Source organism: Lissotriton helveticus, chromosome 2_2 (assembly GCF_964261635.1).
Source record: "Lissotriton helveticus chromosome 2_2, aLisHel1.1, whole genome shotgun sequence".
In the NCBI taxonomy this organism is placed as follows: Eukaryota; Metazoa; Chordata; class Amphibia; order Caudata; family Salamandridae; genus Lissotriton; species Lissotriton helveticus.
The window spans coordinates 241195518-241267606 of NC_136060.1; the positions used below are offsets into that span (position 1 = coordinate 241195518).

The window sequence follows — 72089 nt, forward strand, 5'->3', positions numbered from 1 at the left end:
TACATTTTAACCTGATGTGAATCAAGTTGAAATCCGGAGATCTGAGCATCCTAACTAATTTTAGTTAAAAAGGATTCCAATGCTATTACAAATATTAAAGGAAACAAAGGACACCCTTGTCGTACTCCTCTGAGAAGAGAAAAATAATCAGAGGTTTTACCATTAACAAAAATGGAAGCTCTAGGACCCGAATAAAGCAAAGAAATTAAGGAGATCAATTTGGGAGGAAAGCCTATCCATTTTAAAGCATGAAACATAAAATCCAAACCAATCCTGTCAATTGCTTTTTAAGCATCTAAAGCAATGGCAGCAATAGGATAATTTAAGAAGGAAGCCTTACTAAGGATGTTAGAAAAGACTCTTGAATTATCAGAGGATAAGCGACCTTTTACAGAGCTGGATTGCTCAGGTCCAATAAGTTCAGGTAAAATAGGATCGATGCACAGTGCTAAAATGTTTGCAAAAATCTTATAGTCAGTATTGACTAAGGAAATAGGACGATACTTTTTACAAAGAGAATGGTCTTTATTATCCTCAGGGATTAGACATATCATGGCTTCAAGAAAAGTGCCATGAGACAAACCATTTGTAATAAAAGAGTTAAATCAGATGTGGCAGAAGAAGCTTAGCAAAATGTTCATAAAACTCGACGGCAAATCCATCGGGTCCAGGGGCCTTTCCTCGTCACAAAACCGATATAGCCTGGGTGATTTCCGCTAAGGTAATATCAAGTTCCAAAGAATCAAAATCAATAATTTGGGAGGGAGCAGAATTAATAGATTGAAAATATGAGTATAAATCTGTTTGAGTTGGTGGAGCCTCTGGAGTATGTAGATTTTTATAAAAGGAAATAAATTTATTTAAAATATCATCATCTTTAAATAGAGGAGATCCGGTAGTACTTTGCAGAGATTCTATTCTAGCTCTTTCATTCTTTATTTTTAAATAGTTTGCCAATATTTCCCCATTTTATTTTGCCCACTATAGTAAGGAACACAGCTTTTTAAAAGATTGGAAGAAGTGGCTTCTGTAGATAACCTGTTAAAAGTAAGCTTGGCAACAATGAGGTGTTTTAGAGAAGATTCAGAATTGGAGTAGTAATAAGTGTACTCTAAGTGCTTAATTTCATGAAGTATTTGGGTAGATTGTACCTCAAATGATGTTTTTTTTGTGAGACAAAATGCATTATATATCCTAAGGCAGCCACCTTAAAGTAATCCCAAATCATAACAGGAGAAGAGTCTGGTGCTGAATTAATAGCACAACACTCAGAGGCAAAAGAGTTGAATTGGCTAGAGAACTTAGGGTCCACAAGTAATGAATTATTAAAACTCCATCTACCAGCATGTGGAGTAAAGGGTATTAGATCAAAGTCACAAAAACTGGGGAATGGTTTGAAATCAGAATAAATCCTATCTCGGAATGAAGGGCATGCTGAGCTAAGGGTTTACTTAGAAAGACCTAATCGATACGTGACTGTGATTGATGTGGAAGTGAAAAGCAAGTGTATTCTCTGAGATCTGGGTGACAAAGTCTCCAGATATCAACAAAAGATCTACAGGGTATGTTGGAAGTTAATTGTGTGTGTATTTTAGAATATTTTAACAGGCGAATGTCTATTCAATAAGGGGTCATGAATTTGATTGCAATCCCCACCAAAAACAATATATTCCTCATCTTATAAAACTAGTTTATCAGAGATCTGTGTCAAGAAAACCTTGACACAGAAAGGAAACAGGGCAATATACATTCAAAATAACTAAGAGTATATTATCAGTAAGAAGTTTAACAATATCCCAACAACCATCGGAATCAGAATCTTGGTGAACAACAGAAACATGAAGTTTTTTTATGACAAAGAATCAAAACACTATTTTTCTTACCTAGAGCAGAGGAAGAAAAAAGCTTCCCCACCCAGCATTTCCTTAGTTTAGAAGCTTCAGCCTCGGATGAATGGGATTCTTGAAGTAGTGCAATGTTAGTTTTTAAATTAGCTAAGTGGGTTAGCACTCGTTGTCTTTTAATGGGATTACTTAATCCCTTGATATTCCATGTAGTAACTCAGAATGTGAGCAAAAAGCATTAACATGAACATTCACTAAGCAAACAGTGAAAAAATCAATATTTGAGTAAAAATAAAGTGGAAGGGAAAGAATATAAAGAGGAGAATATTATTTGACTAGGGGAGAAAGGAAAAAGGAAGAAGCAGAAAGAATATTAGTAATAAAAAAGAGAGATAGAATAATGGTACAGAGAGGCTGAAAGAAAGGAAAAACACAATAGAAAACAAGGCAACAGTACAAGTCATAAAATAGAACAAAAAAACAATATATGTCATACAAATGCCGACTGTAAAATATACCTACAACACAAGACGAGGTGAGGGATGACAACACCAGAAGAATATGACATCACCGGAACTCCACCGAAACCCAGAAGGACCAGGGAAAGAACAACAACATATAGGAGACACTACAGGGAAAGCAAATGACGGGAAAGAACCATACCTGTATAAGAAGGCAAGAAAGCAATATGGATAAGAAAAAAACATTCACAGAAATATAAAAGAGAGCAAAACAGGTAAAACACCCTAATGTAATGAGCTGTACAAAAATACAAACAAAACAACCATCAAGGAATTACATAAACAAGAAACAGTCAGGCAGGACGAAGCAAAAAAACAAATCAAGTAGTTTTTGAAGTGTCCATAGCCACAGCTCCATGTTGACAAAGGAATTCCTGCAGTATGACTGGATCATCGAATGTGGTAGTCTTTTCTTTATAAGTGACCTTGAAAATGCAGGGATGGATTAGTCCAAATCTAGCATTTATAGCAAGCAGTTGAGGTTGAAGATCAAGACATTTTTTGCGACAATCAGCTGTAACTTTAGTCACATCTTGAGAGAAAAGTAGGCGATGACCCTCCCAAAAAACTTGTTGTTTAGGTTTGACTACAGACAGGACTTGCAAAAGGTCTGTATACTGCAAGAAAAACATGATGAATCCACAAGGTTTTGCAGAAGTCTTGGGACCTAGTCTGTGAGCCCTTTGAATATTAAGAGAAGAAGTAGCAGATAATTCCATGGGCTTAGGCAAGAATGATGAAAAGAAAACAGTTGGGTTGGAACCTTCAACATTTTCTGGAACACCATAAATTAGAAGATTGTTTCTACGAGTTTGGTTTTCTAAAGCCTCTGATTGTTTCTTAAGTAGGGATATTTTAGACTCCAGAATTGAAATACGAGAGCAAGAGACCAGAAGAGAGTCTGTTTTTTGTTTTACAACAAGCATACATGTCTCCAATGAAAACCATTTATTATCCAGAAGTTTTTGGTATCCTCTAGGAAGGGTGTCAAGGTGCGAATTTCCTCAAGGATTATATCCATGGATGATGAAGATTAATTCACTGGAGAAGGAGGATCTTTTTTCGGACGATTGGTAGAAATCGCTGGTAGTTTACTTGAAAGATGTGATTTTGGAATGGCGCCTGTTGGATGATCAGGTTTCTGTAGCGAAATTTCCTCCATGGCGTTGAGAGCAGAGTTGAAGTCCGAATGTGCAGTAGGTTTGGGGGACTGGTTCAATTTAAGGTTTCTTAGTTTCCCCGTAGAAGAAACAAAGGGAATTTAATAAACGATGTTAGCTTTTGAATTTTTTGAAAAACAGAACAGCAGATTCATGTGTCTTGTAAGAAGAAGAGAGACTCCTGTCCGAGTGGAAATCGTAGAGTCCGTCCTCTTAGTACCTAAGCTCATTTTTGAAAAATGGAGTCTTCACTGAAACACATTCAATGAAAGCTGAAGTTTATGATAGTCTTTAGTGCCGCTAAGTATAACAACAATGTGATGGACACATAAAAAATAAAAATCGAGATTCAGGTTAAAATCCCAAATGTAAATTACATATCGTATTTAGAAGCCCTGAAATATTTGAGGGAACTCACAATAAGGCAGCGGTTCAGCAAAGAGGAAGCATCAAGGTAAGTAATGAGGTAAGTAATGAGAAAAAAGAAATATGAAGTATCCCACTGAAAATGATAATCACTAAGCGTTGTCAGAAAGTAAAAAATTGGGGTTGAGGTGTGGAGAAAGAGAGTCACAAAGTGGCAGCCATCAACCAAAATGTCACTTTGTTGCGTTAAAATTGTTGAGAAAACATCAGGGTGAGCAATAAAGAAGAGAAGGTGCACTTGCCCAGCTTGAATGACAGACAGCAAGCATTGTTAGGGAGTGATATATATGCAAATCTGAAGAGAAGCAGTCATCGCGGAGCAGCAGAACTAAGATGGCTGCCGTTATGTGAAAAAACGACTCACGTCACCAAAAGTGCAGTAAATAGGATAACAAGCATTTGCAATGCAAAAGGTCTCGCATTTACGCAAGTTTGAGCTATTGACATCACAAATGACAATGCCTTTTATTTGTTTTCGTTTTTGAAACAAACATAAATATAAGGCAAAGTCATTTACAATGCTAATAGCTTAAACTCGCGTAAATGCAAGACCTATTGCATTGCAAATGCTTGTATTTTTTATTTTGCCTTTCACGCGGACAGTTAAAATTTCCTGTGACTGCAGCATTTTACAATTATTTTATACACTGGTGTTTGCTGCTCGCAGTGATATCACTCCCGAAGGTGGGCAGAAAGTAATAGAATTCAGTTTGAAACGATTACAGTTCTGCCACTGAAATCCAGACAAATGACGATAAATCACAGCTTCCCTGATAAATCGTGTTTTACACAACTAACATGTTTTTGCCAATGCTTGCTTATTTCTCTGACCTCTCATCTTTCTACCATTGCAGTGCATCGATCTGGCAAAGGGGATCTAAGAGCCCCGGAAGTCACATGTAATAATCAGACTCGGGCGGCAGGGACCTGAAAGTGAAACTCAGCACATTACAGAGGCCTATGCTTTGTGGCCCGTGGCAATAAGAAAGTGATATGTGTGCCTGAGAGGATGCTTACATGTTTTTTACACAATATACAGCAGGTACAGGGCACACGTGTGGCAGAGAAAAAAATAGGTAGTACAGTGGTTTTAGACAAAACAGTGGACACCGGAAAAGGCAGTATAAGAAACTTTGTAAAGGTCTTTTATTCTTGCTGTGTTAACAAACGCCAGCCGTTTGTTAACAAAGGTCTCTACCACACGTGTGTCCAGTACCTGCTGTATATTTTGTATGGTGTTCAGGCATCCTTTGTCTGAAAATTACTAAGAGGCTTCAGGGTTTTCCTTTACACTGGCAGCACCGTCCAATACTCAACTCACAACCTGTCCATCACCACAAACCACCAGTGCACTGCGTGAGCGCCCCATACTGTACAAACCTAAACCCTTAGCCGAATCCACATGTTTTTTTACACAAGTCCATCAGCAAGAACATGCTCCTATCCAATGCAAACTTATGCTGCCCTCCCAAAAAAACAACACTGCCATCTAGTGGCCAGTTTGAAAAGACGTTTGTGAAAATAGTAACACATTAGAGAAGAACCACCTACCAAAATTTGAGTAGAATGGGAAACATGTTAACCCCTTCACTGCACCATGTCAGGCTTGGTCCGGAAGCTTAATGAAAATGCCCACAATAAGACTGTGCACTGGGAGGATGTAGCATAAGGGCCAGAGATGCCAGCTTTTGAACTGGGGAACCAGGATCGAGTGTCGGCGTTGTTCAATATCCTGTGATTCTGGGCAAATCACGTAATATCTCCCTGCCTAACAAAGGAATGTGGATAACATATGCATTCAGGCGACATAACACCAATAATTACAGACCTGTTTAAAGAAGGGAACCTTTCAAAAAGAACGCGCTGTTTACAGTGTTGGAGCATGGAAGAGTACACCGACTCAGTATTAGGTGCAGCGCAAAATCCTCCATTCTTCCGCTCAAGAGAGAGACAAACGTAAGAGCTGTATTTTGTTTCAAATTAAAAATACAAAGAGGATCCCACCCGGTGGGTAAAGGAATGCTGTGCAGTCATCAAGCCTGCTCGGGTATGCAAAGCAAAAAAAAAAAATACGGCGCTGAAAGGAACAAACTCCGATTCAGGAGCGGATTATTTACTGGTAAATTCACGCAACAGATAAAATGGTAATAATAAAGCAAAAGACAGCAGAAGAAAGTTAAAACGCGGTATGGCGCGCTGATTGTGGCTATTTAAATGCACAATCCTGGGTGAGAAGTGTTGTTGGGTGAAGCTGGGGAGATTAAGTGAAGTGCAAGCAGTGCCGTGTGCTGCAGCAGTGAGAGTGTGGAAAGGTAGGGCGGCGTGCCACTCTGATCCTTTTGCAAAACACTTTGAATAGGCTGCTGAATAGGAGCATGGGCGCCTTTGTTAAACAAGCAGAATCAAGGCATGCCGCCATTGTTCGTGCCAAGCTGGTGAAAAAAGCCAGGAGCATCTCCTGCTTACTGGCCGCGACGGACAGAAAGCAATAATAGGGAGGGGGTGACAACGGAAAGCGGAGGGGGTTAAAGAAAACATTGAAATCGTTAACAGCGCGGCGCTCATGACGAGTGCAGTGCTGAATATGTATAGTTAACAGCGCGGCGCTCATATCGAGCTCCATGCTGCTTATGTATGCAAGTGGGCCCTTAAAAAGAAAGTTCCCCTCGGACGCACATTAACCACAAGAGCAGCCGAAAACTGTAGTTAGGCAGTGCTGGTCCCGGAATAAATGAAAGTGATGCATCAGATCTACAGCCAATAATAAGCCTTCTAAGAAAAGCAATGCCAGTGTTTATAAAAGGCAAGCAGCAGGAGAAATTCCCTGGCAATAGACGCAGTTTAACCCCTGAAACAGATTACTTGATGTCTCGGAGAGACAGCGCATGCGCGCTGTCTAGGCGAGACTTAAAAACGGCAAGTATAGATAGCAAATGCTTCCCGCTATGTAGATTAGCATAAACCTACATTTTCAGGCTTAAAGAGTTGCGCTTGCCATTCAAAACAGAGCTTCGTAAGGAGTTCCGGCGCGGAACTCCGGGATCACGTCGCCATCTTGGTTAGCGTCAAAGCCACCGCCCAAAAGGATGTTTTTCTATTCCAAATGAATGCTGAATTTCAGCCCCTTTCGGCTGCAAGAGATGTTCCCTACCATCTCTGCAGAATGTTTTAGGTATGGCCATGCCAAAGGCGATGGCTTCAAATCTGTTTGACATGCCCAGTTCTTGTCCAATTTGGGCAGAAAAAACTCGATTTTATTGGCGATAAGCTGCAAGCTAAGCTGGATCCAGATCTTTATCGAGTCTTAATTGGCCTGTCCCATATCTCGATTCAAATAACACTATAGCAGCAGCAATTCCTTTTTATTTCCACGTTGAGAGCCAATTCTTTAAGAATGCAAAAGTGGAGATCCTCTGTAAGTACCCACCTTTAATCAATGGATAGTGAAAATGAAGCGGGTGAAACGCCTTGAAGATCTCTATGCACAAAGAACTGGTGCTCTGAAAAAATATGGGAACAAAAGGGATGATTTGCATGACGGAGTTACTGGTTCATGTGTTTAGTTTCGCCTGTCCTCTTAGCTGTGTCACTGTTTTTTTTTTATTTATAATCACGTTTGTGAACAAGGGACGTTTAGCACTTAACGAAACTCATTAACATTTTGCTGGATATGTGCTGTCTTTCGTGTATTTTATTGAATTTTTGAATCATGATGGACGTTTGTAACATTGCTATGAACTTTTCCTACCTGATTAATAAATACACATTTAGAAAAATAAGATACCTTTAGAATCAGGCTATTAGTGTGCAACTCTAAAATTCGGCAAGACCATTGAAAGGATGTAATGCTTCTTTTACTTCATGGCTTTATTTTCATTTAATGGTACTTAACATAGTACATTTTCTTGGCAGATGTGCATACATTAAATCTTGTTTCAATTAAATTCTATTCAATGGGGTCTTTGTAGTCGTCAGCTTTACTTGAAGGAACCGAACGAGCGCATTAGTTGAGGCAATAAAATATATTAGTTTCATTTTGACTAGTTACATGTGAAAAGGTGACACGTGGTAAACCCAGCTGTCACTTTGGGACAGGGCAGTGTGTTAAATGCGGTATCCTGGCTGTATTCTCCACACTTTCTTGTTTCAGGAAGCTAGAAGAAATCTGTAACTGGAGCACGAGGGAGCCACGCTTCTAATGACTTTCATTCCAACTAGAGCTGATTAGAACTCAGTGTGAGCTGATCAAGCATGTGTGGCTCACACTGGGTAAACAGGTGCTCGGATACATTGAGAAAATGAAAAGAAATTGAGACGGTACAAGCTCTTATAACCGATCGCAGCCGAAAAGAGCCTTGGGGCGATATCCAACTAAGCATTGCTAATGACCTCTAGTCTAGATGCAGTTCAATTTCCTTCAATAGATGCAGTTGCACGCTGTACCACGCGGAACGGTTTCACTATCCCCAGTGCTCTGGCTTTTATTATGTTTTTACCAGAGGTATCACTCTCTTTAATGAAGCTCTATAGCATGATAAAGAACATTCTTTTGGCTGCTCCTTTTTACCTCACGTACTTCACTGGTGTTTTTTTTTTTAATGAACAGAGACATACCTACACATTTAACTGCTTATTTTGTTGCAACAAATACCCTGGGCCTCATTTATGAGAAATGACAAGGGCCTGCGTCAGTCTTACGCCTGCTGTGAGGCAGGCGCAAGATTTTGACGCAACGGTGTCCTAGAAGTGACGCAGTGAAATCTCATAGATTTCACTGCGTCACTTCTACGAGGCTTTTTGCCGGGGAACGCCCCCCCTGTATACATTATACCTGACGCAGGTATAATGTAGCGCAGGGGTTTACAAAGTGACGCATGTAAATAGTGCGCAACAGGAGGCATGTTTTACGCCGCCGATGCGTCACAAAAGGTGACACAACAGCAGCGCAAAACTGATGCAAGGCCTCGTAAATGAGGCCCCCTGTGACTAAAGAGTTAATAATAGACACACATGTGGAAAGGAATTGGGTATAAAACAAGGGGCACCTGTGCGCAGTGCTTAAACGCGGTTTGGGGCACAATGATACAAAATGAGAACAACGACACAGGGATCATTAAAGGTAGATCTAACTTAATAGTGTCAAATTATGACGTAATATACATATACAATTGAAACTGCGGTCCTTCAAATAGGGATCTGTTCCATACTTGTCACCATCGCACTGCACCTAGTGTCACATAACCAATCCAGGTTACCATCATAGGACAATCAAGGGTACACTTGGTGGTGGTAAATGTACTCCCGCTAACTTGCAGTAACTAGCACGTTTAAAAATTGAGGTATTTACCACTTGCAGTAAGATGCTGGTTTTAAATAATGTAAAAACCATCTACCACTGTGTGATGCATGAGCTAGACAGGGTTATCACGGACTCGGGTAAAATGATAGTAGTGACAGACAGAGCATTATTGTGAGATTGGATTCAATTGCTTGTAATTAGAAATATGCTATTCTTAATGGCACCAAATAGTTAAATGTTAAATCACGTTCTACTTTCAAAAGACTCCCTTAGCAAATATGCAGATGTTATGCTGCAATCAGAGAGGACGCTTCCTAAATGCTCACTGCCACATATTATTATTCATTATTTGTATTATTATTAGTAGTACTAGTGGTAGTAGTATTTATGAAGTAGTAGTAGCAATATTAATGAAGTATAGACCACATAAGGTATTGTCTTAGGCAACTAAAATATATTTGTTATTATTAAACATCATATTAGAATTTAAATGTATTGAATCCACCCATCTACCTTACTTAAAATTCAATATATGAAGCATGTCCTACAGGTTACATAATTATACATCTGCATTAACCCATTGACCTGTATTGATTGGATCGGAACTTTTCAAATATCGATTAAAAACAGATATATGTTGGAGTCGAATTATCCAGTGATTTATCAGCAGACAGGCAGTAATTGTCTGAGGTAAGATAGCTTGTTGTGAAATAGGTATATGCTGCAACATACAGATGATGCTGAAAGGCAGATATCTCTAAACCTGTGTTAATGTTGCTAGCCGTTCTTGTGAAAGTTTACTGGAGGTGTTGGTGTACATGGAGTAAGTGTGATATTGTACATGGCAGACATACTGTGGTAGTTCGGAGTCAAACACGTGGTCATTGCAAGAGCAATAACACAGCACAGGTGTGCACAAGGTTCAGGCTTGAGAACATGACAATGGTGCAGGGAACACAGCGTGGCTACAGTGAGTCCTCTACACGCCAGAAGGAACATTGCACTATAGTCAATACCACTTGAATTATGTGAATTTGCGGCCCAGGGTCTTTTTGTATAATTGAGGATTTTTAGGCAACCACCACATAATCCGTAATGCGCTGTATAGCTTGCAAAAATTAACAAAACAATAGTTTCTAGCTCAAATGCATCATAGGGTACTAGAAATGAGGTGGCACATCTTTCCGCGCACTGGAAGGCACTTTTGAAGAGTTGACTGGTCACATTTCAATTGCTCATGAGGCAAAACATTTTCCCGCATGATTTAGTCAACCTTCTACTTAATTTGGCCCTCCTCTGTCGCATTATTCCAGTTGACCTAACTAGAGTCATAACACTGTGTCTGTTAATTTGATTTTTGAGGCTGCATCTTGTAGAATAATTTCAATAATATGATGAGCTGAATAGTATTACTTTACTGTAACTCTTCCTGTTTGAGCCCTTTGTTAGACATGGCGTCTTTTGGCGCGTTTCCCCTGTCTTTTTGCTTTCTTTCCTCCCAGTTTTGGCTCTGTTTTTGTTGGTTTAAGGGTCTCGGCACACTTTCCCACTGCTGTTCAGTGTTACATTGCAAGTGCTCCTGTTTTAAATTGTTATTATGGATTGGTGTTTTCATGATTGGCATATTTGATTTACTATTACGTCCCTAGTTCAGTGCACCTAGAATGCCAGGGCTTGTAAATCAAATGCTACTAGTGGGCCTGCAGCACTGATTGTGCCACCCACGGAAGTAGCCCTGAAAAGGTAACTCAGACCTGCCACTGCAGGGTCTGCGCACAGGTTGTAACTGCCATGATGATCTGGCACGTGCACCCACTTGCCAGGCACTAATCTTCACTTTTCTTATATATAAGTCACCCCAAGGGTAGGCCCAATGTACCCCAGTGGGAAGGGTGATGTGTATGTTAAAATTAGGACATGTACTGGTGTGTGTAACACGTCCTGGTAATAAATTATAGTGCATTTTGTTTTTCACTGTGTAAAGGCTATCTGTCCCATAGAGTGGAATGGGAGTTTTACTTAAAACATCTTATACGCATAACTTCTCATTGGGACAAGATAGGCAAGTGGAGTTTAATATGCCTAGACTTAGTGAAGATGATTTTTATGTTCTGTGTTTTGAAAATACCACTTTTAGAAAGTAGGGGTTTTCTTGCTGAGCCATTCTCTGTGTCTCTGCTTCGTTTGTGGATTGACTCTCTGACTTTGGAGTGACAGGGGCTCGGGATGTGCATTCTCTTCAGACAGCCACTGAAGGGGGTCGAGGTGTGTTCTGCCTTTCCTGGATGAGGCAGGGCTGAATAGACCTGGGCTGCATTTAGAGTAGTGGAAGGAGATTTCCTTGCACCTGAAAGGGCCTGGTCTGCTGTGGACACTGCTGTCTCCACCTCCTGCTGGGAAGCTGGGCCAGAGAGGACCAAACTGGTTTGGACTAAGCAAAGAGACTCTCTGCCTGAGAGATCAAAGGAAGTTTGAGTATAAATATAGGGGCCCAGACCCCAGAACCTTAGAACTCACTGGAATCAAGGATCCTGCCAAGAAGAAGAGCTGAAAGAGCTGCCAGGAGGAGTACTGCCCCGTTGCTGTGTTGTTGCTTTGTTGGTTGGTCTGCAGTTGCGGCTCCTGCCTTGGGCAGTGAAAGGACTGGACTGAACTTTCTTTACTTGCGCTGAGTATCTCCTGTTTGAAGGTCTCAGGGAATGTATGGTATTCTGTATCCTCTCTGTGTCCTATATTTAACATGTTACTATTTCTTTTTGATCTCCTGCTTCCTGCTTTAACATTGCAGCTGTGACATCAGAGTCCTGGAACCTTTGGTTGCCAAGCTCCACTGTGGAATTTGTTATTTTGATTCAGTGAGCGGTTACTCTGGAGCCAGCGCTGTAGCTGAAACTAGCAGGCTGGGGTGTGAAGACTAATCTAAATAAAATATTTATCCACAACACTTTGATGTCTGGAGGATATTTACAATGGTGACAAGCTGAAAGAACTCATCTTTGACTCATCTGCCCACGAGCTGAAATAACTAATCTTTGACTCATCTACACACCTCAACGCTAACCACCAAGAAGACAAGAAGTGTTGGAATTATACTTCTCCTACTTTCAAGAAGAAAGAAGAAACTGTGGTATCATATTTTAGAGAATGCCATCATTCCTTACTGTTTGCTTGGTGTTTGGATATTGTGACTATTGTCATCTAAAAACACGTTTTTCATTTTAAACACCCTGTAACTGCCTGCGCTTATCCTGGGATACATCGTGTGACTGTTTGTATGGATGCTATTGCTCTTAGCACTCCAGCCATCTTACACTAACTCTACACAAAGCACAACCATCTTTCTGCGAGTTGATTACCTTTGAAAGACCCTTGGTTCTAACGCTCTGTGCGCGCTCATTCTCTTGTCTCCTGTGACGTTGGAAGTTGTCTCAGTAAGATGCACGGCATCACACATCATATTTCACGTAAAAACTAGACTGCTAACTGCTCGCCATACTTCCTGTTTCAGAGTCACCTCTGCTTTAACAGTAGCCTGCCAACTGCATTTCCTGCCACTTTGGAACTCTCTTCCTTCTACCTTGGAACTCTAGACTGCTTGTGTATAACCTAAAATCATTTATAAAAAAAATGCAGTACCTGTTATCAGTGGTCCCAAAAAAGTAAAGGAAAATATGACATTCGAACTAGACAAAAGGTTAAGTGCTGGTATCATCGCTGAAGTCGAGGCTTCAGAGTGGTTGTCACCAGTTGTAATCGCACCTAAAAGCAATGGGGAATCCAGGCTTTGTATAGACTAGAGGGACCTTAACAGGTGTGTAGTCGCTGACCATTATCCCCTCCTTAACATCGCAGAGATGTTGTCTCTTTTAGAGGGAGACAAATTGTTCTCCTCCTTGGACTTGGCTTCAGCATATCACCAGGTGAAGTTGCACTCACACTCTAAAGATTTAAGGGCATTCATTACCCCATTTGGAAATTTTAAGTTCCTCGGGATGCCTTTTGGGCTAATATCTGCCGCCGCCGTGTTTCAAAGGATGATGGAACATATTTTTAGTAATGTCAATTAATCAATCACAAGGTTGTTTGGTGTGACTACTCACCTGTAAGGGTCTCAAGGTGCTGGGGGGAGGAGGGTGCAGGTTCCAGTTCATCAAGGAGGGGGTCTATGAAGTGCCAGGTTTTGAAGTTGCTCATGAAGATGGGGAGCAATGTTGTCTGTCTGAGGTGGAGCGGTACGGCGTTCCATGCTAAGGACGCGAGGAAGGAGAAGGAGCGACCTCCTGTTCTGGTCTTTCTGGCACAGGTAACCACGGTATAGGAGAGCTGGGCTGCTCAGAGGGTTTGTTGGGGTGCGTGGAAGTTGAGTCAGCTGTTGAGGTGTGCTGGTCAGGTGTTTTGGAGGGCTTTGTGTGTGTGGGTGAAGATCTTATAGGTGATTCTAGCCTCGATGAGGAGCCAGTGGAGTGTGAGTAGGTGTTGGGAGATGTGGCAGTTTAGTGGTAGGTTGAGGACCAGTCTTGCGCTGGTGTTCTGTACGTTTTGTAGCTTGCGGGTGAGGATTTTGGTAATGCTGGCATAGAGTGTGTTGCTGTAGTCGAGTCTGCTGGTGACGAGAGCGTTGGTGACAGTTTTTCTGTGCTCGGAGGGATACATTTGACCGTCTTACATATGAGGCAGAGGATGTGGAAGCAGGAGGATGTGACAGAGTTGATCTGGTTGTCTCGTTGGATAGGGAGAGGATGAGTTGGGTGCTGAAGAGCATTGGGCTGAGGGAGAACCCCTCGGGGACTCCGCAGGTGGTTAGTGTAGGCTCCATGAGGAAAGGGGGGAGTCTTACCCGCTGCGTTCTGCCAGAGAGGAAGGAGTAGATCCAGACCAGGGCCTTGTCCCAGATCCCTGCGTCATGGAGTCTGCATATTAGGGTACAGTGGGATACCATGTTGAAGGGCGCTGAGAGGTCGAGGAGGATGAGGGCTACTGTTTCTCCTATGTACAGCAGGTAGCAGATGTTGTCTGTTGCGGTGTGGAGGAGGTATGGTTCTTTCCATAGAAACTGTGCTTATCAGATATTTCTAAATGTGTGACAGGAAGAGTCATAGAATATTTTCAGAACACCAGGTTCTGCTGCTTTTATTCTGTATAGCGAATGCAGAACTCTTAGTTTGTATAATCCTGGTTAGACTGAACTTCTTTAGAAGAATAGGTCTTCGAACTGCAATACTTGTAAGGAGTAAAATCTGAGTTCAGTGACTAAATGTGTAAAATCATTTATGGGACCAGAGCAGTGATTAAAGTAGAAAAAGTTTCCACTACAACAAACCTTGGTATCAGAGAATGGTTTTGTCTAATGATGTGAAGAATTTAGGGTGCCCAAAATATACCTCCCCTGTCAAAACAAAAAAGTTCAAAAATTCAGGGTTTGGCAGAAGTATTGATGGAGTACTGATGAAATGTCATCTCGATTTCCACGATGTGTAGCAGAAAAGGAGTGTGAGCATTAATAGGGATACACTCTGCAATTGCTTTGTCTTAGATTGCAGTGTTTTAAAATGGCAGTGAAGTTTTTATTAAGGCTATCGTGGCCTAAGATCTCGAGATATATACATATGTGGTGGTCTTAGTGTAGAAGACACTGAGTAAGTTGTCTGCTGTGTTGTGGTATTTGTCGTGAGACATCGTAGGCAACATGTTAGGGAAAAGGACTTTCTTTTGTGTGTTAGTTGTAAGATGTTGGTATAGCTGATTTAAGGTGAGATCCCGCTGGTCAAGATTTCATTTGAAGTGAAAATAGTAATTAGTTACCTGTTGAGAATGAAAATAGAAGTTCCTTTAGTGGAAGAGACAGAGTTAATTATTGCTTGCATTCTTTTGTGCATTTGCTTAGAAAACATGCCAAAGAAAATTGTGAAGGAGGGTGAGCTGCTACAAGGAACAAAACTAATGTAAGTGTGTCACGCTGTGATTGGTCGGTTAGTGTAAAGAGATTGGTTGACTATGTCATACAAGATCATGCTATTATTGGTTGTGATTGACGAACTTGAGAATTGTGGGAGAATTTATTTTCCTGGATCTTACCGAAGACATTTATGGAATACGATATTGAATAAAAATACATTTTCTCAATCTTGATGAAAATTAATACAAGAGGATGTGACTATACCTGTATGAGAAGGTATACTGACTGACGGTACTACGGGATACACTGTATTGATGGATAGAGGATTGCATACATGTCTTTGGATTGAACAATGGAAAGATGAGGTTCTAAAGATTCCTCATTATGGGAAATTTAATTTGATGATCATTGAGAATTTACGGCGGAAATTATATGAAATAAGACCTTCTAGACCTTCAAGGCCTTCTAGACTTGCCCAATTTGAGGCATTAAATATTGAATATTTAGAAGGTAAAAATATAAAGGGAGATATAGAAGAACCACTGATCAGTATGCAGAAGCTAGATGGGATGCACAACAGAAAGCATGGCGTGCACATGTTATTCAGAAGGTATCCCTTGATAGCAGTCTAGGTAAACATTAAGGGAAAACGAAAAGAGAAGAATAAACATATTGGGACAGAAAAGAGTAATGCTGAAATAAAAGGAGAAGATAATGACATTGATAATGATTGTTTGAATGACTCGTTGATGAATTGTCCACCACCATACAATGAATCTCAGAGTGAGACTTTGACAAATGGGAACACTGCTGAGATTCCAAATGCCCCTGTAAGGTCTTTAATATCACAGAGACCACACTTGTTTGTTCTATAAGTGGTGGGGGCAGAAATACCAGCTCCATTTAACCAATTTGAATCAAATGCTCCAGATGCTTTAACCGTTCATGTTACTGTTGGACCTGTTGTATCGCTTTATAAACCTTGGTCACAAGTAAATACTGTCAATACTTTGACTGTATCTAGTGGAGTGAATCCTGCACATGGTAATCTACTACAGTTGACATGAGATGTTTGCTTGAGATGCCTATGGTTCCGACTTGAAGCAATACTACAGGTACTAAGAGTACAGGTTACATTCCAAATCAGACAGAATCTGACCCTACACACCAAATGGTTCAGAGGTTGCCACCTTTTTATCTCCCCAGAAAAAGTGAACTATCTGAAATGAGTTAAAATGCTTCTGGAATGACTGTGCTAATGGAAATGTCAGTTCCTGATACATCCACATTTATTAGGCAACCTGGAATGATTGGAAGTTTGACCAATGGGGATTTGCATTCAAATATTCCAAGAGAATATTCAGAATTTATCTCCTGAATAATTTGATGAGTGGCTCAAAGGATTTAGCACCCCGATTAATAATCAAAGTCCTGAAACTTTTCCTGTACTAGGAAAGGGAAAAACAGTAGATGTAAGCTAGCTAAAGGTAGAGTTAAAAGAAATGATTTGGGGAAATCTTAGTCCATCATGATTGGATACCTTACAGGAGTAGGAACTTTTGGTTCTCTGTAAAGACATTACCCGATGAGCTAGATTGACACATGAGAAATTGATTACATTGGCTCAGAAATAAGACATTGATATTCAGAGATCAAAGGTTTTGCAAAGGACATGCAGATTACACTTTAGCAACAGAGATGTTGCTAACATGAGGAAAGCTGGAGTGATGGAACAGATTAAGGAATTAATGACACTGATCAAGAAATTGACCGAGATGTTGTAATTTGGCAGCGAATGGGGTTAGCATCTAGCTGAAGCCATCTTGGATTTGGCAGCCATTTTGTATGCCATGTGCTACCTCGTGATCACCATGTGCTCTGCCTACCTTTCTGTTGTCTGCTCTTGTATTCTGCCTAGTGACAAGATATATTTAGCCTCTTCTACTTTGCACATGCTCAGTTGAGTTTACAGTTGTCTGTGCAGCTGTTATAGTCAGTAACTGTCATGATGTGTTTACTAGAATTAGCAACTGTTAGCTCCTCCCACTTGTTGATTGTGCATATTCTGTAAGACCTTATATGTACCTAAAACCTTCGTTCTGTACTTGTACCGTCTTCTTTCGAGCCCCTTTGTGGGTATATACGGACCATGCTCCTTCAGTTCAGTGTGCTACTTCATACACTAACAAAGGGTGTTGTGTGAATGTGGTTCCACCTCATGAGGTTAATAAAGTACTCTGTTTTATATTCCAGTTTCCGTGCCAACTTCTTTCCTATTGGTATGAGATGCAAAGAAAGGCAAACCCCTAGCACTGGTAGGCCTTGCTGAGGCTCACCACGACAGAGAGAGAGAAATGGAAAGTTAGATCATCAAAAATGAAGGAAACTAGGAGAGTTAGAATGCAGAAACTGTTGTATAGTTTCTATAAAGCTATACAGGATCTGTGGGACTACACAACATAAACAGTGGGACTGGTGTTCAAACTGATTCCAGACAACCCCACCGGATGTTTGCCTGTAAACCAGCTTTCTCATAGTGCCACTGTGAACCCCTCTTACCAAGGAGCAAATAGTTTCTGGCAACTATCGAACATGACAACCCTGACCCCTGAGGGATCATGAAAACAGTACAGTAATTTTCACTCAGGCACTCGTGCTCACTCTGTCTCAGAGAGATACACAGAATAAACGATGAGGAAGTTTTCGATAAGCATTTATTAAACCAGCATCATTAAAGTGTAAAATACATGGGCTGCAACAACCATAAGACACAAACAGATATAAACAGTGATAAGCACCAATAGAGTAAATAGATGGTAGAATTCTACCATGGTGATAAAACAATGGATATATGCAGGTATATAGATACACAACAATAGTAATCCATACTTCTATGATGCTAACCCTAATAAGCCTAAATGTACCTAGCATGTATGTAGGTATATTGCCAAGAATACCCGTAGGATGAAGCCAACCCTAATACCTGATGTGAGAGAATGAAGGAGCCTGTCTTGGTCTCATTATGGACTCACCACGAGTTATGTCAGTCCACTGCGTGCTGGAGTATCTGCATGCAGGGAGCTCAGCGTCTTGTGTCAGCGTATCAGCATGGAATTCTTTTTCCCCTGAGCAAAAGAATGATGGATTAAACCCTGATCCTTGTGACTGGGGGTGAATGTTTGCATTGTTCAGCATTGCGTCCATCAATTGTTTCTTTTGTATTTATCTCCCTGTGAGGGAAGGGTATGCCCAGATGTGGGTCCCGTGCTCACTGCCCTACAGGATTCAAGCTAGCCTGGCTGATGAGGGGCGATGCCCCGAACCCAGTCCGAGGATGCTTGTTTCCTGTCCAGGGAGGGCCTAGCTTGGCAGTTCGGGCTGGATTTATTTTTATTTATTTTATTTATTTTAAGCGTTTTATATAACGCTGGCTAGACCCAGAGGTATCAGAGCGCTTTACATGAGGTTCCACAAAATTACAAGATTACATCAGTTCCAATTTACATCAGTTGCTAGACAAACAATTACAGGAGCATAGAAAACAAGATAAGTGAAGTGCAGAGGGGAAGGGGGTAAGAGTAAATGGGTGTAGTGTAGTTCCTATATTCCCAATAGGTTCTGCGCATTGGAATAGTGTATCCTGTAGTTTAGACGTAGGACTGAAGTCAACTAGGTCTCTACCGAATATACTAAACTTAATTGTGTGTGTGCCAGCTAGCCCAGAGGCGGGCCAAGCTTAGTAAGGTTGCACAATGAGCCATGTCTTTAAGGCCTTTCTGAAGCACAGCAAGTTGTCACAGTTCCTAATTGGGGATGGGAGTGAATTCCATAGCCTTGGTGCCAGGTAAGAGAACCTGCGTCCACCCTGCCTTTTTAGTTTGATGGTGGGGGTGGTGAGGAGATGATGGTGAGCAGATCGGAGGTTACGTGTGGGGGCATATTTGGTAATCCGATTTTACAGAAATTTTGGACTCTTGCAGTGCAGTGTTTTAAAGACTATGCATCCCGTCTTAAACGTGGCACGATGTACTATGGGCAGCCAGTGTAGTTTGACCAGAAGAGGCCGGGCCGATTGCCATTTCGGCTGTTTGAAGAGCAGTCTTGCTGCCTGGTTCTGGACCATTTGGAGGCGGTTAAGCAGGCCCTCAGGAAGGCCAGTGTACAGTGAATTGGAGAAGTCCAGACGTGACAGTACCAGAGCAATGATCACTTGAACCAGGGCTGGATAGGATAGTAAGTGTGAAATTTTTCTGATTTTGCGCAGTTGAAAAAGGCTGGTGGAAACCACGCTGCCCACCTCTCCTCTCATAGTGAGATCGGAGTCTATAGTTACCCCTGTACTCTTCATGGAAGGCGAGGGCGCTGGGGAAGGACCTAATTCGGCCGGCCAGAAATGGGGTCCCCAATTAGTGGGACTCTTCCCAGGTAACACCAGCTCTGTCTTACCGGGGTTGAGCTTCAATTGATTTGCATCCATCCAGTGCTTGATGTGACACATTGTAGATTGGAATTTGGTAGCAGCACTAGGAGACTCCAGCGAGAATACAAGCTGGAGATCGTCTGCGTAATTGAAGACCGTGATTCCCCTGTTTTTGAGAGAGTGAATCAGAGGCCTGATGTAGAGGTTGAATAATATTGGGGTCAGGGAGGAGCCCTGTGGGACCCCACAGGACATGGAGCGATTAGGGGCAGGGAAGTTCCCAAGACGTACTGTCTGAGTTTTATCCGTCAGAAAGGATTTTAACCACTGAGAGGCAGCGCCCCGTATGCCAGCTTGTTCGACACAGTTCAATAAGATGGTATGGTCAACCGTTTTGAACGCTGCCGATAAATCCAGGAGCACCAGGGAGTGCAGGGTTCCTGAGTCAGCCTTAGCCCTTAGGGTGTCCATCACTGCCAAAATAACTGATTCGGTGGAATGAGACGGGCGGAAGCCAGCTTGGTTAGGCTCCAAGTAATCTCTTTCCTCAATGAACTTAGAGAGGCAGCTAGCCACATACATGGGCCTCCAGAATTTTAGCAAAGAATGGAAGGAGGGAAATAGGGCGATAATTGGAGTGGTTAGAGGGGTCAGCTCCGGGTTTTTTAAGGAGAGGGACTAAGGTGGCAGTTTTAAAAGCTCTAGGTACTTCTCCCTTTCTTAAAGATTTGTTAAGGAGAGGAAGAATACAATGAGGTAGAGCTGCAAAGGTATCTGTTAGAAACAGGATCTCTGGCTGGACAAGGCTTGCGCCAGAGTCAGTCAGAGACCACCACTTCCACGTCAGGGCAAGGGAGTCACACACCAAGATAACCCCAGCTCACCCTCTAGGTAACGTGACGCGAGCAGACAGGCTAAACTTGGAGGCTATGTAGGTTAAGTGTTTGCGCGCGCACCCAGCAACAACTCCCAAGGCCCACCACAAAAGAAACTCCACACAAGGTTATATAAAAATAGCCTTTGTATTATACCAAAACACATTAGATAAGAACACACATTTTACAATGTGCCAACAGGCACGGGCAGAATTTACAGGGGATATGTACAAGACAGGGCCACATGGACCACTGTCAGGAATCATCACTTTTTAGGAATAGTAATTAGCACATAGAACACTTTTAGAACAAGTTAGCACACTTACTGGTAACGGGTAAGTACCTCCTTCGCAACCCTAACCACATTAGGAAAGTATTGCGCAGGGAACCAAGACCTCACTAGCAACACCTGCACTAGGAGAAAAACAACCACCTAAGAATCACCAACATTTAGGGGTATAAGCATAGGAACATTACACATGATGCATTAACATTCAGCGGTGTAGGGAAAGAAAACACATGATGTATCAAAACACATTCAGAGGTGTAATGAAGGAAACACATGATGCAGAACCTACATTCAGCGGTGTAAAAACAAGGAAAAACACATGATGCATCAAAACACATTCAGAGGTGCCAGCACAAGCAATTGCGCAAAACTCACATGAGCCACAACCTGTGGCAGTCCCTAGGCCCTCGGGCCTTGTTGGGGCTAGGACGCCCTGTGTCCCAGTGTCCGGGGGGCCTAAACGTGGCAGCTGCCCACAAAGTGCTGGGCAGCTGTAGGATCTCTTCTGGGCTCTCGGAAAGAATACAGGGGCCCAAGAACCACCTGTGAGCCTCGCAGGCTCTACCCTCCAGAACAACTGTGCCCCTGAGCCTCTCTCAGGGCTCTGCAAACAAAATGCGGGGGTGGAGCCTCGTGGGCTCTAAAGCAAGTTATGCTCCACTCGTTGGAGCCTCGACAGGCTCTGACTATCAAAGTGCCCCTCGAGCCTCTCTGGGCTCTCAACATGAGGAAATGCCACCTGGTTGGAGCCCTCGGGCTCGGAGAAATGCCTCGGAGCCTCTCGTGGGCTTGTAACAAATGCGCTCCAGGAACCTCTCAGGGCTCCTCAACCAACATGCCCCTGGACATTGGAGTCCCCTCTCAGGGGGACTCAAAAACACTAAATGCTGCCTCGAGCCTCTGTGACGTGTGAGCCCCCTAGGCTCAAAGAAGGAATGTCCCACTCCCCGGCTTCCTGTGGCGGGGGCTGACGTCGGTCACGCTGGTGCCGTGAGCGGGGCTCCTCTCCTCCGGGGCCCGGACACAGCGCTCTCCTCTCGACAAGGGAGCCTCGCTCCCTGCAGCATTCCGGGGCTCTCCCTCCTCCTGGGAGCCCCGGGGGAAAGACGGAGGCTTCCTGTTGTCCCGCGGTCCCGCCAAAGCTTGCCTGACTTCCGGGTCAGACCTCAGGCCGGCAGCCAATCCCAGCGCGGCCCGGGGGATGACGTGGATGACGTCACGGGGGTGTCCCGGGCCGGCCAGCGGTGACAATTTCGCGGGGCAATGCCAGGTGGGCACCGGCTTGTCTAAAATAAGCAATGAATCGAGGTGGGCACTCGATATGGGGCCAAACCAACTGCACCAGGTCCCTGGCGGGGTGGGCAGCCGCGCCGCGCCGCACCGCGCCACGCCGCTCCTCACGCAAAATGCGGGCCAATGCCGGGTGGGCACCGGCTGTGTACAAAAGCGCTCCCCAGCGCTAGGACCAAAAATAAAGCGCTCTCAAGCGCTAAAGGCAAATCAAGCGGTTCCAGGCGCTCCAGGGAAAGTCCAAAGCACTCCCAGGCGCTGGGAGCACAAGCACAGCGCTCCCAGGTGTCCTCAGCAGGGCAGAGTTCCAGCAAAGTCCTTAGGTAGGCAGGGGGCAAGGCTGGGCCCAGAGCCAGCTCACTGGGTCTCCAGGCAGGGAGACAAGCCAAGTGGCGGTCCTCTGGCCCAGCAACAGCAGCAGCCCCCTCAGGCAGGATCCTGGAACAGAACAAATTGTAAGGGGACACAGCCCCTTCTTATACAGGTAAATCCTTTGTCTCAGGGTGCAGGGTGGGGGGAAACCAGTCGCAGCTGGTTTTGAAGCACCCTTGATGGCCCAACCACCCCTTTCATTCACTGGGGAGGCTAGGGTCGTTAGACACCCCACAGGGGGGCGGAGCTAGCATTGTGTGGGAAAAGCCCAGCCCCATCAGGAACCAGGTTCAGCCCTCCCACACATCACTCATGCTGATCTCACCACTCACTCCTGGGCAGACCCATCCAGACTTCCTGGAGCCAGGCTTGCCAGCCAGCTCCAGCCAATCACGCTCCAGCACCCTCACTGCACACACACATCAATGTCTAGAAGTGGCATTTGTACACAAGACACAATCATGCCACATACATCATTGTGAAGCATTCACTCTCACGAGTTCGCACATACCAAATTCGAGCCTGCACTCCCCACGCATCAGGGACACACACATTCCCCATGCATTCCTATGGGAGGGCAGGCCAGCCTCACCACACGCACGCACTTTACTCTGGGACCCAGGAAAAAAGTGCGCCAAGCCAGAAATCATGAACGCCAGGTTGCCATCAAAAGCAAAAAGTTCAGGGGTGAACCAGCCACAAAGGCCCGGGTCCAACAGTATCCTTAAGGACAGAAGGAGGACAGCAGTCCCTTGGGGAACCTGATTTTACTCGGGACATTAAATCTAGTAAAGTGTCCTAACGTAGAGCGGTGAAGTGATTCAGAGTCGAGGGGTTGTGGGAGTTGTTGTCCAGAGGCTTCCCCTGAGAGGTAATCGGAGTACTCGGAATACTGGCCCTGATGGTTTCAATTTTTTCCACAAAGAAGATGTTCAGCAGATTACACTGCATTTGAGTGGGGGCCTGACAGGGTGATGTTCTGTCATCGTTGCGGAGTTCGTTCACAATCCTAAAAATTTCTTTGGATTTATTAGGGGCAGTGAGAATCCTAGTTGTGAAATAAGAGGTCTTGGTTACCAGAATTGCTTTCTTATAGTCCCTATAGGCTGACAGATAGAGCTGTCTATCTTTACTGTCATACTCATGCCTCCATTTTCTTTCCAATTGCCGGAGCAATAGTTTCTGTTTTTTCAGTTCACTAGTGAACCATTTATAGGCTTCAGAATGTCTGGCCTGAGAGAATTTAGTAAGCGGAGCATGGATGTCGCTAGCCGCAAATAACCAATCTCTTCATCCATAGAATCCACATTGGAGTTGGGATTGACAGAGGGGGCGGAACTAGCCAGAGTTTTGATGAACTCCTGAGTATCCAGTGCTCTCCACTTTCTGGTTAGTCCTCCCTCTATCTTAGGGGTCTTTGCCCAACTACTGAAAGTGATTGTAAAGTCGATCAGATGGTGGTCGGACCATATACAGGGAGAAATGTTAGGAGGTGAGAGGTCCGAGTTATAAGACTAAATTTGGTCGAGAATGTGGCCCTTGATATGGCATGCTTCGTTTCACCAGAGGTGCAGAGAAATAGAGAGACAGGCGTTTTAAATAAAAGTGTATTTATTGAACAGTCTTCTTTCTCAAGCATAAGAAATGAACAGCTGCAATCATAAATTTACTTGCTGTAAAGTACAGAGCATATAATACGAAGAGTATTATAAAATAGTACTGTAAAAGCATGATATGGTTTCTAAGCCATAAGATACCTAAAATGCATAAAATACATACAGTGATAAATAATGACTAAAAGTACTCAACTGGTGCTTCTAAAATACGCCTACCCTGGTGTACCTAACCTAGGTCTAGTACAAGGTAAGAAGTAAGTAGGGTGTAGCCTAGTTTTAGTGTTATTTGCCAAGAATCTATTCCAAGAATTCTCTTAGGGTCTAATCAGCTCCATAGCTTGGTTTAGAATGTAGGAGATCGTGTATATCTCTCCCAGGACTCGATTTCCCAGTAACCCACAAGGGTAGCCTGGAAACACTGGAGCTGGATTTCTCGGCAGGAGAAAGTACAGCGTCTCTCTGTGCGTCAGCTGGAGGGTCTGCTTCTTTCGGCACTTGCTGCAGCAGGGCGCGTCGGGCAAGTAGATAGTCGAACTGCTCCAAACCACTGTGTGTTTATTTGGACAAGTGTGGGCATATTTATACCTTGAAGGTGCCGAGTTTGACATAAGATTGGACATAATAACATCATCAGAGACGTAATTCTCTGAAAACTCCATGATTTCTTGGATAACTTAATATTCATGCAGGGGGAAGTCCCTGACTGCTGAAGGCGGGTTTTTCCAAGAAATCGTTGTAGATTTTCGGAACTGGTGGAAGTAGCCAAGCCGTATTAGGACTACTTGAGCTATGTCTTAATATGGTTATGATTTATATGCCTATATAAGGATATGGTATTTTATATTTATATAAGGGCATGAATCTGGAAAATTACACTAGAGTCCTAAAATGCTATACAACAGGGGTGGGAGGAGATACGGCAGAAAGACGAAGGAAAGTCTGCCCAAAGTCCGGCTGGGTAGGTGACGGTCGAGGGGGGAAGTCTCAAAACCCATCTCCTCTATAGCTATCAGGTAGCTCCACCGGGCTGTGGCCAAATAGCTAGGTCGCAATGGGAAACATTTAAGGAACATGGGGCCATATGTATCAAGCTAATTAGCATTCGCAAAGGCTGAAATTCTGCGAATTTCGGCCTTTGCGAATGCTAATTAGACAAATGGTATGTATCAAACATGTTTGATGCAAAATAAGGAATAGCAAAATTTGCAATTCCTTATTTTGCGATTGCACTTAAGGAATCGCAAATTTTGCGATTCCTTAAATGCAATGTATTAAACAAAAAATATTCAAAAAATGCCATTAAGGATTCGCAAATTACCACCAACTTCTAGTTGGTGGTAATTTGCGAATTCTTTTCAAAAATCTTTTTTCCAAAAAACAAAAGGTGCCATATGACGCCCATACATGCCCTTTGGGCATGTATGTGCGCCATATGCCCCCAAATGTCTTTTTCAGGGGTGCAGCAGGGTGTTCTTGAGACACCCCTGCACCCTTGAAAAAATTCCTAATTTGCGATTAGCTAATTGCTAATCGCAAATTGCCCCTTCATTCCTATGGGCCTCCTGGCCCATAGAAATGAATGGGTAATTTGTGATTAGCAATTTGCTAATCGCAAATTAGGAATGGTAAGGAATCGCTATTAAATAGCGATTTTGTACATACATACCGTATTGCGAATTCCAAATAGCGATTCCTTAAAATTCGCTATTTGGAATTCGCAAAACGGAAGTATGATACATATGGCCCATGGAAGGTAAAATAAATGGAGCGTAGAGGGGAGGGGACAGGGTAGGTGAGAAAGGGAGGAGAGGGGAAGAGATGAAATTAAATCTGTCTAAAGGCCGACTGGGTAGGTGACGACCAAGGAGGGAGTCCACGGCCCATCTCCCCTATAGCTAAACCAGGTAGCTCCATCTGGCATCAGACAAAATAGTTCAATCTCAATACATTGAGAGAGGTGAGAAGGAGAGACATAAATAGAGGGTGGATGCGGGAAGAGACGACAGGAGAGACGAAAGGAAGTCTGGCTAAAGACCGACTGGGTAGGTGACGTCCAAGGAGGGAATCCCCGACCTGTCTCCTCTATAGCTAAACCAGGTAGCTCCATCGGGCATCAGACAAAATAGCTAGATCTCAAATGATGAGGGAAAATTCACAGGTAAACAGAGTGGGGACTAGGGCCAGGACAGGTGAGGGCAGAGGTCAGTAGCAGGAATGTGGAGAGGAGTAGAGTGGGGAGTAGGTAGTTCGGTAAAAGTTCCCATGGATCTGCTTTGAGTCATTCAAAAAGCAGGTCCGTTCCTTCTCAGGCGCCATCTTGAGGTTAAAACGCCGGGTGAGATTTTCTCCAAAAACCTTGTGTTGCTATGACCGGTTGGAACGGCGGTCACAGCGTCAGACGCTCCTGACCATCCGATGTCCGGAGATGGTTGAAACAGTTGTTTAGGTGGGGAATTAAGAGCCTCACTTAGTTGATGAAAGCGGGGCTTCAGCGGAACAGAGGCTCTGAGCAGCCAAGTTGGATCGTGACTCCTCCTCCCTTCCCTTTCCGGTGAGAGGTTAGATGAGGTTAGATGACTCCTCCACATCGCAGGATGAAAGATGGAAGTCTGCTTTTTCTGGACAGCCAGGATACGGTTCCTGGCGGCTTCGCAGTTCTCTTTCTTGCCTGTGATTACGATTATCTCTGAGTTGCTGTTCTCCGCTGGGAGATCAATCTTGGTGTTATATTCTTCGCAGATCTTTTTGATGTTGGCACCTCCTTTCCCAATAATATTCTTGTGGAGCCGTTTGAAGATGGGGACAGATAAAGAATAGCTGTTTTCAAACAGATCCACCATCATTTTCTGCATGTACTTGGCACATTTCTCCACTTCATTCTTGGGCCCAGGTAACTGCACAATGTCACTTTTGTTTGGATCTGGAAAGTTGATGATAACCTCTGGGAATTTGTCGCAAATTTCCCTTTCTGTCCAATGATAGTTCGATGGTATTTCTGCTCGATGATCAAATCTTTTGCTACGTTCATTCTCCATGCGTGATGCAGGTTCCAGCAGCTCTCCCTAGGGGGTCCCCCTCAATACGGACCAGGTTGCTTCAGTGTCGGGAGGGATTCTCACAGATACCTTGTACTGCTCCTTGATTCTGTTAATGTTGGCTCTGCTTTTTCCGATGAGATGTCTGTGAAATCGATGGTCTAAAATGATCTCTGTAAAATCCATGCGAGCAATCAAATCATTCACCATGGATTCCATTTGTTCCTGAGCCAAGTTCACCTCCTCTTTGGGGCCCTCAATGGTGATCTTATCCTCTCCCTCACTGAACTCTATGGCACCTTTGGTATCTGCTGAGTGATTTTTGCCAAGTTCCTCCCTTTTTTGCCAATGATGAAATGATGAAGCCATGATGGGTCAGAAACGGATGAGACAATGAAACTGTTGGCCTTGGCATACAATTCTGTCAATGCCTGGCCCAGCTTTTCAGGCTCGCCATGCAATATCACCGTCTCAGAGCTGCTATCAGTAGGTGGTATCTTGACTGAGACTCCAGTTTTCTCCAGGATCTCCTGCAGGGAATTGCCTTTAGGACCAATGACATACTTATGTTGAGACTTCTTCACTTCAACAGCAATTGTGGTCGTTTTCTTTTTCTTCTCCTCATAAATCTTCTTGATACGAGCCATAGCCTGGGAAAGCTGATCCTTCTCGCACGTGAAGACAATCTCAGTCTTATTGACACATGGTATTGGAATGTTGATGCGCTTCCCAGTCTCCTGCATGATTTCGCCCATCAGTTTATTGTAGGGGCCAGCAATAAAGGGATGGTAAACCTTCTCCACTTCTAGGCATTCCACGGCACGCTTATCCTGCTCGGCAGAGATCAGCAGGATTTCATGCTGTGCCTTTTCAATGCCTTCCTTGGCTCCAGTGATCTCTATCTGGTTGCTGGTGTCTTCAGGGCGAGGGATCTGGATCTTAGTGGCATTTTTGAGCTCCAGGTCCTGAAACTTTTCACCGTTCTTACCAATGACAAAGTGATGGTGCTTCTTTGGTATGCCAACGGTTGCAGAGGCCTGCGTTTGAAGTCTGGTGACTATCTCTTTCCGGGCCTTCATAACTTCTTCAAGCTTGCCGGATACCATGATGGAGAACCCTTGATCCTTAGCAAGTGACAGCTCTAGGAGTGCTCCAGTCTTCTGCATGATATCCATACCGATCTTGGCCTGCTCCCCTTCCCCAAACTGGCTCATGTCCTTGTACTTCCGCCCCTCCAAAGGCACATGAAAGACCTGAGTGATAACCAAAGTTTTGATGGGTCGGATTTTGCTCCAAGCCCCAGCGGGTCCTTGAGCTGCTTCGTTGCCAACCTTCTCGGAGAGTGGAGGAAAGGCATCTTTATAGGTCGGGGAGTCGTTTTCATCTTTAGAGCCTAAAACCTTCGCCTGTTGAGTAGTCAAGCCATTGCGATGTTCAGCAAAGCTCTCCTGGGTCAAAACTGCCACGGAGCTCATTGTCGATTTCCCACTTACAACTAATCCGGGAATGCCACAGCTAAATGGTCATTGGCCAGAAAGTCCGTCCTGTAAGTTGCCCGTTTGCGTCAGCCTGCCAGGTTCTTTTCGGCCGGTCAAGACTGATTTGCTAATGGCTGGGTCCAAACTGGGGTGGCGTTGGTGAGCACAAGAATGATGGATTAAACCCAGATCCTTGTGCCTGGGGGTGAATGTTTGCATTGTTCAGCATTCCGTCCATCAATTGTTTCTTTAGTTTTTCTCCTCTGCCTGCCCCAGTAAAGATATGGTGATTTTATACCCAAAAGGTACCCTCAGGGTTTCTACTTTGCTGTGTCATCTCAGCAGAGGATGACGATAGTGACAAACCTGATACACAGTTATTATGCAGACAATGGTAATCCTGCTAGGATTCTGAGAATCCTCATGCATAATGAAAGTGGCTAGTTTTCAGGGACAACCACACAACATTTATGCTGCACCTGACTAGGAAAAAGGTCAGCACCAATAACTGTTTTGTAGTAGCAATGGCAGGGTAAATGTAGGTAAAAGGCTAGGAGACTATCCGGGTCTATATTGGGGTACATTGCAAATCATAACACCACCTTCAGTTGTGATTGATGAGGAGATGGAGAAATACAGATTCTACCTATGAGGGAATCATCTGGTGGAGTTTAAGTATGTGTTCCATGAAAAAGGTCTGATATTTTGTCATTTACAAATTAATTTCTGAAATTGGGAGACAATCCAGAGGAATGGTACAGGCAATTTGAAAGGTTTGTATAAAATGTCAAAAGTTCCATGGATTTCTTTGAATACCTTGTTTGACATTATGGTTTCAGGAGATGTATTGGCAGGATGCAGGACTGGCACACCATCTCCAGTAATATAAAAGAAATACCAACAGGTAATAAATCATCAAGATTTCTCCTAAAGAGATTGATTGGTTAAAGATTGACAGAGCGACCCAAGAACTTAAAGAATTTGTTTATGCCTATTGTAAGAATTGTTACAGACTTTCAAATAGTACAGTCAAATGGAAAATGTGGTAGAGAAAGATATGGCATTTTGTTTACAGATTTGTGAATGGTTTGAGACCTGAGATTTCTTCTGTGATTCATCAGCAATTAATCTGATGAAAAAAATAAACCTGTTGGTGACATCCTGCATTCTGCTAAGTATGGTGGAGATGAGAATGATGTAAATTATAAGAATTACAAAGAGCAATTGATGGTCTAACAAATGAGAGCTATGCATAAAGGTCAGAATCCATCAGGTTTTGAAAACACAGTTCCTGTACAGGCAGGATATAATCAAGTTCAGATGAGGGAAGGTATTAATGGTTTTCAACAGCAGAATTTTCAGTCACAGCATGTAGGTCATGGTTTGCCAGCAGATTCTAGAACTGGTGTTGATAAATTAGCTTTCAGGAAAAAAACGATGTCACATGTGCAGAAAATTAGGGTATTGGAAATGCGAGTGCTGTTTTAATGTGAATAATGCTGGAAATCAGTTACTGAATGGAGGGTATGCAGAGTCTCAGGGAAACAACATGGTCCAGGCGCAACATGCACAAAGACAGAGAATTAAAAATCCTAATACATCTCAATCACTGCAGATGCCACAAGCACTGATGCCTCAACTGAATGTTCAGGTACAAAGGCACGATATGAAGCAGTCAGCAGATGAATTTGGGCAGTGACCTCCAGCGACTTGAGACCCTGAAGCCCCTGTCCAAGAGATGGCATTTATTGAAACTCCCTTACCCACTCCTGCTCCTGTCAAAAGTCATTGAAAACCACATCCATCTGAGACATGGTGATTACAGAGTGCATACTCGAGGTAAGATGCAAGAGACTGAGCAATGCTCTCTTTATTGACACTGTTGACTCAAGGAACATTTACTAATCCCAAGATTACACCGAGGGGAGAGTGATCTTCAGAGAAAAAAGGCCTGTAACTACGGAACAACAGGGTTGGTGTTTTTACCATACTATTAGTACTTGCCTTCTCCTGCTTCCTACAAATGTCACCAGATGCTTATGCGAGTCATAACCAACTGTGAAAAGGCATGTAGAGCCCAGCTGGGACAATAACTGCATGAAGTATAATGTGTGACAGCTAAGGATGGTGCATTAGATGAATCTTCACAAGTTGCATTTAGGCCAAACTCTGATGTTAAAAAATGTTTTAGCTGGAGTGCCACAATTCTGCAGAGTGGGACATATGGTTAATTATCCAGTATGTCAGCCCTATTGTGTACATTTTATATCTACTAACAGTGCAGCTTACAATCAGTTAGAACAGGGTAAGAAGAAATCTAGGAACATATGAACATAGTTACATGCTGTATAGAGGCTTTAAAAAGTTAAGTCCTTCTCTAAAACAGGGAAGTTCAAGGGTGCCACCGGGATTACCACAAGTGCATACAACTAATTTTCAGAGAGGTTTATAATATTATATAGTCATATGGAAACATATAGATATCTAAAGTGATATTCATCGCTCATGGGATTTGCTTGGAAAGTCTTTAAGCTGAGACTCTAATGACTGATAAAGCAAGTTGGTTCAAGAGTGTCCTCTAACATGGGAAGCAACTAATCAAAAATCATGAATTTTACAGGCCTTTAGGAGATCACTCCTCCTCAATATGTCAAAAAATACTGCTGAATGAAAATGTAGAAGGGAGAAACCGGTATTTGATTTGCCTAATAGCAATGGGTGTGTACACAAGAAGCCTAGAAACATGGCTCTGAAGTGAGTGCATTCTAGCTAGGTCTGATACATTTGAAAGAAAGTTCAGAAATGTAAATGTGGCAAGCTCGAACATGGCTTAGTCACAATGGGTAGTGTGGTAAATATGCCAAATCGATTTGGCATAATTGCCAATATATTTGTGCTAACTGCACATTTTAGTCTAAAAAAACCTTGTAAAACCCTTTTACTTCAACGTATGTTATGTTTATTTGTTGCCTAAGGTAATGAAAGTGGAGTTGCCTCTCACCAGTATCACAACGAGGTCTGGCTTGCCCCAGCTCAAGCTATAAGTCTCAATTTTTATCAGTGGCTCAGTTTACTCAGTGAAATTCAGGAAGTGTGAATCACACATTTCCCAACTGAAAAACTATTGGAGTGCAGGGTCAGTGGTTTAGATGACCAAGGTGTGGGATGGATTGCTCCTATGAGGAGCAGATTACAGATTTTCATTAAGTGGGCCTCGGTGCCTGACTTAGAGTTTGGAAGAGAGGGAATTCTGTCGTCAAACTCAAGTTTTGTCCACCTGATTTTGAGTTGGATGAATCTGTTGGAGCAAAACGTACTCTAGTGATGTGAAAATATTTCCGACGGCCAGACAGAACTGCCCAGGATGTACATCCTGGCTGTGAGGGATGGTAAAAAAAAGAAAAAATAGTAAAGTGACAAATACACCATGCAAATCTCCCATAGTGCAGAGGTCATTCGTTTTTCCATGTTTCCACACACTCATGCCCGAGGAGTTTGTTTTTGAAAAATAAAAAACTTTGAAAAAGTTTGATGGCTATCCATCATGGTTATTGGAGCCATTCTTCAAACATTTCCTACACTGATAGGAAACACTATGACAGCGACTCCAGACAATTATTAGAGATGTCAGCAGAGTCGATGGACATCTCTAAATTTCTAGGGTAGAGCAAAGGCAGGTTTTCTCACAAAATCCTCTGTCAACCTGTATACCTATACTCCATCACAAAAACCCTAAATCAGACCCTCTGTCTAGAGTGGCACAGTGGGTGAAAAATAATGCACTGGAATGCTGCGCCAAGCGATTGTCAATAGCTAGACTATTTCCAAGAATTCTTCCCATCACATTTAGGGTGCTTAATTCAGAAGTGGCCCATCCTTGATGGTGGAAGGCTCCACCCCCCCACTTTTTTTCTGACATGAAGTGTGTCTGTCAGGCTAATCAAAGGTCAGCCTGACAGACACTCTTTTGTTCAAGTGGGTCAATCTTGCGCAATACATGCTTTAAATATGCAGGCGCCTGGCTGCCTGAACTGAACTTTGCCAGGCTGAAGTATCACAGCCCTGTAGGCATGACCTCCTCAGCCAGTGTCTTGAGGTCCTCCCCTTCATGTCATAGGAGAGTCTCACTGACAGTCTCAGACCTGGGTGCTTCAGTTTTAAGTCCTGGAGCGCCCAGGGCCAAGTGTCTATCACTGATACCTCGTCACAGAGTGGGGTGGGGTCAGGAAGTCTCACTGGCATCATTCCACTCTCTGAAAAGTCAAGTACTACCGCCTCCTCTCAATCATTCACCAAACATCAACCAACAAGAGGGGGCGGCAGTCCCAATCTTCCTGGAATCTCAGCGACTTCCCTCCTGCCACCCAAGACGCAGCAGATGATAAGTATTATTTATTTAATATTTAGGACATAAGCGCAAGTGTACATATGAATGTATGTGTTTATGTGAGTGTGTGATATAAATGTGTGCACATGCATGTGGATGACTGTGAATGTGTGGCCCCACCCCTTCATGTTCTAATGACCTGCTGCTACAGGTTTAATTACCAGTAGTATACCAGGAATAGTCAGACTAGCACAACTTTCCAAACCTATTATTGCCCATGTTTGTGACTGTCAAAAAGTAGTAAATTTGCCTCCATTCAAGGTATAGTTTTAAGGGTGCAGATTTACTACTTTTTTGGTAAACTGGTCATTATATATACTTAAGTTTCTGATCCTAAAAAATGACCAAGTTAAAATGTCCTAGTGAAATCAGACCAATGAGAAAAACCAACATAGCTATAGCAGACACTGGGTCAAGCCCCCCATATACAATTACCAAGCCAAGAGTGTTTTTATTTTGGGGCTGTCACACCTAAACACCCCCAAAGCTACTTCTCTAACGGTTGTATATGGTGAGAAGCAGGAAACACCCTTTGGCTGACACGTTTTCATGCCTCAATGATCATTTCCCCTAATCATCAACCTACACACATTATTTACAGTTGGATTGAATGCTAGTTGATGAGGTTCCCTTTCACCTGGTAAACAAGTTACCTAGATAAGCAAGTATTACCAAAGTAGAAAAGAACATTTTTGAAAGCGAAGGTGATGGAACTCGCTGTGGTCTGACATACGTTTGTAGTGGGTGGAATGTATTGTACATGGACCATTTCAAATATAGGAATAGCCATGTTGATCTGTGCTCCTTTACTGTATGGTGTAATGCGCATGTCTTTCTTGAATGAGAAAAGGTATGTCTATCTAGGGCCTAAATCCTGATTCTCTTAAACTGAGTGATCACATATGTGGTATACATCTGAGTGTAGAGAAATAGATATAATTGACAAGTGGATCCAGACCGAAACAAGAAGAACGGTGACACAGGCCCTGGTCAGCAGCAGACTGGACTACGGCAACGCACTCTACGCAGGTATCTCAGCCAAACACCTACGACGACTACAACGCATCTAAAACGGCTCCGCCCGACTGATCGTCAACGTCCCACGCCACAGCCACATCACCCCCACCTGAGAGACCTACACTGGCTCCCTGTGGACAAGAGGATCACTTTCAAGCTCCTCACCCACGCACACAAAGCACTCCACAACGCCGGACCAGCCTACCTGAACAGCAGACTCAGCATCTACACCCCCACCCGCCAGCTCCGCTCCGCCAGCCTTGCCCTCACCACTGTCCCCCGCATCCAACGAACAACCCCCGGCGACAGATCCTTCTCCTACCTCGCCGCCAAGACCTGGAACACCCTCCCTACCCACATACGGCAGACCCAAGACCTACTCGCCTTCAGAAGACTCCTCAAGACCTGGCTCTTCAAACTGTAGCAGCATCCCCCCCTCTCCTCAGTGCCTTGAGACCCTCACAGGTAAGTAGCGCGCTCTACAAGTACTCTGATTGATTGATTCATTCATTCATATCATCTGAGTAGACAAATTAAAAGCTGTAGACACATGTCTTCACCTAACAAGATCGTTAAACACTGATATGGTATTCTATGATGCAAATGACCTGACAAAATATGTTAAGGACTTTAGAAAGCAGAATAACAAAAGTAAATTTGTTGTGGATCTAGAGGCTTCTGGATACAAATAGAATTTGAGCTGTTGTATTAAATCTATCCTATCCTTTTGAAGGGAAGGCCATCTTTCTGAAATCTGGGTGAGTATGCAGTAAAAAGTTATCATTCATACCTTATTAAAGGGCATGTCTGCAATCCAAATACATTAAGAGGAAAAAATAAATAGAACATCAACATTTTCACTTTATTGCACAGTTGAGAACAGCTGAGAGGATTTTCACCATTACATACACATATTACAAGTTCTTCAAGATGAGGCTGCCCAGGAAGATATGTTTTCTTGGGCCAAAGAAACGTGGCATTCAGTCTGGATTGTCCATAACAGACAATGCCATGACCATACTATGTTAGATAGTAAGTCCTTAAGCAAAAACACAACTGCTTCTTTGCTTTAAACTAAAAAACTAAGGCAACACCCTTTCACTTCTGGATGCAAATAGAATTTTGACTGTTGTATTAAATATATCCTGTCCTCTTAGAGGGGCAAGCCATATTTAGCTCTAATATTTAGCTAAGAATGTAGTAAAAATTAGTAATCTGATCTTTTTAAAAGACACGTCTGTAGCACACAAACATTAAGAAGGAAAATAAAAAAGAACATCAACATTTTCACCTTATTACACAGTTGGGCACAGCAGAGGCACTTATTACAAGTTCTCGAAGATAGGACTGACCAGGAACATATTTTTCTTTGGGCCAAAGTGTCCTATGTTGGATAATATGTCTTTGGGCCAAAAACACAACCGCTTCCCCACTATAGACTACAAACTCAGGGGGACACCCTTTCACTTTAGCGTATTTATTTTCCTTTGCTGCCCATGGAAATGAAAGAGGAGATGTGTCTGATCAGCATCATAATGAGTTCTGGGTGGCCCCAACTCAAGTTGTAGGTCCCAAAAATCCTTTTCTATAGGGCAACCAGGAAAATACCTTTTTGACACACGTTCTGATGCCTTAATGACCATTTCCCCAAAGCATCAACCTGCACACATTACTCACATGTCTGAGGTTGTCAGACATGCCATTCATGGACTGCATACTATTAGATGGTTCTCACTTCCACCTGGTTTTCATGTTCCCTTGATATGCAGGTATTGCTTAAGAACATTTTGGAAGTAGCTTTGGTCTAACAGGACAGACATCTATAATAAGGTTGGCTGTCTTCAATAGGTATAGCCATGATGATCTGCGTTTCTTTACTATATGGTGTAATGTGCATGTCTTTCATGAATGAGAAAAACTGTGTGGATGTATTTACTTTTAACTAGCTATAAATCATCAAAATGTAGATGTGCTAAGGAATGTCATGATTCCCTTACACTGATAGATCTCACAAAATGACATGAGTATCATATATCTGAGTGTAGAGAAATAGATATAAATAGAATAGGCACATTAGAAGCTGAAGGCAAACGCCAAAGAAGATCATTCAGATCTGGTGAGTTATTGTGTGATGCAAATTATTCTACAAACTATGTTAAGGACGTCAGAAAGCATGTACCAAATACCAATAGTCAAAGTCAATTTGATATTGAACTAAGCATTGATTGATTCTGGATTAATGAGCCCAAGTCTTCAAAGCTCCTGGATACAAATAGAATTCTGCCTCTTGTACTAAATATATCCTATTGTTTATGGGTGAGGCCATCTATCTCACATTTAGCTGAGTGTTTAAAAAAGGTATCATCTAGATTTTATTTCAAGGCACTTATAGAACCTAAAAATGTTCACTGTATTGAACCGCTAGGCACAGAAGAGTAGATTTTCACCATGCATTCATTACATTTTCTTCAAGAAAGGACTGCCCAGAAAAATATTTGAGATGAGAAACAAAAGCCCAATCACTGGAACCAGAGATATTCAATTGGAAAAATGTAAGTGCAAACAGTGCTTGGAGGCACAAACTGCCAAATGTGGTTATCTGGTCACGCTGGACTACAAGAGAATTACAAGTTCAGGTCAAACACGATGGAGCATGGGCTGGAAAGAGGGACAGATTTAGGCCCGCTGAACAAGGTACCTTAAATCCTGGTTTTCGGAGAGGTGCAAGATCCACGTCCAAGGCACATTGCGCAGAGGCCATCTGGAGAAGCTGCAGCGCTGTGAAGCGGAGTCCTGCATCATCAAGGATGCTGTAAACAAGGGGCTTGCAATGTGAAGGCCTTTGTCGAGAATTTGTTGCGCAGCAGTGGTTCCCAGGAGACTGCCGGCTGTGATGCTAGGTTCATTGTCGGGGCTGCGTCATGCTGCGGCGGTTCTGAAGCGGCTGCGAGGAGATGCGTCATGCTGCATTGGGTCTGTTCACACACAGAACCATAGCTAGGTTGGTTTGGCAGTTTTCAGGTCCAATTTAAAAGGATCCCGGGCAGGAATGACACCACTTGGGGGTAGGATCCACAAAAAACAGAGTCCAGGTACTGGGCTGTAGGTAGTTGGAGCCTTTTCCGTCCCTGAGGCTCTGAATAGGAGGCATACCAACTAGCCCTTAGAGTCACTCTGGTGTTCCTGATTCAGATGCAGGCCTAGTCCTTTCACTCGGGCAGTAGGGCAGCAAAGTAGCGGTCCTTCAGGCAGAGCAGCACTGCAGCCCTTCTGAGGCTTCCAGAGATCCAGAAGTGTACTGAAGACATGTTTCTGAGGGTTTAATTTTTATACCTGGTGCCCACTTTGTAGTAGGAGAAGGTTCTGGAAGTTTCTACTGCCAGAGGTGCTTGTGTGTTGTCTCAAAAGACAAGTGTCAACCCTCAGTAAGTGAGCTCAGGCAGAGCCTTTGTGATATGAAAATGTGGTAGGCAACAGCTCCTTCCCCTCATTGAGTCAGAGATGACCCATCCTGCCAACACCTATTCTCCTTTGTCCCACTGTCTGAGAGCAATACGCAAAGACCAGCTGCCAGCTATTCCTAGTCATGTGACCCAGGACACAGGTGCAGGCACCAAATGGTGAGGAGGAAAAGCCAACTTTCTAAAAGTGCCATTTTCAGAACTGTGACTTACAATCTGGCTTCATCATTAAAAAGGGTTTTAAATTACAAATCCCGACATTCCTATATGCTCCCAATTGAAAGTTATTATTGCATTAAATATATTAAGGTAACCCAATGTTGTCCTATGGGAGAGGTAGGAATTGCAGTAGTGAAAAACAAATTTCGGAGTTTTTCACTACCAAGACATGTGAAACGGAAAAGTGCATGTCCATCTTTTTAAATACACTGCACCCTGCTAACGGAATGTTTTGGGCCTACCCTAGGTGTGACAGGTCAAAATGACAGTTTAAAACTACACACTCAGTCTGAAATGGCAGGCCACAGACATGTTTGAAAAGCTATTTAAGTGGGTGGCACAATCAGTGCTGCAAGCCTCCTAGCAGCATCTAATTCACAGGCCTTGGGTACATGTAGTACCATTTTGCAAGGGACTTATAAGTCAACTAGATATGACAATTAGATGTAAGCCAATGTTACTATATTTAAAGGAGAGAGCATAATCAGCCCTAAAACAGCAAAATCAAAGTCATGAAAAACAGACGGAAGAAAGATGTTGCGTGAAAACCATGTCAAGGATGTCAGTCCAACAGCCCCGACTCTGCTGTAGTTGTTAATAACCATACCTGAATACATTTGTGTTTGATGTAACAGGATAAAGACTTACCTGCCGCACCTCCTTTGGACATGATGTCGAGGAGCCTGCCCTGTTGCCCTAAATCAGCTTTCTTTCTACGGGGTTGTGTGAAGGAAGGAGACCCAGAATTCTGGCAGCGATAGATGGTCAATGCCATTGAGGACGGGTGAAGGCATTCAGAAAGGGGAGGAGCTACCAGGCAGAAGAAAAGACCAACAAGAGTCCTGGAAGGGCAGGGAGGCATCTGAAGAAGTTGCGATGAACATCAAGGGATGCGAAATAGTAGGAGAAACGCAGGCCCGGACTAGCCGTTGCGGGCACCGGGCAATCCCCCGTTGCGCCGCAAGGGTGGGGGCCGGTTTTGGGCCCTGGGGGCTGGGGGCGGCAAAGAGCTTGGTTGCACCCCCAGGAGGCTGGCCGAGCACTTTGCCAGGGCCGGTTTTGGTTCTCAGTCCGTCCTGGAGAAACTACAGTAGGTTGTGTCGAAGGGGAGAGGGAGAAACTACAGGAGTTTGTGACTGAGGGGAGAAGTACTGTGGTACAGATGTCTATTCAGTGAGGTACCACTTTTATATAAAGTACAAATTCAAACAGCATGTAAAAAGGTCCAAGAGTATTATTTCAGAAGGTGAGATTGAAAGGAGCCCACAACAGCATGTCAGCAGAGCACAGCCGCAGAGCACAGCAGAAAAGCAAACTGACTAAACTGTCAAGGATCACTGTATAAATAAAGTCGACATAGGTTGAAATCAAACATGCATGTACCTGCAGAGGAGAAGAACCGGCATGTCGATACATGTTTGAAGGAAAACAGAAAATAAAATGGGCACTACGTTCTGGCCCCTGCAGGTAGCAAAGGTGCGACGGCAGTGAAGGAAGAACAAAGGCCAATGCTCTCACGCATATCACAGCTGTGCTCAAGAAGGTTTACAAACAAGAATAACACCTGTACAACACCTTCTTCTTCACACAAAAAAACAACAACAAAAACTGCAGGAAAACAATAATAATGAAATACTGGAGATAACAAGGGGTTAGTCCACGTGATAAACTTTGAAATAAGAAGGCATCCCCACTTTGGAGCATCCCTCTGCAAGAAGGTAAGCCTGCCTCAAAACCAGTATCACCGGTATGTAAGGAGCCTGGCTTTCCCAAATGATTGCAATTGTCTTGGATATCAGACGAAGTGCTGCTGTATGCTGAACAAGCTGCATCAGCTCCGGAGAAATCCAAATAATCAGGGGGCATATTATCAAGGGGGTTTATCTCCGCTTTTTTGGCTTGAAAAGCCAAGAAAGAGGAGATAAAATGATCTCCCTATTACCTAGCTGTCGCTAACACCAGTTAGCGACAGCTAGTAGGAGAAAGCGACCATCTTGGGCCCCACTTTGCATGTCAGTGATATATATCACTAATGACGTGCAAAGTGGGCGTGCCAAGATGTTAGCGACTGGAAACATTCGCTAACATCGCTATCTCCTATTACCAACTTTTGGGGATATTCGCGCTAAGCGCGATTATCTCCGAAAGCTAACACCTGCCCGGAGCAGTTCTTAGCCATGTTATCCAATGGGAGGTGGATAACATGGCTAAGAGCATTAGCTCGGTAATGCATGAATATCGCTGACTTTTCAGCGATATTCATGCATTGCAGCCGTTTTTTATCACATTCGCGATAAACCTTGGTAATACCAAGGTTTATCTGCGATAAAAATCGCCGCAGCTCAGCGGTAAAATTTTGTCTCTAACCAAGCAATAGCGATAATTATCGCTATTGCTTGGTAATATGCCCCCAGATGTCTACCTCCTTTTTATGCGAGATATTATTTTGTCTTGGTCTTCAGACACTTTCACTAAATCCCTTTTGCTCCCCCATCCTTTGCCTTTCAAAAAAGCTGAGCCTTTAGAAACCCTTTTAACAAGTTCTTGAACAGACCATTTGGACTCTCCCTTTTTTTGTTTTTTAGGAATCTTTACCAAACATAATCACCAATCGCTAATTCACCAGTACGCACTTTGCGTCTGTGGTCAAATGCTATCTTAGACTGCATTTGTTTCTTGGCAACACGAACAGACACACCGTCCAACAAGCTATTCGTTTTCTGTTTGTTCATATGCCCGACCCCAGGACAAAAGGAACATCTAGGTAACCTTTTTCTCAAAAGAAGAAAATGAGATGCTCCCGTGGTGCTATGTGGGGTGAGCAAATACAACCAACGTTTTTATTAAGGAATTCCTTGGCGACCCAACCCATGTTTACCACGGTTTGAATGCCTTCTTTGAGAAAGCAATTCATGTGCTCGACCAAATCATTGAATGATGGAGAATAAAATGCAGTGATGTGTTTGATGTGCAGTTCTTCCAAGAATGTACACATTATTTTACAAAAAAAAGTGTCCCATTTCAGAAACCAATTCCTTAGGTACCCCTACAATAAGAAAGATACTTCTGAGAAAACTAATAACAGACTCCGTATCAGGATGAGAAGGGAATTTAAAATACACCCATGTACTAAAATAATCTATAACCACCAATAAAAAATGTTGTCCAGATGATAAAAGTTCAAATGGGCCTGCAAAATCCAATGCAATCTTGCTCCATGGCTCCTCAGGCAAAGGAACAGACATGAGGGAAGTTTCATGTCTCTTTCAATGCTTGACAGAAGCTGAGCAGGTTGAACATCCCTCAACACACATTTCAACATGTGCCTCTACAGATGGCCACCAAAGAAATTGTTTCAAAGCCTTAAAAGTGCCCACCATGTGTTTCCTTGATGAGAGACACTGAGGGATGAAGGTGGCACGCAACAATCACCCCTCACTAGTACCCCTTCAACTAAAGCTAACTCATCAGCAACTTGAACAAAAAGCTGTAAAGAAGATTCAACTGACCTTTCTTTAGGCCAACCTTTCTCCAAAGGATTTGCAACATTAACAAGCTTAGGGTCCATAGAAGCAGACTCAGGCCATTTTTTGTGCAACATGATATCAGTGTTAGAAACAGCAAAAAAACAAACTGACTAAACTGTCAATGATCAGTGCATAAATAAAGTTGACAGTTTGAAATCAAACATGCTTCTGCAAGCAGAGGAGAAGAACATGCATGCAGATACATGTTTGAAGCAAAACAGAACATAGAATGCACAGTATGTTCTCTGGTGCCTGCAGGTAGCAGAGCCACGAGGGCAGTGAAGGAAGAACAAAGATCACCGCGCTCACACATATCACAGGTGAGCGCGAGAATACTTACAAACAAGAATAACACCAGTACAACAGGGACCCAACCTCCAAAAGAAGAGCGAGAGAGAAGAGCCCCCAAACACCCCCCCCAGCTTCCACCCCCTGCCCAACATGGCATCTCATCTCACCCCACCACGTCCCTAGTGGCTTAACCTTCTTTTATTAATTGTTTTTAATTGTATGAGTATGTAATGGTATTTCGAATTGGGCATTTTTTAACTTGTCTTTATCTCTTATGTTTTTTCTTTATTATTTTCTTCACACTAGGTGATTTCTATTTAGTTTTACATTTATTTTTTGTTACATATTTCTGATTATTTGTTCTTTGGATTGTTTCAGCCCTGACGAAGTTCCTAGAGAACGAAACGCGTTGGCTGAGGAGTTTGGTTTTTATAATCGGAAAATCAATAAAAGAATCATTTATAACGAATTGTATGCTGTGGACTCTCTTCTCTGGTGCACCGTCCTTTTGTATATGACTTTTGGATCTGCCTTGCAGTAGAGTGTTGGTACGGCACACTCTGGACGTTTTGTGCACAGAACTCTGACACTCATATCATACCTCATAGGCACTTGTGCACAACCTTTGTCAGCCGTTCTTCCCTCTTCTTTTTAGATGCCAGGGGCGGTTCCTGCTCGAGGGCGTCGGGGCTCTGCCCCCCTTAGTTTCATGGCCAAATAAATAAAAGATACTAAACAACTGTTTTAAAAAAATGGAGAAAAAAAAACCACGTTCACACACTAACTGTTTGGCTGGGGGGCTGTTGCTCACTGCCACTCTCTGTGCAGTGACGCTTTCAGTTTCCAGAAGCGTTCTCCTCTGCGCGGGCCCAAAGCTAAGAGCATTTGTCGAGCCGATGAGTTCACAGCCCCGAGGCCTGTGATGTCGTCAGCCCGGCAAAGAAATAGCTTTGAAGGTCAGTCTCCTCCCCTTGACAAAGTGAGTGTTAAATTTCCCCATGGCGTTTTTAACAGAAGCCCTGTCATGCCGTCGCCTCACGTCAGTCAAGAGGTAGAAAGCATGGTATCCCCACCCTTTCCCAACTCATCACAGAGGGGTAAATCCTATCCTGTGAGGAGTTGGGAAAGGGTGGGGTTGAGGCTGTAGGCAGGCGGGAAGCAGAAAAATCGAAACTGCGCAGTTTGTCATCAGGGCCAAGATGTATCAAGCCTTTTGCGATTTGTTAAGGCCGAAATTCGCAGACTTTCGGCCTTAATGAATCGCAAACGGACATTTTGCATCTTTTGGAATGTATGTGAAATTAGCAAAATAAGGAATCGCAAAAAATTGCGATTCCTTATTTTGCTTAAGCATTTAAGGAATCGCAATTTTGCGATTCCTTAAATGCCATATATGAAGCTTTTTTAAATTGCAAATTCAGGTTAAGGAATCGCAAATTAACACCAACTTGAGGTTCGTGTTAATTTGCGAAATCCTTTCATAAACCAAAATTTGGCAAATTTGAGGGTGGCATGTGACACACATACATGCCCATAGGGCATGTATGTGTGCCATATGCACACACATGTAAGTTTCAGGGGTGCAGCAGGGTATCCATGAGACACCCCTGCACCCTTGAAATAATTCTCAAATTGCGATTAGCAAATTGCGAATTCGCAATTTGAGAATTACTTCACAATCATTCCTATGGGCCTCCTGGCCCAAAGGAATGCATGGGAAATTATTCCTTATTTGCGAATTCGCAAATAAAGAATAATAAGGAATCGCTAAAAAAAAGCGATTTTTTTACATACATTCCATTTTGCGAATTCTAAATAGCGATTCGCTAAAAATCGCTATTTAAGATTCGCAAAATGGAATCTTGATACATCTAGGCTCAAGACTTTTGAAGACATACTGCGCAGACTCGAGGTATCTGCTTAGTGGTCATACGATCTTATTTCTCCCTATTAGGAGATATCAACATCCACCTGGATGACCCAAGTAATTCGGTGGCCAGATCTCTGGTAGATAATCTGGCGGCCCTCCAAATCACACAGAAGGGTTTTAAACCCACACATGAAAAAGGCCACCTTTTAGATTGGGTATTCAGCAATGACCAAAGACTCGAGGTAGGGACTCCTCTGCCCCTCGCTTGGACAGATCGCTATTTGATCCCCATACAGTGGATGCCAGTCACTTCGGCCCCGACTCTCCCTCGCACTATTTTGCAGGGGAGAGAATGGACAAAACTTTCCATTGACCGTTGGACTAAATCCCTGTCCCCTGCTCCCTCCCAAGTTGAAGCTGACCCTACGTCTCTTTATGATAATTACACCAATTGGCTGCATACAGCCTTGGATTCCGTCGCACCCTTGAAAGACCTTAGAGAAAAGACTAAATCAAGGGACTCACCATGGTATACCCCTCAACTCAAGGAGTTGAAAAGAGTTTGTAGGAAATTGGAAAGAACATGAAGGGTTTCCCGCAACAATCTAGACAAAATCAACCATCAGGAAGCAATCAAAAAATATAAAGCGGAAATTAGATGTATAAAAGCCTCTTATTTCGAAGACAAAATTACCACTGCCTCTAATTCTCCTAGAGAAATTTTTAAAATTGCAAAATTCCTTATTGACACCCCGTCCATTCCCCTTGATCCTAGCAAAGCTCAGACACGTTGTGACAATCAGGCGGAATATTTTTATAAGAAAATACAGAACATTTCTTCTGCATTTGAATCACCTACGGTGGCCTATGATGATGGAACTATCCCACCACATACTACGCCCCATAAATTGGATGAGTTCCCGCTGCTTAATGAGGACTCACTTGATATCCTAATGCGGAAAGTTAAATCTGGGTCACCTATTGATCCCGCCCCCCCCTGCCATCTAACTAAGATTATAGACACTATTAGGCCTGTCATCCTCAATATTTGAAACTCTTCCATCACTACAGGTCTAGTCCCTCTGGCGTGGAAATGCGCCCAAGTTAGAGCACTACTAAAAAAAAACACCTTGGACCCAGACAACATGGCCAATTATCGACCGATTTCACTCCTCCCCTGGGTTAGTAAATTATTGGAGAAACATATCAACGCCTCCATCACACAATTTTTGGAAAACAACTTTTTGCTTCACGACTCCCAGGCAGGTTTCCGGCCCAAGTTAGGAACTGAAGCTGCTCTTCTGACGGTGACTGAGGTGGCAAGGAAACAGATGGACCAAGGCGGCACTACAGCAAATATGTTGCTTGATCTTAGTGCCGCCTTCGACACTGTTAACACCAGCATTCTTCTTCACCGCCTACGCCAAATAGGAATCTCAGGGAATGCTATACACTGGCTTCAGTCCTTTCTGGAGAATCGTTCCTTTGAGGTAGTAGAGGGCAACACCCATTAAAAAATCTGGCCCCTTGATCGAGGTGTACCCCAGGGCTCCTCTTTGAGCCCTACCCTTTTTAATGTTTATATGCAACCTCTTGCCGACATTGTGCATTCGTTCGGTCTAGACATAGTGACCTATGCCGACGACACGCAATTGGTTGTATCAATGAACCAGTCCAATACCTCCCCCCCTAACCTCAGTAAATGTCTGGTAGCAATCAATCAGTGGATGACCTCTTCGCACCTGAAGCTCAACGGTGAGAAAACGGAGCTTATGATTCTGGGCAATTCAACTATTGCTAGCCCTTTGTCGGACTGGCCCCCATGCATGGGAAACCCGCCTCAACCTAGAACCCAAATAAAGAGCCTGGGCATGTGGCTGGACACAAATTTAAATTTTACACAACAAGCAACCATTTTGTCCGCCACCTGCTTCGGCCTTATGCGCATGCTTAGGAAAGTGTTGCCACTCCTTCCCTCTCAAGCTCGCAGAATAATGGTGCAAGCCATTATTTTATCTCGCCTAGACTATGGGAATTCCTTATACCTGGGGGCTCCTGTCTCTACTATAAGGAAGCTCCAGATTACCCAAAATGCGGCAGCCCGCCTTTTGCTAGGCCTTAACCGGCGAGAATCAGGCACAGCGGCCTTGAAGAAACTTCACTGGCTTCCCATTAAGGCCAGAGTACTGTTCAAATCTATGTGCATTATGCACAAGGCCATGTGGAAGACCGCTCCATCTATGATCTGTTCTTTGGCGACCCCCTACCTCCCTCATAGATCCCTGAGATCTAGTACAGCTTTCCTGGCCACAATAAACAAAATCAAACGTGCTAGATGGGGCGGGCGATCCTTCTCCTGGAACGCCGCCAAGGCCTGGAATTCCTTGCCTACTACCCTTCGCAGCGAATCTAACCTTCTGAAATTCCGGAAAGATCTGAAAACTCTTCTTTTCATCTAACTTGGCCTTCTCAGCCCACATTGGTCAGACAATATAGCGCTACGAGGCCTCCCAGTTGCTTGCGCTTAACAAAACGCAATTAATAATAATAATTACTGCGCTGCAATTAAAGCAGGACACCAATTCAGCCAGCATACGCATGGCGCAGATTTACCACACTGCAGGAGCAAGAGCTTCCCTTCCAGATATTCCAGTGACCCGCAGCCTCCACCTTGTCAGTGAACCACCATATATGTAAAATAAAAGTGAAGCAGCTGGGTTCAGCTTATTTGTTTAGTAGTGATAAAATGGCGAGAGGCCCGGTAAAATAAATGCCTGTCTTGTTGTTTTGTTGTTCATTTCCTTCATGCTATCTAAACACCGTCCAGGGAGCAAGGTTTGCAGGTGAGTGGCGCAGTACTTTTCATCTATGGGAAATCAAGTGCCAACAAAACGTAAGAGCATCAGGGCACAGTACGCACAAAACATAAATAACAAGCAGCGGGAGCCAATACCTTTCATTATTTAACACACTCTAGTGCTGTCATTAGGCCCCTCCAATTCTGCGTCCAGTTCGCCAGCCTCACAGAGTTCATGCTCCGGCAGCAGCACAGGAACTCAAGGGTTCCACAACTCCCTAGAGCCAGCGAAAGTGCATTTTTTAAATCAAAATCAACAAGCCCGTACCTATATCCCTGCTGCAAAGTTAACACTTGACTTAAGGTATACTTCAAATTGGATTTCACACAGAACAGTGCAGTGTTCCTGTGGCATAGCACTGGATTGGAAACCTTATACTGAAGTGTTGCTATAGAAATGGCGTGCAGTAGTGCATTTGGGTTCTTCAGCGCAGGTAAATGTTGCCTGTCTGACAGCTTCAGAGCCAGGGGGTTACAGCATGCTTTCGTTAAGGCCTCTGAGGGGGGTTTTAGAGGGGTGAAGTTCTAACAGCTCATCTTGGGATCAGATCTTAAAGCACATGATTCTCCAACACCTGCGGGAATCCTGTCAGTTATCCAAGTGAGCAAGCTGATTTTTGAAAACTCAAACATTTAATTTAAAAAAAAGTCAAACAATATATGACATAATATATGCTATGCACAATATAGTGCATAGTCTATGTTAAGCATACCTAATGCTACTGCATCAAAAGTAATCTCCCAAGTTTGGCAAAAGGCAAAGCCCCTTGAGTGAAATATACTAGTACGTCATATATGCTGAACTCGTCCGGTAACCCTTTAATCCAGCAGGCACCAGCCACGTGCTCAGTTTATCTCCTACTGTTTAATTTATGTTTCCCCACTCCGTTGTACACTGAACCCTGATCTGACATGCCCTACCCCAGCATTCTAGTGGCCTTTATGTTACCACAATGCCCTGCGATGATATTCCCTCGCTGTTTGATTTAAATAATTACAGATTTTGATCTGTTTATCTTCATCACTTTTCCAGGTTTTCACCTCTCTCCACATCAATTTTCCTCTTCTAATTTATATCTTCCACACCTCTTCTTTTTTATTCCATCTCCTTCTTGCCTCCCCTTCTCAGATCTATGTCCACCTCCTATTCCCTTTCACTTCTCCCTTCAATTAATCTAGTCACCAGCACCTGTGTTTATGCCATGGTTGAGATGTATGGGACTGAGGCTATACTCAGTGCAAGTTTTTCACACTACCTGTCAGTTGGTCAAAAATGTGTTCAGAATACATGGTCATCCAATCCTTGGCCTCTTTGCAGAGTGAGCTCAGGGCAATGGTCATGTATTCAAGTTGTAATTGTGATTCTGAGCAAATGTGTACGATGGGGCCCCAAACATGAGGATACACAGTCTTTAAAAATATTGACAAGGTGAAAGTAATAAAATACGGTTCTTGCTCACTACTTAAAATTAATCCTTCACTTTTACACCCCAACCCTTTCAAATGTCACCAGCCGCCACTGCCAGATGTGTAACCATTTACCAGGAAAAGGCGGCTCCTAAACAGGAGGCGAGTGGCTCATAAACAGGGAGGCAGGAGGGTAGGAAATTGCATTGTTATTTCTTTTGTTTCCTTCCCTGTACAAAAGTAATATTAAAGCCCAAAACTGGGAGACAGACTCTTATTTTACTTTATAATCCTCCAGGAGTGCTACATATTCTCGGACACATGAATACATTGACAATCTAATGCTTGCTGAGTATGGCTGCAAATACCTACTATCATTGAGAAGACCAGTTTTGCGATGGTGGTGTTTCAATCCCCTCATTCCTCACAGGTGCTGTCACTAATAAACCCTCTCCTATTAATCTCCTATCTACATAGGGAAGTAAAGGACCTCTCTTGGTATACTCTAGCCTCTGGCATGTTCCTTTGCTGAGGGCGGATGTCTGTTGGGAGGTCTGAAACTGGAACTCCTGCAAAAGAAGACAAAAACGTTATCCAGAAGTTACCCTTATGTTGTATAAATAAAGCACATCAAGATAGAAATCAGCATGTTCTTTTCATTAACTCCCGCTACCAATCACACAATGGAAGTTGCAAGTTCCTGAATAACTCTAAAACATTAATTTAAGATGTTGCAGGTGCATTCGAAACTTTAGGTGCAGTATGCAGGGGTCGTTTTAAACACATTTTATGGAAAGTGACCTGAGATGAGGTTTGTGAAAATAGTTTGCCCTACTGGCATTACCTGAGGATTTGGTTACAGTTTATGGTATCCAAATGTTATCAGATTTAATGGAACATTTCCTAATATCAGTTGGCGTGTGGCACCCTAAGACTTCTTTATTACATCATAGAAGTAATGGTTTGGTATATTCCTTTATTAGATTGATTAAAAGTTCACTTGTAGCTGCTCATTATTTATAGGATGAAGTGGGACATTATGATTATGTTAGGGGTATTCACACCACAGACCCCTTGGTAGAATTGGTACATAATGCGCACTGCAATAGACAAGAGTATTATGATTGTCGCTCATTAGAGAGTGGATGGGATGGAAACAAGTAAGGAAGAGAGACTGAGGGCTGTGATTGATGTGAATCGATCGGTTCAAGGAAAATATAGACGGAATAAGAAAATCATTAATGTGGAGACTGCTGATGTACTAAGTGTGAAGAGTGCTGTTTGAATATGTAGGGTTGAGAAATGATGTTCAGTATCCAAAATGGGGCTGAAAGTGAAGAATGATGCAGTAGTGTTGAATGATGGAAAGGTGGTTAGCATAAACACAGTGTCTATTGTGCCTTAGGATAAGGGAGATCTATTGTGTAATATTTGTAAGTGAGTGTTAAAGTGCATGAGGATCAAGGGAGGTATAGTAGCTAAGAGGAGGAAAATAGACATTCTGGACTTGTAATCCAAAGTAAGGTAGCTCCAAAAAGGAATGGAGACGTCTTGTGAGGTGCCTAAAATTGGAAAAACAACATGGTATTCATATAAGATGAACAACCAAGCTTTCTTAAGGAATTATCTCATAATCTTTATATGAATATCCTATGTTACTTCTGTATAAGGTTATTGGTACTGAGAGTGAAGGAAAGGGGGTTGTGTTGGGTCTTCCTTGTTGTGGGGCAAAAATTATACATTCTGATTACTCATGACCACTGAATATTGAGGGTTGAGAGCTCTAGTTTTGGCACGTTAATGTTGGTATCTCCTGTGAACCTACTACCTTTCCCGAAATAAATGCTTTAGCTGATAACTAAAGGCAAGAAGATGTTCCCTGAACATACATATTAGGGCAGGATACACTATCAAGCTAGTCATTAAATTGTTCAAAAAGTGATTAATTTGAAAACACTGAAACTATTTCCATCCCTGAAAGCAGTGGAGCTAGTACGGGTGTGTTCATGTTCCATATCTTAGCTGTCAATAAACAGCTGCCAATGTAATCTTGAAATACAATTGACAACTCCTATCAGGGCTAATTATGCAGTTACTAAGGCATGGGGCTGTCAGCAACCTGAGACAATTGCAGCTTTTCTCAATAGTCACTAACCAGAGGAGAAAGGCACGGTCTTGGACGAACTGTTATTGACATGTAAAATATTTAGGCCTTGTTAGAACTGGCTATTTCTGGTAGGCTAAGGCTGACGCCAAAGCCAGGCAGAAAACACCATTCTAGTCAGGGCAAGGGAGTCACACGCCAAAATAACCCCTGCTCACCCCCTTGGTAGCTTGGCACAAGCAGATTGGCTTATCCCGGAGGCAATGTGTAAAGCATTTGCACACGCACACAACAGCAACAACATCCTAGGCACACCACAAAAGGAACTCCACACAAGGTTATATAAAAATAACTTCTGTATTGTCAAAACACATCAGATAGAAATCACACATGTACATTGTGCCAACTAGCACGGGCAATATTCACAAGGGATTATTTACAAGACAGGGCCACATGGGCCACTGTCAGAATCAACACTTTTAGAACTAGAAATATTGTCAGAAATAGCACTTTGTAGATCATAGAATAATAATCACTTTAGCACACCTGTACTAGAAAGAACAACCACCTAAGTATAAAATACATTTAGGGGTATAGGCAAGAACACATTACACATGATGCATCACAACATTCAGAGGTGTAGGGAAGGAAAACACATGATGCCTATAACAGTCAGCGGTGTAAGAACAAGGCACATGATGCATCCAAACACATTCAGAGGTGCAGCACAGAAAAAACACATGATGTATAACCAACACATTCAGAGGTGTAAGAAACAAGGAAGACACATGATGCATAAAAACATTCAGAGGTGCCAGAACACAACTCAATAGCGCAAAAACACATGATGCCTAAAAACACATTCAGAGGTGTAGTAAAGGGAAACACATGATGCCTGAAAACATTCAGAGGTGCAGGAATAATACATGATGCATGAAAACACATTCAGAGGTGCAATAAAACCACATACCTGCGCAAAACTTACATAAGCCACCACCTGTGGCAGTCCCTAGGCCAACTGGCCTTGTTGGGGCTAGGACGCCATGTGTCCCAATGTCAGGGCAGGCTGGAGGCAGCCAAGAAGAGATGCGCCAAGCCTACACGTGGCAGCTGCCCACTAAGTGCTGGGCAGCTGGTGGGGATAACGTTGGAGCCTTCCAGGCTCTGCACAAAGCACTCGTGTCCCCCAAGAGCCTCGTGGCTCGAAACAAACAGAATGGCCCTCCCGAGCCTCTCAGGGCTCGTAAAACAAATATGGCCCCTTGAGCCTCTGTGGGCTCACAAAACAGAAAAAGAGCGGTGGAGTCAATCACGGTGGACCCGCGAACACTTGGGGCGCCTTGAGCCTCTCAGGCTCTTAAAACAAATATGGCCCTGTCGTTTGAGCCCCCCTCTGGGGGCTCGAGATCCAGGCAATGCCCCCGGAGCCCTCTAGGCTCAAACCCAAAATGCCACTTTTCGTCGGAGCGGCCCGCTACCAAGTGGGGCCGCTCAAGGAATCTGCCGGGACCTCCATGGGGCCGTTAAAGGACTAGGCGCCCCCGAGATGAAGTGGACAGCCACAAGGAGGGGGCGGGCACCGGCAATGTGCCCCGACGCCCCCTCTCCCACAACCTATACCGGGCCCCACTCACCGGAGTAGCTGGACACGGTCTCCCTCTGTCTGGGCGGCAAGGCAGCAGTGTGGCCCCAGCGGGGCTCTCCCTCCACCTCGGGAGCCCCGCAGATCTGCCTCTTCAGCTGGCGGCGCTTCGCAAGGTGCGGGGCTTCCTTTCCCCGCGCACCACACAGTCCTCGGGCGCACTTCTGGCCTGGCCTCAGGCCCCGCCCCCGTCACGGCCAGGAGTGTCTGACTTCCGGGTCATTGGGCTGCGGGCAGCCAATGGCAACGCGGCCCCTGGACGAGCCTCCAGGCTCCGGTTGCGCTGTGGAGGGCAGCGCTGCAATCGCCTCGAGCGGCACGGGGTAACAAATGCCGGGTGGGCACCGGCCAAAACAAATAAAGCGCCAAAGACAAAATAAAGCGCCTCCAGGCTCTTGTGGCAATGAAACCGCGCTCCCAGCGCTAGAGGCAAAGAAAAGCGCTTCCAGCGCTAGAAGGACAGGTAAAGAGCTCCCAAGCGCTATAAGGGGAAAAATAAAGCGCTCCCTGTGCTAGGGAAACACCAATCCAGCAAAAAGTCCTTCCAGGAATGCAGCAAAGTCCTGGGGCCAGGAATAGCACACAAAGGTCTCCAAGGTCCTTAAATATGGACATAAGGCCCAAAAAAAGGTTTCAGGACATCCATCAGGCATCCAGGGGCTGGGCAGGGCCCAGGGAGGCAAGCCTTCCTCTGGGACCAAGCAGCAGCATGCCCCTGGCAGGATTCAAGTAGAGACAAGAACATTTTGGAAGGGGACACAGACCCTTTTTATACAGTAAATTCCTTTGTCTAGCAGGATGCAGGCAATGTGAGAACCAGCTACAACTGGTTATAGGGAACTCCTTTCACTGGCCAGGCTAGGGACATCAGTTGCACCACAGGGGGTGAAGCCAGCATTGTGGCAGGCAGGCACAGCCCTATTCACTCCCAGGTGCTATCTCCTCCCACCACTCTAGTTGCAGATGCAGTCATTCAACCAAGGGCTGACTCAGACAACCTCCTGGGGGCTCCCCAGCCCCTTTTACCCTCAAACCAGACAGTCAATACACAAGCAGGCCCAGGCACACTCCTGGAGCCAGGCTCCAGCCAATCACATGCCAGCAGACTCACTACACACGCACACCCATGTCTAGAAGTGGCACTTCCACACTAGACACATTCATGCCACATACATCATTACGCAGCATTTAATCTCACGAGTTCGCACATATCAAACTCGACCCTGCCCTCCCCACACATCAGGAACTACCATGGTCACACATATTCCCCATGCATTCCTATGGGAGGGCAGGTCACTCACCACACACACAGAGAGCTCACGCACTGTACCACAGTGAAAAAGTGAAAAAGTGCGCACAGACCTAAAATCACCAACACCAGATTACAGAAACAGGCTAGGCAAAAAGTTTCGGGGTGAAACCTGCCAAAACGGCCAGGTCCAACAGGCCTTGATAGCCTGTAACATATCTATCAAACGTTTAGGGAGTATAGTACATTCTGTGGAGATTCTTTTCTACTATCACCAAGTGCCAAATAGTGCTGCACCGCCTCCTAAGGACCACTGAATCTACAACCACATCACCAGACAAACTCATAGGTAATGCAGCCTATGTAGTTATGACAGCAAGGCTAGGGCTAGTTGCAATGGGCAAAAAACTGACCAGAAGAAAGGGACATTGTGTCAGTTGGTGGGGGGAAGGTTTGGTGCTCCCAGCTCATGCAGCCTGCATGCATTGCTGAGGAACAGCACTAGAGAAGCTTACTGCTGAAGCGCTAGGGAGATTCTCCAATATGTATACCACCACAATACCAATCAACTGCAATTATTGTCTTAGCAATCAACTCTTGAAGGAACATGCTGTACCAGAGCCTAACAATTTCCTTTTGGCACCATCTAACCCAATGCTCATCTTCACTTCACACTTTGAAGGCTATAATATCTCACCCTGTTAGATCTCTGCGCTGGTGAATACATTGGTTACCATTCTTTTCTATGATTATCCTCAAACATTGTGAATCTCTAAGGGAACAACATAAGGACAGGGGTCCCCACACTGTGCAACCAACTGTGGCAAGCAATGTTTTATCAATTGTCTAGCTGTTATGTAATTTTTCCTTCCAGGGACACAACATGTGTTAGTCCATTTGAAGAGCTTCATTTTGTCTTCATTTTCTCACCAACAGAGAATCATTTTCTGTTCAACTGGAAGCGCACCAAAACTGTACCAGTATTTATTGCCGATTGTTGATAATGCTCCCTCTCGGATCTATGTGGTAACATGCGGTTGGTTGCAGTTTATTTTGCTGCAGTGCACCTGACGTTTAAGCTGTCTCCTAGGAGAATGGTCTTCAAAATTTCTCACCAGCATTCTATTTAGAATCCTAGAACAGTGGTTCCTTATTTAGCCCCGAATGCATGTTGTGTGCATGAACAACGACCCCCATGAGGATGAATTGCACGTAGTCCAAGATTGCCCTTTTAGACATCTGTGTTTAGAGCCCATTGGAGTTGTACTATTATTTGGTTTCAGCAACAGGACAACCTTGTTTGGGATTTCAGTTTAGTAACATTCCTTGACCTATGTATTACTCTTCCCTCCCTTAAGAGTAAAATATCACCATAAGGGGGTAGAGAGTCGCAACAGCCACCAATGTAAAGTTCTGTCCACCTGATTTAGACTTGTGTAGAACTTCAATATGTAAACAGGGAAGACTGCTCTATTTTCTGGGTTTTTTTTTTCTGAAAGTTAAAAAGTATTTGCACCCTCAAAAAAAGGCCATCCGTCAACCTTTCAATGCTTTTACAGTAACTACTATGATAACGATTCCTGGAAATGCAAAATATGTCTGCTGAGCTAGCAGACATCTTTAAATTTGGAGGGCGGAGTACCCTCGACATGCAGGAATAAAGTGCTTTGTCACTGCAATTTACATACTCCATCGGCCAATCTCTAAAACAGGCCCAGGTCTCTTTTCATTACTTGTGTTTGGTTATGTATTTGAGGTTGCCACCACCCTTGATTGAGCCCTGGTTTCCGACAGGATCTCCAGTTTGCCATGTGTCATAGTCCTCCTAGCCAAAACATTTTTACGTGACTTTAAATCAAAGTTGGATCAAATGAAAAGACAGTAACACATTTAGTCCTGAGTGTAGAGTCACGGTAGACATTTCTGTCAACATCTGAGGAGCTTACAGTGAGCATTTGTCGGTGTTTGAAGAAATGATACTGCAATGCTCATAATGCAATTTATTATCTATTAGGAAAAAGGTTAATAGAGCAATCCTAATGAAAGACACATCCGAAAAAAGCCAACTGAATATAGCCATCACCATTCTCTATATATCCCTAAATATAGACTTCCAGATTGTCAAAGCATCTGTTCGCCTTAAATGTGTTTAAACAAATTATTTAGTCCTATCTCTGAATGAATTTTAAGAACATGGGATCCGTAACAGTGTTATTGAAAGATCATCTTTGTCGTTCCACTTTCGCCATATTAATCCCTACAAGGGTGAGGAAGTGCTGAAATAGTCAATGTTGGTGCAATATAAACAAGAGCATCATTGCTCTGAGGAGGTTAGAGGTTCATTCCACACATTTGCTTCTTTAGATGCATGTTTTGTAGATGTTTTAGCCCAAATCAAGCATAATGAAAAAGATCACTATGACCAATACGAGACAAGAAGAAATAATAAAACCGTCACTATTAAAAGCACCAATGGTTTCCAGTTGAAGGGTTTTGATACGTCTCAAATCGCCTTCTTTGCGGTTCTTTTTCTTGATTATGAATTAAGTAATGAAGATAGGGGTTTGGCCCCCCACTTTTTGGAGAAAATGGCAGATCTAAGAGTGTGCTTTGTTAATTATTTTTCTTGCTTTCCATATTTTCTGATATACTACACAGTATACTACACAGTGATTATCTATGTCAAAGGTTGCGGTAGCCTGTACAACGTCTAGACCATCAAGGTATGGGACATCCATTTTAATGCCAAAGAGCATTTCATATGGGGTCCACCCACCCAGAGTGCTTAGTTTTTAATAAACTTTTCATGCATGATTCACACACTCTACTCGAATCCTGCCAAACATTTTTACAAAAAATGCTTTTTGGGGCCTTCAGGGTTCCTCTCTTACCCCCTGAGCAGGACTAGGGGATCAGGGTGTTTCTTCCTGCCCCCTTTTTTTTAACCTTTTTCTTGTGCCTCTCCAATACCACACACGCTACTCAGATTGCCCTGAGATGCTCCTAAAAGCCTCTGGATATGAGGAGCACGTTTGCTTGTTCGATATACACAACTGGATGGCATACCTTTTTACAATGGAAAGTACAAACAACATTCTGGAGTTTATGACATTACGCTTTTCCCGCAATATTTTTGTCACCGACAATTAACTTTGAATGGATGACTTTTTGAGTACCCAATTGGCAAAAAAACTTTTTTTTAAATATCTTGCAATACAATGTATTTTTTTGGCTTTATGAATATCATAATTGGAATACCAATGAAGTGCTTTGCCTCTGCTTACCTTTCATTTTTTGTCTTAGCATAGAGCTAAGGACCTGGCCAAGGGGAGTGTGTCACATGGCCCATAGGGACATTGCTGTCTTCATTAAGTTGGCATGAGCTCGTTGCGGCTTGCCCGCTGCTTTGCTCACGTTGCTACACGTCTTTATTTTTTACAATATTTTTTATGGCTGCTTTCACTTGAGAATTCATCACTGTGTTCACTCTCTGCATGTTCCTGGGATTTTGACTGAACATTACGTGCAAGGTCAAACAAAAATGCCCCTTGTTATTTTGTTCTGGCAAGGCTGGAGCCCTTAGACAATACATACTGCTGCAGCTTTTATTTGGACTATGTAGTTTTCTTTTTTTGTGAGGTACACAAATATGTGGCACACAATTGGAGAGGGACCTTTCCAGAGAGAAGAGTGAGACAGCACCTATGATGTAGATCTACCATCTATAGGCTAAGGTATGGGGTCTGCTGACATAGCCCAGAGATCTTCTAACATATTGTAATTCTGCTCCATAGCAAAGGGAGGGAAGTTAGGCTCTATTGTCTTTCCATGATGACATCTCCCTTCATTATTTATGAAATAACTGTTATGCTGACTGAATTTGTACTATGCATTTGTGGTGACACCTATACTGCATTTTAGGGGATGTATGACGGTACGACGCGTACCGTCACAACGCGTGCTTTAACAACGCGTCCCTTACAACGCAAGTCGTTACCACGACTTGCGTTGGGGGCACGGATTGAGAATAGTATAATTTACTATTCTAACACCAGTCCCCGTGGACACTAGGGAAGGTGTTGGAATAGTAAATATACTATTCTTAATCCTCTAGCGACCTCCAGCGCAAGTCGTGGTTACGACTTGCGTTGTAATGGACGTGTTGTTAAAGCCTTGCAGAGTAAAATCCGCGTGGTAAAGGATGTTTCCCCATTTTAGGGCACGTTAGTTAAAATAAATATTTTAAACTGTTTAATGTCTCTGTCAGATTTTATTGTGGACAAGTACTAGAGTACAAGTGAAACGGTGTGTCTTATTACCGCAATACCTGAGAGACCTGGGAGTGTTGGGGTCTCGGATGTCTAATCATTTGTTTCTCTGTGAGTGATTAGAGAGCAAGTGAGACTGGTACTAAGGTGGTAGGAAGACCTAGTCCCTGTACACCAAGGGCCCATATTCCTGCTCATAGTTCTGTATTTGTTCAGAATCCCTGCAACACTATGTGTAAAACAATGCCGGCTCCTGCAGGAGGCTTGGAGCTGGCAGGGACCACAGGGGAAAATTCTATATCTAAGACTGCTGGAATAAAGAAATGTTTACTTGTGTGTGAACACTGTAGAGTAATTTTGTATTGTAATTGAAATGTTGAGGAAGGATTAGTAAATGGTGTGATAAGTAAAGTCATTGATTTAGTTAATTTTCAAAACAGCAATGAAGTTGAATACTTGGCTATTAAATTCGATAAGGTTAATGACATCAAACAGATTGGTTGATGTGTTGTGTATTTTATGCTAGTGAAAGACTTATATGTGCGGTGCCAGCAGTTCCCACTCTCTCTGGCATATGCTGTAACTATCCATAAATCACAAGGTTTAAGTGTAGGTGCAGTTTTTAATATTATTAATGCAAGTACTGTATTTAAAGGTATGTCATATGTAGAATTGTCGTGAGTTGGAACATTGTCCAGTTTGTTTTGGTTGATTTTGATGAAAAGAAAGTTAGTCTTCTTACTAGTTCCGTTATAGAATACAATTGGTTAAGAAGTGTATATGCCCCTCACTTAGGACAGTAAATCTAAATGTCCAGTATTTGTAAAGCGCAAAAAATTACCCAAAGGTGTCAAGGCACTGGGGGACCCTCGGGAAGATTGAACGAGCTATTGCCCAGAGTCACAAGGTGCTGGGCTGATCTGCCGCCCCCCCGCCCCCGGGGATCAAACCGTGAGCCCCAGGTTCCAGAGTCAGTCGCCCTGACCTATTAATGAAAAACAAAGAATGTTTCCTAAGAAGCAAAGGAAGAAGCAAAAAAAAAAGATAAGGGAGAAGGTGTTAAGATAGAAAGATTGAACATTGATGGTGATACTGGAGGTTTTCAGCTGGAAAACAGTAATGGTTTCAACTACTATGCAAATCTGGTTCTCAATGTACTCTTCCATTTTTTGTAAATGAAATTCAACATAAAGAAGATAACAGAATCTGCTCTCATCTTTGTACTTTGTTAGAATGTTTATGTAGTAATAGGACTGTAGTAATTCTGCTTCAGCTATGTAGTATTAACCCAAAGTGGTGGCTTGGCCCGATGGGAGGGAGGGTAGGCAGGGCCTAAACTAGAGGAAACCAAAAATTTGCCTATGCCTCCAAACAATGCAATAATGCAAACACTGAATGATTAGAGATAAACCATAAATTTATTAGTTTATCTCGACAAAACTTTTGTCATTGAATCAATACGTAAGTTACAAAATTCACTTATTTTAGGAGCAGACAAAGAGAGAACCATCGACTTCCTTTCTAGCCATATGGAGATCAATCGAACAATGTGTAAGTATCTACAGTGAACAATTATAAAGCAAAAACATTGCGCTAAATCGTACATACATGGACATTAATGAATCAAAAAGAAACTTTTCAAGAAACAGGTAAACGATCACAGTTTGAAAATCATAAATACAGCAACATGTGAGAGCAAGGGTGAATCTTTCAAATACAACAACCCCTAACTCATGAAGTGAATTCGTTTGCGTAAAAAATCACAGTAAGCCCATTTTGAATATGTGACTATCAAAAGCCATTGGTGTGAAGACAAATGTATGAGTTCAAATGTCAAAATGCCTAAAGTCAAATGCCGACGCGTTTCCAATCCTGCCAGTAGTTTACAGGATTTTCATCAGGGCGGGGAACGAGTCCATGGGAACTGTTTTCCAAAAAGAATAAAGAGTTTGTTTTAGTAAACTGCAAACAAACGCCATTGTGTTCAAGTGCAAAATGAACCGCATTGTGGTGCGGCATACCTTGAAGGTAGTGGCCTGTGTGGCTTCAATTTTGGGAATAGCGCTTTGGCTCTTTTGGTCAGGCGGGTCTGGGCTGTAACAAGAAAAATGACTGCTGTCACTGATTTGAAAGTGACCCACTACAGGAAATAACATGAAGGAAAAAAGATTTTACCTTGAGTCTTTACAACATTAAGTCAAGGCAGCCGGTGGCAGGATTATTTTTCAATTATTTGATCTGGGGACAGAAATGACGATATTTTGAGAAATTGTGCCAAAACGATAAAAGAACAGGCACTGGAGCATCACCGCTCCGATGGGAACACTTACTTTTAAAAGTTGAACACGGGCGGAGGGATCGGACCGGTGTTAACAATGGAACGCTGTCCGTTCTAAAAAATAAGAAGGAAAGGAGGCTAGCAACTGTGCGCTGAATCACGCAGTGGAAAGGTAAAAGATAAAAACTGACACTCAATGGCAGGTGAAGAAGGGATCAATCGCTTACCAAACAACGCCACGGGGGGCTCTGCTAGACTGCATCCTTGCTTCTACCGGCACCTACAGGCTTTAGTTGTCCAGGGCGCTGCCGGTACTGGTGGTGATAAAAGCATGTGTATGCTAACAGCCAATGGGATGAGTTAAGAGTGCTACTGCATTGTGGGAAATGGAGTCCAAGTGTGGAGTCAAGCTCGATTGATTTCACTAAGCGTGTTTAGGCCCTTGTTCACACTATCGAATCGCAGTATGAGGTATGCCTCCTTACGCAAAAGCATAGTTTCTACATTGGGGTAGCGTTTAGAGTCCAGCCAGACAAGTGGTGTCCATTTGAAATCGTTTTCTGTGTGCTGGTTATTTACAAAGTGTTCAACCATGGGTGCGGTCATTACTCGTTTTTTTATCCGGGATCGGTGTTGTGTAATGCGTGCATTAATGGCTTGATTTGTCTTGCCAATATAGACCTTGTCACAAGGACAGACCACTGCATAAACGATATTTTTTGTTTTACAGTTGGTGAATGCATCATGTGTCCATTTGATGCCATGATTAATGAAGGTGTCCCCTTCAATTGTAGAAGAACATGAAACACAGTTACCACATTTGTGGTGCCCAGTGATTGGTCTGAGGTTCCACTGTGATATGAGGTCACTTTTGGGCGGAGGAATATGGGTGTCTGCTTTGATGAGATGCTGACCAATATTTGGGTTCTTTCTCATTGCAAAGATCGGTTTGGGCAAAGGGTGCTCCATTGTTTCCAGCAAGTGCCAATTGTTTCGGATGATGTTTTTGAACTGGTTCGTGTGTTGCCCGAAGGTAGTCACACAAACCAATTGATCTAATTGCTTTTTTTCTTTTACCTGAAGGAGTGTCTCCCTCGGGGTGAACTTCGCCCTGTTTTTGGCATGCTTTAGTAATTTCTTGGGGTATCCTCTGACAGCCATCTCATTACAGAATCTTGTTGCGTGGAATTCAAAATCCTGTAGATTGGTACAATTGCGTCTTATGCGCAGCAGTTGCCCATAAGGTAAATTATCCTTAAGGCTTTGTGGGTGTGAGCTATTGTAGTGCAGGATTGTATTCCTGTCGGTAGGTTTTTTGTGCAAAGAGGCCGTCAGTCCAGATGTGCTGGTACCTACTAGGACGTCCAGGAAAGTCATTTCTTTGGAACTCGAGTTCATCGTAAACTTAATGTCTTGGTGTCGTGAATTCAACCATGCGTGGAATTGATCAAGTTCGGTCTGGCTCCCCTGCCACAGGACCCAGACATCGTCTATGTATCTCAACCAGTGAATCATGTGATGTAAAAAGGGGTTGTCCTTATAAATGAAGCGTTCCTCGTATTCGGACATGTAGAGCACCGCCAGCTCCGGCGCATAAGGACAGCCCATGGCTGTCCCTTTGATTTGTATGTAAAAATCACTCTCGAATCTGAAATACTTACTCCGAAGAGTCAATTCAGCCAATTCCACAATAAATGCGGTTGGAACCCGGTGGGGTCTTTCGCGTTTTTCTAGGTATAGTTCAATAACCTCTAAAGCCTCATCCTGAGGTATTTGTGTGTAAAGAGAAGCGACATCTAGTGTCACCATCAATTGCGTTGTCTCATCAAATGAGTGTCCTTCAATGTGGTTAATGAAATCAGTCGTGTCTCTCAGGTGCGATTTGACTTGTTCTATACATGGTTTTAAGAAAAAATCAATGTATTTAGATATCGGTTCAAGCACTGAATCGCAACCGGACACAATGGGTCTGCCCGGGGGTGTCTGATCGTTCTTGTGGATCTTGGGTAAGAAGTAGAGAATTGGCGTTCTAGGTGATTTTTTGTTTAGATATTCATGCTCTTTTGGTCCTAAGAAGCCTTCAGCTAAGGCTCTTTGAGTGATTTGTGCTATTTTGCCCTGGATCATAAGGACAGGATCCTCTTTAGATGGTCTGTACCAATCCTTATTGTTTACATGCTGTTGTCCTTCGGTGAGATACATGGGTCGGGGCCATAAGACCACCGCACCCCCCTTGTCCGCCTGTTTTATAATGATGGATGTGTCCAATTTGAGGTCAGTAATTGCCTTTTGGGTGTCTTTGCCGAGGTTATTTTTGACAAAGCTGCTCTTTTTCTCAAGCTTAGTAAGGGAGGACAGAACTGCTTGTTCAAAAGCAATGATTTGTTTAGGAATGTTTGTCTTTGGGGTAAACCTGGATTTAACCCTTAGTCCAGTTGTTTCCTGTGGGGACGTCATTTCAGTACCAGCGAAATGGGCCTTCAGCCTCAATTTGCGACAAAAATCAAGTGCCTCAAGTTTTAATTTTGTAAAATCAGTCCTCTTAGTTGGGACAAATTTCAGGCCCAAGCCAAGAAGCATTTCTTCATTCTTATTCAATAATTTGTCAGAGAGATTCACTATGGTAGATGAGTCTAGTTGTTGTAGTTCTTGTTGCGGGTGCGCATTTGCCATGGTTGCTTGAAGCGCGGCCGCGTTTGGCCGCCCCTGGCTAAAAAAGGAGTTGATCCCCTACCTGCACCTCGTGTTTTAGAATTAGGTTGTCTAGAGTCAGAAGAAGAGTCGGAGGAAGTAGTGTCAGAGAATGTAATAAATTTGTTTCTGGATCTCCCTTGAAATGTATTTAAAGCTCCTCTAGATTCGCCAGAGGTGTAAAAATCTTCCCTGAGAAATGGGTACACTTGTTCAAGTCTAAAGGATTTGGAATCCTTTTCAAATTGTGTTGTTTTAATGTTGAGCGAGTAATCTTTAAATGATGCGATCTCTTTTTCTATTTTGTCCAACAATATCTTCGCATCACTTGTGGTTTGGGTGTCATTAATGGTTTTGATTAACTCCTCAATCTCCTTCTCTTCTTGACTGCAGATCCTCTGTGCTGTCTCAATGGTATGCACCATTAGGTCTCTACTGCATTTAGTGTTTATCTGACTGAAGCCCTTTTTATACTCAGAATCCTCCGTAAAGATAACGGGAATGTTCTTGACCTGGAGGCCCCAAGGGATAGTGCCTGCTTTAAGATGTTTCAATAGAAAGTAACCGTGAAGCTCAGTTCTAATATGTTTTTTCTGAAGTCGTATTAGCTTGTCCACCTCATTTTGTTGTTTAGCTGAGGTGCTAAGGGAAATGGATGAAAATGGCGAAGATTCAATAAGGTTTTGAATATGGCTTTCTGAGAAGGATAGTGTGTCTTTGTCTGCCATGTTACGCAAGGGGAACCCTTGCTACGCCCTAAATGGTGATATATTTCTGAAAAAGGGGACGTATTCAAACGTCGCTCCCAGACCACTCGGACATAAGTCCGCTCAGAACATTAACCCAAAGTGGTGGCTTGGCCCGATGGGAGGGAGGGTAGGCAGGGCCTAAACTAGAGGAAACCAAAAATTTGCCTATGCCTCCAAACAATGCAATAATGCAAACACTGAATGATTAGAGATAAACCATAAATTTATTAGTTTATCTCGACAAAACTTTTGTCATTGAATCAATACGTAAGTTACAAAATTCACTTATTTTAGGAGCAGACAAAGAGAGAACCATCGACTTCCTTTCTAGCCATATGGAGATCAATCGAACAATGTGTAAGTATCTACAGTGAACAATTATAAAGCAAAAACATTGCGCTAAATCGTACATACATGGACATTAATGAATCAAAAAGAAACTTTTCAAGAAACAGGTAAACGATCACAGTTTGAAAATCATAAATACAGCAACATGTGAGAGCAAGGGTGAATCTTTCAAATACAACAACCCCTAACTCATGAAGTGAATTCGTTTGTGTAAAAAATCACAGTAAGCCCATTTTGAATATGTGACTATCAAAAGCCATTGGTGTGAAGACAAATGTATGAGTTCAAATGTCAAAATGCCTAAAGTCAAATGCCGACGCGTTTCCAATCCTGCCAGTAGTTTACAGGATTTTCATCAGGGCGGGGAACGAGTCCATGGGAACTGTTTTCCAAAAAGAATAAAGAGTTTGTTTTAGTAAACTGCAAACAAACGCCATTGTGTTCAAGTGCAAAATGAACCGCATTGTGGTGCGGCATACCTTGAAGGTAGTGGCCTGTGTGGCTTCAATTTTGGGAATAGCGCTTTGGCTCTTTTGGTCAGGCGGGTCTGGGCTGTAACAAGAAAAATGACTGCTGTCACTGATTTGAAAGTGACCCACTACACGCTGAAGGAAATAACATGAAGGAAAAAAGATTTTACCTTGAGTCTTTACAACATTAAGTCAAGGCAGCCGGTGGCAGGATTATTTTTCAATTATTTGATCTGGGGACAGAAATGACGATATTTTGAGAAATTGTGCCAAAACGATAAAAGAACAGGCACTGGAGCATCACCGCTCCGATGGGAACACTTACTTTTAAAAGTTGAACACGGGCGGAGGGATCGGACCGGTGTTAACAATGGAACGCTGTCCGTTCTAAAAAATAAGAAGGAAAGGAGGCTAGCAACTGTGCGCTGAATCACGCAGTGGAAAGGTAAAAGATAAAAACTGACACTCAATGGCAGGTGAAGAAGGGATCAATCGCTTACCAAACAACGCCACGGGGGGCTCTGCTAGACTGCATCCTTGCTTCTACCGGCACCTACAGGCTTTAGTTGTCCAGGGCGCTGCCGGTACTGGTGGTGATAAAAGCATGTGTATGCTAACAGCCAATGGGATGAGTTAAGAGTGCTACTGCATTGTGGGAAATGGAGTCCAAGTGTGGAGTCAAGCTCGATTGATTTCACTAAGCGTGTTTAGGCCCTTGTTCACACTATCGAATCGCAGTATGAGGTATGCCTCCTTACGCAAAAGCATAGTTTCTACATTGGGGTAGCGTTTAGAGTCCAGCCAGACAAGTGGTGTCCATTTGAAATCGTTTTCTGTGTGCTGGTTATTTACAAAGTGTTCAACCATGGGTGCGGTCATTACTCGTTTTTTTATCCGGGATCGGTGTTGTGTAATGCGTGCATTAATGGCTTGATTTGTCTTGCCAATATAGACCTTGTCACAAGGACAGACCACTGCATAAACGATATTTTTTGTTTTACAGTTGGTGAATGCATCATGTGTCCATTTGATGCCATGATTAATGAAGGTGTCCCCTTCAATTGTAGAAGAACATGAAACACAGTTACCACATTTGTGGTGCCCAGTGATTGGTCTGAGGTTCCACTGTGATATGAGGTCACTTTTGGGCGGAGGAATATGGGTGTCTGCTTTGATGAGATGCTGACCAATATTTGGGTTCTTTCTCATTGCAAAGATCGGTTTGGGCAAAGGGTGCTCCATTGTTTCCAGCAAGTGCCAATTGTTTCGGATGATGTTTTTGAACTGGTTCGTGTGTTGCCCGAAGGTAGTCACACAAACCAATTGATCTAATTGCTTTTTTTCTTTTACCTGAAGGAGTGTCTCCCTCGGGGTGAACTTCGCCCTGTTTTTGGCATGCTTTAGTAATTTCTTGGGGTATCCTCTGACAGCCATCTCATTACAGAATCTTGTTGCGTGGAATTCAAAATCCTGTAGATTGGTACAATTGCGTCTTATGCGCAGCAGTTGCCCATAAGGTAAATTATCCTTAAGGCTTTGTGGGTGTGAGCTATTGTAGTGCAGGATTGTATTCCTGTCGGTAGGTTTTTTGTGCAAAGAGGCCGTCAGTCCAGATGTGCTGGTACCTACTAGGACGTCCAGGAAAGTCATTTCTTTGGAACTCGAGTTCATCGTAAACTTAATGTCTTGGTGTCGTGAATTCAACCATGCGTGGAATTGATCAAGTTCGGTCTGGCTCCCCTGCCACAGGACCCAGACATCGTCTATGTATCTCAACCAGTGAATCATGTGATGTAAAAAGGGGTTGTCCTTATAAATGAAGCGTTCCTCGTATTCGGACATGTAGAGCACCGCCAGCTCCGGCGCATAAGGACAGCCCATGGCTGTCCCTTTGATTTGTATGTAAAAATCACTCTCGAATCTGAAATAGTTACTCCGAAGAGTCAATTCAGCCAATTCCACAATAAATGCGGTTGGAACCCGGTGGGGTCTTTCGCGTTTTTCTAGGTATAGTTCAATGCACGCATTACACAACACCGATCCCGGATAAAAAAACGAGTAATGACCGCACCCATGGTTGAACACTTTGTAAATAACCAGCACACAGAAAACGATTTCAAATGGACACCACTTGTCTGGCTGGACTCTAAACGCTACCCCAATGTAGAAACTATGCTTTTGCGTAAGGAGGCATACCTCATACTGCGATTCGATAGTGTGAACAAGGGCCTAAACACGCTTAGTGAAATCAATCGAGCTTGACTCCACACTTGGACTCCATTTCCCACAATGCAGTAGCACTCTTAACTCATCCCATTGGCTGTTAGCATACACATGCTTTTATCACCACCAGTACCGGCAGCGCCCTGGACAACTAAAGCCTGTAGGTGCCGGTAGAAGCAAGGATGCAGTCTAGCAGAGCCCCCCGTGGCGTTGTTTGGTAAGCGATTGATCCCTTCTTCACCTGCCATTGAGTGTCAGTTTTTATCTTTTACCTTTCCACTGCGTGATTCAGCGCACAGTTGCTAGCCTCCTTTCCTTCTTATTTTTTAGAACGGACAGCGTTCCATTGTTAACACCGGTCCGATCCCTCCGCCCGTGTTCAACTTTTAAAAGTAAGTGTTCCCATCGGAGCGGTGATGCTCCAGTGCCTGTTCTTTTATCGTTTTGGCACAATTTCTCAAAATATCGTCATTTCTGTCCCCAGATCAAATAATTGAAAAATAATCCTGCCACCGGCTGCCTTGACTTAATGTTGTAAAGACTCAAGGTAAAATCTTTTTTCCTTCATGTTATTTCCTTCAGCGTGTAGTGGGTCACTTTCAAATCAGTGACAGCAGTCATTTTTCTTGTTACAGCCCAGACCCGCCTGACCAAAAGAGCCAAAGCGCTATTCCCAAAATTGAAGCCACACAGGCCACTACCTTCAAGGTATGCCGCACCACAATGCGGTTCATTTTGCACTTGAACACAATGGCGTTTGTTTGCAGTTTACTAAAACAAACTCTTTATTCTTTTTGGAAAACAGTTCCCATGGACTCGTTCCCCGCCCTGATGAAAATCCTGTAAACTACTGGCAGGATTGGAAACGCGTCGGCATTTGACTTTAGGCATTTTGACATTTGAACTCATACATTTGTCTTCACACCAATGGCTTTTGATAGTCACATATTCAAAATGGGCTTACTGTGATTTTTTACACAAACGAATTCACTTCATGAGTTAGGGGTTGTTGTATTTGAAAGATTCACCCTTGCTCTCACATGTTGCTGTATTTATGATTTTCAAACTGTGATCGTTTACCTGTTTCTTGAAAAGTTTCTTTTTGATTCATTAATGTCCATGTATGTACGATTTAGCGCAATGTTTTTGCTTTATAATTGTTCACTGTAGATACTTACACATTGTTCGATTGATCTCCATATGGCTAGAAATGAAGTCGATGGTTCTCTCTTTGTCTGCTCCTAAAATAAGTGAATTTTGTAACTTACGTATTGATTCAATGACAAAAGTTTTGTCGAGATAAACTAATAAATTTATGGTTTATCTCTAATCATTCAGTGTTTGCATTATTGCATTGTTTGGAGGCATAGGCAAATTTTTGGTTTCCTCTAGTTTAGGCCCTGCCTACCCTCCCTCCCATCGGGCCAAGCCACCACTTTGGGTTAATGTTCTGAGCGGACTTATGTCCGAGTGGTCTGGGAGCGACGTTTGAATACGTCCCCTTTTTCAGAAATATATCACCATTTAGGGCGTAGCAAGGGTTCCCCTTGCGTAACATGGCAGACAAAGACACACTATCCTTCTCAGAAAGCCATATTCAAAACCTTATTGAATCTTCGCCATTTTCATCCATTTCCCTTAGCACCTCAGCTAAACAACAAAATGAGGTGGACAAGCTAATACGACTTCAGAAAAAACATATTAGAACTGAGCTTCACGGTTACTTTCTATTGAAACATCTTAAAGCAGGCACTATCCCTTGGGGCCTCCAGGTCAAGAACATTCCCGTTATCTTTACGGAGGATTCTGAGTATAAAAAGGGCTTCAGTCAGATAAACACTAAATGCAGTAGAGACCTAATGGTGCATACCATTGAGACAGCACAGAGGATCTGCAGTCAAGAAGAGAAGGAGATTGAGGAGTTAATCAAAACCATTAATGACACCCAAACCACAAGTGATGCGAAGATATTGTTGGACAAAATAGAAAAAGAGATCGCATCATTTAAAGATTACTCGCTCAACATTAAAACAACACAATTTGAAAAGGATTCCAAATCCTTTAGACTTGAACAAGTGTACCCATTTCTCAGGGAAGATTTTTACACCTCTGGCGAATCTAGAGGAGCTTTAAATACATTTCAAGGGAGATCCAGAAACAAATTTATTACATTCTCTGACACTACTTCCTCCGACTCTTCTTCTGACTCTAGACAACCTAATTCTAAAACACGAGGTGCAGGTAGGGGATCAACTCCTTTTTTAGCCAGGGGCGGCCAAACGCGGCCGTGCTTCAAGCAACCATGGCAAATGCGCACCCGCAACAAGAACTACAACAACTAGACTCATCTACCATAGTGAATCTCTCTGACAAATTATTGAATAAGAATGAAGAAATGCTTCTTGGCTTGGGCCTGAAATTTGTCCCAACTAAGAGGACTGATTTTACAAAATTAAAACTTGAGGCACTTGATTTTTGTCGCAAATTGAGGCTGAAGGCCCATTTCGCTGGTACTGAAATGACGTCCCCACAGGAAACAACTGGACTAAGGGTTAAATCCAGGTTTACCCCAATGACAAACATTCCTAAACAAATCATTGCTTTTGAACAAGCAGTTCTGTCCTCCCTTACTAAGCTTGAGAAAAAGAGCAGCTTTGTCAAAAATAACCTCGGCAAAGACACCCAAAAGGCAATTACTGACCTCAAATTGGACACATCCATCATTATAAAACAGGCGGACAAGGGGGGTGCGGTGGTCTTATGGCCCCGACCCATGTATCTCACCGAAGGACAACAGCATGTAAACAATAAGGATTGGTACAGACCATCTAAAGAGGATCCTGTCCTTATGATCCAGGGCAAAATAGCACAAATCACTCAAAGAGCCTTAGCTGAAGGCTTCTTAGGACCAAAAGAGCATGAATATCTAAACAAAAAATCACCTAGAACGCCAATTCTCTACTTCTTACCCAAGATCCACAAGAACGATCAGACACCCCCGGGCAGACCCATTGTGTCCGGTTGCGATTCAGTGCTTGAACCGATATCTAAATACATTGATTTTTTCTTAAAACCATGTATAGAACAAGTCAAATCGCACCTGAGAGACACGACTGATTTCATTAACCACATTGAAGGACACTCATTTGATGAGACAACGCAATTGATGGTGACACTAGATGTCGCTTCTCTTTACACACAAATACCTCAGGATGAGGCTTTAGAGGTTATTGAACTATACCTAGAAAAACGCGAAAGACCCCACCGGGTTCCAACCGCATTTATTGTGGAATTGGCTGAATTGACTCTTCGGAGTAACTATTTCAGATTCGAGAGTGATTTTTACATACAAATCAAAGGGACAGCCATGGGCTGTCCTTATGCGCCGGAGCTGGCGGTGCTCTACATGTCCGAATACGAGGAACGCTTCATTTATAAGGACAACCCCTTTTTACATCACATGATTCACTGGTTGAGATACATAGACGATGTCTGGGTCCTGTGGCAGGGGAGCCAGACCGAACTTGATCAATTCCACGCATGGTTGAATTCACGACACCAAGACATTAAGTTTACGATGAACTCGAGTTCCAAAGAAATGACTTTCCTGGACGTCCTAGTAGGTACCAGCACATCTGGACTGACGGCCTCTTTGCACAAAAAACCTACCGACAGGAATACAATCCTGCACTACAATAGCTCACACCCACAAAGCCTTAAGGATAATTTACCTTATGGGCAACTGCTGCGCATAAGACGCAATTGTACCAATCTACAGGATTTTGAATTCCACGCAACAAGATTCTGTAATGAGATGGCTGTCAGAGGATACCCCAAGAAATTACTAAAGCATGCCAAAAACAGGGCGAAGTTCACCCCGAGGGAGACACTCCTTCAGGTAAAAGAAAAAAAGCAATTAGATCAATTGGTTTGTGTGACTACCTTCGGGCAACACACGAACCAGTTCAAAAACATCATCCGAAACAATTGGCACTTGCTGGAAACAATGGAGCACCCTTTGCCCAAACCGATCTTTGCAATGAGAAAGAACCCAAATATTGGTCAGCATCTCATCAAAGCAGACACCCATATTCCTCCGCCCAAAAGTGACCTCATATCACAGTGGAACCTCAGACCAATCACTGGGCACCACAAATGTGGTAACTGTGTTTCATGTTCTTCTACAATTGAAGGGGACACCTTCATTAATCATGGCATCAAATGGACACATGATGCATTCACCAACTGTAAAACAAAAAATATCGTTTATGCAGTGGTCTGTCCTTGTGACAAGGTCTATATTGGCAAGACAAATCAAGCCATTAATGCACGCATTACACAACACCGATCCCGGATAAAAAAACGAGTAATGACCGCACCCATGGTTGAACACTTTGTAAATAACCAGCACACAGAAAACGATTTCAAATGGACACCACTTGTCTGGCTGGACTCTAAACGCTACCCCAATGTAGAAACTATGCTTTTGCGTAAGGAGGCATACCTCATACTGCGATTCGATAGTGTGAACAAGGGCCTAAACACGCTTAGTGAAATCAATCGAGCTTGACTCCACACTTGGACTCCATTTCCCACAATGCAGTAGCACTCTTAACTCATCCCATTGGCTGTTAGCATACACATGCTTTTATCACCACCAGTACCGGCAGCGCCCTGGACAACTAAAGCCTGTAGGTGCCGGTAGAAGCAAGGATGCAGTCTAGCAGAGCCCCCCGTGGCGTTGTTTGGTAAGCGATTGATCCCTTCTTCACCTGCCATTGAGTGTCAGTTTTTATCTTTTACCTTTCCACTGCGTGATTCAGCGCACAGTTGCTAGCCTCCTTTCCTTCTTATTTTTTAGAACGGACAGCGTTCCATTGTTAACACCGGTCCGATCCCTCCGCCCGTGTTCAACTTTTAAAAGTAAGTGTTCCCATCGGAGCGGTGATGCTCCAGTGCCTGTTCTTTTATCGTTTTGGCACAATTTCTCAAAATATCGTCATTTCTGTCCCCAGATCAAATAATTGAAAAATAATCCTGCCACCGGCTGCCTTGACTTAATGTTGTAAAGACTCAAGGTAAAATCTTTTTTCCTTCATGTTATTTCCTTCAGCGTGTAGTGGGTCACTTTCAAATCAGTGACAGCAGTCATTTTTCTTGTTACAGCCCAGACCCGCCTGACCAAAAGAGCCAAAGCGCTATTCCCAAAATTGAAGCCACACAGGCCACTACCTTCAAGGTATGCCGCACCACAATGCGGTTCATTTTGCACTTGAACACAATGGCGTTTGTTTGCAGTTTACTAAAACAAACTCTTTATTCTTTTTGGAAAACAGTTCCCATGGACTCGTTCCCCGCCCTGATGAAAATCCTGTAAACTACTGGCAGGATTGGAAACGCGTCGGCATTTGACTTTAGGCATTTTGACATTTGAACTCATACATTTGTCTTCACACCAATGGCTTTTGATAGTCACATATTCAAAATGGGCTTACTGTGATTTTTTACACAAACGAATTCACTTCATGAGTTAGGGGTTGTTGTATTTGAAAGATTCACCCTTGCTCTCACATGTTGCTGTATTTATGATTTTCAAACTGTGATCGTTTACCTGTTTCTTGAAAAGTTTCTTTTTGATTCATTAATGTCCATGTATGTACGATTTAGCGCAATGTTTTTGCTTTATAATTGTTCACTGTAGATACTTACACATTGTTCGATTGATCTCCATATGGCTAGAAAGGAAGTCGATGGTTCTCTCTTTGTCTGCTCCTAAAATAAGTGAATTTTGTAACTTACGTATTGATTCAATGACAAAAGTTTTGTCGAGATAAACTAATAAATTTATGGTTTATCTCTAATCATTCAGTGTTTGCATTATTGCATTGTTTGGAGGCATAGGCAAATTTTTGGTTTCCTCAGCTATGTAGTAGACATGCAAAGTGGATCTGAAGTATTTTCTCTCGACAGTCAACAAGACACTCAGACATTTATTATGGTGATGTTTGAAAGAGGAAAACTTTAAGATTGATGAATTATTTAACTGAGTTACACATGGAACCTTGAATTTGAAGATTGCTCCTTTGCAACAACTACTCAAATAAATTCAGAAAGATTTATCTACTTAACATTACCAGATTGTAAAACTGTGTCTTTTGACAGGCTAATGAAAAATGCACACCCAAAGATGACCTGCTCAAATTGTAAATTAGATTGTATGTCTACCTTGCAGATACAGAGAAGTGGAAAATACATTATATTTATGCTACAACAATGCTGACCTGATGGATCAAAAATAGAAACTGAAGTTACAAACTTCAAAGCAGAACAAATTTCAATTTCTTGAAGAACATACACAACATTGGGTATTGGCTTTCATGGAGGACTTCATATAACTTCAGGACACTACACTGTGTATTTAAAGATTTCAACTGAATTGACTGGATGCAATGATAGCAAGCCAACTTTTAAAAATAAACTATCTTTTAAACTTCCAAATTCATATCTCTT

General features: G+C 43.1%; 1 pseudogene; it reads right to left on the reverse strand.

Moving 5' to 3' along the window:
- Positions 1-23190: 23190 nt before the first annotated feature.
- Positions 23191-28628, reverse strand: LOC144821648 (vigilin pseudogene; annotated as a pseudogene).
- Between the last annotated feature and the right edge of the window lie 43461 nt (positions 28629-72089).